Below are 62,823 nucleotides of genomic sequence, written 5' to 3'. Positions count from 1 at the left end.
CTCTGTTCATTTACGTTTTGTCCTCATTGACAATGAATTGGGACAAAATGGAAGTGTTTTTTTTCCGGTATTGGGATCCTATGACGGATCTCAATACCGGAAAATATTAACGCAAATGTGAAAGTAGCCTAAGATGTAGAAGACGGAGCGGATGTCAAGCATGCTGGACGAAAGTAATACCCCTACTTCAGTGCTGATAGTGCTCTGTTCAGACCAGGTTTGTGCTGCTTATGTGGCACATGTGTTTTGATCAAAATATATTGGCTAAGTGTTTCAGATTTTATCATATCAGAGTGAGGACTTTGTCCATATATAGTGCTTGCATCTATTTTACTAAGTGCATTATTATCTTATTTCTGTGATTTTCTTCAATAATATGGCCAGTGACATCCGCAAATTTATATATCATACCGTGCAGGATGTTTTTACCTTTTGTTTTTTCTTAGATTTTTCTGTGGCATATGCATCCCAAAAAATTCTCCCGTCCGTTGTTGTGTTCCGTTCCGCAAAATGGGGTTCTGTTGTTCCGTGATCCGTTTCCGTGTGTCTTCCTTTATTTTTGGAGGATCACCAGACATGAAGGAAAGTAAAAAAAAGTCAAGTTTGCCATGCAAATTATAGAAAAAAAACGGACGCGCGGATGACAATCTTGTGTGCATTCGCGTTTTTTCACGGTCCCATTGACTTGAATGGGTCCGCAAACAGTTTTCCATGAAAAAAATAGGGAAGGTTATATTTTTTTGACGGACTGGAACCACGGATCACGGACGCGGATGACAAACGGTGCATTAGCCGAGTTTTCAACGGACCCATTGAAAGTAGATGGGTCCGCAGAAAATCATGAAAAACGGAACAACGGACACGGAATGAAACAACGGTCGTGTGCATGAGGCCTTATGCTGAACATATAGCCCCAAGGTATGCAGCTGTATGCAATACAGATGCATAGGTCGCCTCTTTGCCTCTCATTGTAATGAAAAGGATATATCACAGTTGGTATATGTCTTTTTGAGGGATGCACAGATGACTACACTTTTTGGCACAGCAAAAAAAAAAAACATACCGCCTGAACATAACCCAAAAGGACACTTTTTTAGAACGTGGTAGCACGGTGGCTCATTTATTAGCACTGTTACCTTGCAGTGCTGGGGTCTTGGGTTTAAGAGCAACATCTGCATGGAGTTTGCACTTTTCTAAATTCAGAGTTTAGATTGTGAGCCAATATTGGAGTGTGATATCAAGGTATAAAATAAATGAAAAAAATAAAAATAAACTGTGGAGGCCACATTATCTCTCATGGATTCTGAATTTAACATAATACCATCATTGCCTGGCTTGGGAAGACTTCATCATTCAACGAGTAAATAATCAAATTATACTTCCTTCTAAGGTGATGTTCTCATGGTATTCTCAAGGTATTCATGCTGGAAACCCAACGGAACCCATTAAAGTGAATGGGATCTGTCGGGTGTTGGCAGTCTCTGGTATATGTTAGATCTGGCGATTCCAATATTTAGTTCCTATGCCAGAAGAGAATGCTGAAATGTGACTGCAGATGAACACCTAGTCTAAGCTATGCCAAAAACAACATTTCTGGCTCAGGAAAATTGCAAGATCTTTATTGATCTGCTGAGATGGGAATAATCTTTTAGGAATTTTAGACTTTTGCATTTAAATATTTGTCTACTTTTTTATTCTAAGAAGCTAACAATGTTGTCTGGTTCCATAATCTTATCTTTGGTGATTATGGCGCATGAACATCTACGTGAATAGACAGCCAGATAAATGAAGAAAGCCAGAGAATAATTAACTGTATTACATGAAGCTTTGTTACAGCAGAACTTAACAGGCCTGGACATTATCATCTTATAAAGGGATTTGCAGTAAAACAGCCAAGTGTTTATGCATCTGACTGGAATAACTGGTGTATACAACAAAATGAGAATTATAAGGATCCCCATAATATTAAATTACTATTAAGTCCAGAGGAAAAATATGAAGCCTATGGGGTTGCTGCAAAATCTGTAATAGGAGGCTGCTACTGTACTTACCATATATACTATAATAATACTGGTATCCTCTGATGGATCTCCTGCAGACTTGAGAAAGTCATAGGCTTGCATGTTTTCAGAAGTGTTTTTTTCGAATGAAATCCTAATTCAGTTGCACCTTCAATTGTAGCAGTAATGATCATGTTAGGGCTGTGTAGGAGCCTCCGTCGCACATTCCATCAAAAAGATGGTGCTGGTACTGTACCAAAAAAACTGCACGTATTCAGCAATGTGTTGTGCAGGTGGCCAAAAATATTAGGAACCCAGACATACGGACAGGGGCGTTGCTAGGGTTTCAAAAGATCCGGGGACCAAGCCCCAATGAATATGGCCCAGTTCTCTAAGTCACACCCCCCCCCCCCCCCCCCCCGCACACCGCATTTTGCTGTACTTGCTATACAGCCGCACATACCTCTCACATCCATCTATGGGAATCATAACGCATCTGTCTGGTTCCCATTATGCAAGACGGAAAACAAAGTCCTGTTAACATGCCTTTTTTTAACGGAAACCAGACAGATCCGTTATGATTCCCATAGACATGTATTATGACGGATCAAAACGTTACGCCTCTTAAAGGCTTCCGTTTTGACTTCCGTCTTATGGATTCTGTTATTTTTATTATTAAAACAAAAACGGAATCCATAATGGTAATGTTAACCCGCCCTAAATAACATAATCCCCTCCCACAGCCGCCTTCAACATACAGTCCCATGTAAATAACATCACCCTCCCCCAGCCCCCTCCAACACTCAATCCTATGTAAATAACATCACTCCCTCCCACAGCTGTCATCAACATACAGTCCCATGTAAATAATATCACTCCCTCTCCCAGCCCCCTCCAACATACAGTCCCATGTAAATAACATCACTCCCTCCTACAGCCACCATCAACATACATTCCCATATAAATAACATGACCCCCTCCCCAGCCACCTCCAACATACAGTCCCATGTAAATAACATCACTCCCTCCTACAGCCACCGTCAACATGCATTCCCATATAAATAACATGACCCCCTCCCCAGCCACCTCCAACACACGGTTCCATGTAAATAACATCCCTCTCTTCAGCCCTAACATACAGTCCTAGTTAAATAACCACAAGTCCCAGCATTGCTCTGGCTCCCCCTTCACTTAGCTCTCCTCATGTAGCAGACATCCCTACAGCTTCTTCCCCCAGGACTTCTCCTCTTCACTGCCATCCTCAACTGCACTGGTCACATGATGGTGACATCATCGTAGGTCCTTCTCAACCACTACCTCTTTTACTGGTCACATGACCTGTGATGTCATCACAGGTCCTTCAGCTCTTCCAGTGCATTAGATTTAATTGTATTGCCGTCCTGAGGAAGACAAAACAATTGTATCTAGCTGGCAGGCAGGACATTCGAGCCTGGGACAAAACATCAGGGGCCAGGGGCCCCGAATGTTTTAACCTAGAAACGCCCCTGCATACGGACTTCATGCACTTTGACACAAGGACTTTAGGAATGGACTTTGAGAACTTGGGCGCTGCTCAGACATAGCAGAACTTGGTCAGACGGTCTTCAGGACCTTAGACATACAGACTTCAGGAACTGACTACAGGAATTTGGACATTGTTCAGACATAGCAAATACATGAGCAAAACTAAGATACAGCGGTACAGAAGCCTGCACCTGCATACACAGACAGATGGAAAGTTTCATACAGACTCTAGCAGAGCACAAACAATGGCTGAGACACTAGGTCAGAATTTAGACATGGGCATAACCAGAACAAACCCAGACTACGAACTAGGACTATAACTAGGGCTCAGGCAGACTATAAACGGACCAAACCAAGACATGACATGAAGGACAAGACCTGATTGCATAACCCGGGCAAGTCATAGCATTCAAGACACATAGACCAAACTGAAATAGAACTCAGGACTATATAGCAGACTTAACAAACCAATAGTTCAACAGATGCAAACACAACAACACAAGTACAAACCCACAACCAACCAACAGTGGCACGTGCAATGACGATACAAAAATAAATAAAAAATAAACCTTTGATTAGTATTAAAATACAATAAAAACTATCTAAGTATGTGGTATTGCTGTAATTATGCTGACCTGGAGAATTAGGTTGGCATGTCAGTTTTACCCCATAGGGAACACCATAGAGACAAAAGCCATGAAACTGTGGTGGAGTTGCCATTAGAAAGTTTAGCTTATCCCACAAATTATAAGGCCTCATACAGCTATATGAACAGATCCATAAGAATATATCTGTGATAGGCTGGAGCCTGAAGGAGCAGGCCTATCGCCACAAACAGCTTCCCTGATCTGAGCGTGGGGAAGTTGTTCATGCCCTGGAAGCATATCGCTCTCAAGGAAAGCTGCCTCAGATGCCGTGGACACAACTGACCAAGGCATCTAAAGTTTTAGACATTCACTTAAACAGCAGAAACCTGGAGGCTATGGTGCCTACTTCCCCCTGGAGCGGGTGCCATCTATAAAGTGCAGCGGATACCATGGAGGGATTAAATGACTGAAATACATGTTATACTGAATTTGTACCCAGAAAACTATATATTTCACTATGCTCAGATCCTCCTGCTCTATAACATGCTGCCTGCAGAATTGGGAGCCATGGATCAATTTTATAATTAACTTTGACAGCCCCTTTAATGTCATTCTTAAATAGGTTTGTACATAGAGTATAGTATTTTAAATTCAAAATAGAACAGTAATACAGGTCCTTCTCAAAAAATTAGCATATTGTGATAAAGTTCATTATTTTCTGTAATGTACTGATAAACATTAGACTTTCATATATTTTAGATTCATTACACACCAACTGAAGTAGTTCAAGCCTTTTATTGTTTTAATATTGATGATTTTGGCATACAGCTCATGAAAACCCCAAATTCCTATTTAAAAAAATTAGCATATCATGAAAAGGTTCTCTAAACGAGCTATTAACCTAATCATGTGAATCAACTAATTAACTCTAAACACCTGCAAAAGATTCCTGAGGCTTTTAAAAACTCCCAGCCTGGTTCATTACTCAAAACCGCAATCATGGGTAAGACTGCCGACCTGACTGCTGTCCAGAAGGCCATCATTGACACCCTCAAGCAAGAGGGTAAGACACAGAAAGAAATTTCTGAACGAATAGGCTGTTCCCAGAGTGCTGTATCAAGGCACCTCAGTGAGAAGTCTGTGGGAAGGAAAAAGTGTGGCAGAAAACGCTGCACAACGAGAAGAGGTGACCGGACCCTGAGGAAGATTGTGGAGAAGGACCGATTCCAGACCTTGGGGGACCTGCGGAAGCAGTGGACTGAGTCTGGAGTAGAAACATCCAGAGCCACCGTGTACAGGCGTGTGCAGGAAATGGGCTACAGGTGCCGCATTCCCCAGAAACAGCGGCAGAAGCGCCTGACCTGGGCTACAGAGAAGCAGCACTGGACTGTTGCTCAGTGGTCCAAAGTACTTTTTTCGGATGAAAGCAAATTTTGCATGTCATTCGGAAATCAAGGTGCCAGAGTCTGGAGGAAGACTGGGGAGAGGGAAATGCCAAAATGCCTGAAGTCCAGTGTCAAGTACCCACAGTCAGTGATGGTCTGGGGTGCCATGTCAGCTGCTGGTGTTGGTCCACTGTGTTTTATCAAGGGCAGGGTCAATGCAGCTAGCTATCAGGAGATTTTGGAGCACTTCATGCTTCCATCTGCTGAAAAGCTTTATGGAGATGAAGATTTCATTTTTCAGCACGACCTGGCACCTGCTCACAGTGCCAAAACCACTGGTAAATGGTTTACTGACCATGGTATTACTGTGCTCAATTGGCCTGCCAACTCTCCTGACCTGAACCCCATAGAGAATCTGTGAGATATTGGGAAGAGAAAGTTGAGAGACGCAAGACCCAACACTCTGGATGAGCTTAAGGCCGCTATCGAAGCATCCTGGGCCTCCATAACACCTCAGCAGTGCCACAGGCTGATTGCCTCCATGCCACGTCGCATTGAAGCAGTCATTTCTGCAAAAGGATTCCCGACCAAGTATTGAGTGCATAACTGAACAGAATTATTTGAAGGTTGACTTTTTTTGTATTAAAAACACTTTTCTTTTATTGGTCGGATGAAATATGCTAATTTTTTTAGATAGGAATTTGGGGTTTTCATGAGCTGTATGCCAAAATCATCAATATTAAAACAATAAAAGGCTTGAACTACTTCAGTTGGTGTGTAATGAATCTAAAATATATGAAAGTCTAATGTTTATCAGTACATTACAGAAAATAATGAACTTTATCACAATATGCTAATTTTTTTAGAAGGACCTGTATTAACAACTTATTAGGCCTCATGCACACGACCGTTGTTTGTCTCCACGTCCGTTCTGCCGATTTTAGCGTTTCAGATGCGGACCCATTCATTTCTATGGAGCCGTTGAAAATGCGTATAGTTGTCACCGCCAGTTCTGTGAGAAGATCTGGCAGACGTTCTTCTCTACCTCTTGTATGATGTTCTTTGTTTTGGTTCCACTTTCTCATCTCCTTTCCTTCTGCCAGGTGTCACTTATTTAGAATAATTGTCTTCCTTTATATTCCCTCCCATACGGCCTCACTTTGCAGTTTATACTACTTCCTGGATGAAGTGTTCACTGCTGGAGGCTGCTGCTGTTTGTTCAGATAAGTATGTTTCCTTTATTGTGTTTCCTTGCTGGCTTGATTCTAGGTGACCCTGACTCCGTCCGTATTAAGTGCAGGGAGCCGGTGGTTGTGTCCCCTCACTATTATAGGGTTTTCAGGTGTCACACAGTCTTAGGTACGTGGGCATGCAATCGTCTACCATAAAGACCCTTGCATGTGCGTAGCAGTCAGGGAGAGCTCTTAGGGTTTTATAGGGCTGACCTATATGCTCCTTAGTTTGGGATCAAGCCAGTCGCTCGTTTATTTATAAGTTCCAGCTATCTGCAAATTCATCCGTGACAACAGTGCACCGTTTGCCATCCGCGTCCGTGATCCGTGGTTCCAGTCCGTCAAAAAAATATAACCTGTCCTATTCTTGTCCGCAGAAAGCGGTTCGCGGACCTATTCAAGTCAATGGGACTGCTAAAAAACGCGGAGGCACACAAGATTGTCATCCGCGTCCGTTTTATTCCTATCATTTGCATGGCAAACCTGTCTTAGACTTTTTTTTTACCTTCCTTTATGTCTGGTGATCCTCCAAAAATAAAGGAAGACACACGGAAACAAAAACGGAAACAGATCACGGAACAACGGAACCCCATTTTGCGGAACGGTCGTGTGCATGAGGCCTTAGGCTGAGTTCACACTTCAATTTGATTAGTTATTTGGATCAGTTATTGTGAGCCAAAACCAGTAGTAAAGCCTACCCAGTAGTGAAGGTATAATGAAAAGATATTCTCCTGTTCTGTGTTTTTCACCCGCACCTGGTTTTGGCTCACAATAACTGATGGAAATAACTGATCAAATAATGGAAGTGTGAAAACTGAAGCCTTAGGCCCCTTGCAGACGAGCGTGTCCAGATAAGGTCTGGATGCGTTGCGGCAAACCCACGCGAGTAGGTACCCAATTGCAGTCAGTTTTGACTGTGATTGCGTTCCGTTGTTCAGTTTTTATCGCGCGGGTGTAATGTGTTTTGCACCCGTGTGATAAAAAACTGAATGTGGTACCCAGACCCGAACTTCTTCACAGAAGTTCAGGTTTGGGTTCAAGGTTGTGTAGATTGTATTATTTCCCCTTATAACATGGTTATAAGGGAAAATAATAGCATTTTGAATACAGAATGCATAGTACAATAGCGCTGGAGGGGTTAAAAAAATCAAATAAAAATTTAACTCACCTTAATCCACTTGTTCGCGCAGCTGACATCTCTTCTGTTTTCTTTGAGGAATAGGAACATTGATGACGTCACTGCGCTCATCACATGGTCCATCACATTATCTTTTACCATGGTGATTGATAATGTGACGGACCATGTGATGAGCGCAGTGATGTCACCACAGGTCCTTTTCCTGTGCACAGCAAAGATGAAGACAGAAGAGAAGCCGGACTGCGCGAGCAAGTGGATTAAGGTGAGTTAAATTATTTTTTAGGTTTTTTTAACCCCACCAGCCCTATTGTACTATGCATTCTGTATTCAGAATGCTATTATTTTCCCTTATAACCATGTTATAAGGGAAAATAATAATGATCGGGTCCTCATCCCTATCGTCTCCTAGCAACCAGGCGTGAAAATCGCACCGCATCCGCATCCGCACTTGCTTGCGGATGCTTGCGATTTTCACGCAGCCCCATTAACTTCTATGGGGCCTGCGTTGCGTGAAAAACGCACAATATAGAACATGCTGCGATTTTCATGCAACGCACAAGTAATGCGTGAAAATCACCGTTCATGTGCACAGCCCCATAGAAATGAATGGGTTCGGATTCAGTGCGGGTGCAATGTGTTCATCTCACGCATTGCACCCGTGTGGAAATCTCGCCCGTGTGAAAGGGGCCTTAGACCTCTTGCACACGAATGATACGGGTTAGGTCCAGATGCGTTCAGGAAAACTCGCACCATTTCGCAAGCAAGTTCAGTTTTGTTTGCAATTGCGTTCAGTTGTTCAGTTTTTATCACGCGGGTGAAATGCGTATTGATGCGTTTTTCACAAGCATGATACAAGACTGAATGTTTACAAACAACATTTCTTAGCAACTATCAGTGAAAAACGCATTGCATTTGCCCTTACTTGTAGATGCAATGCGTTTTTCACCCAGCCCCATTCACATCTATGGGTCCAGGGTTGCATAAAAAATGAGGAATATAAAACATGCTGCGATTTTCATGCAACACACAAGAGATGCGTGAAAAACAGCGCTCATGTACACACACCCATTGAAATAAATGGGTCCGGATTCGTTCGCATCAGGCATTGCATCTGCGCGGAAAACTCACTCGTCTGAAAGGGGCCTTAGTGAAAATATATTGTTCAGGTACACAAATTATATTTGCTTGTGCTATATGATTGCATTGTACGGTAACATAGTTATTCACTGCCACATCCCTACTGTACTGTATTGCAAGTACAATCACATGTGTGAATAACATATATTTTTTAGTATATGTGATAGTTGTAATAATAAGTATAGCTGATACATAAAAACTGTGTGGGTGAAGCTGCAGGGTGAAGGCTTTCAGTGCATTAAGCTTCACAAGCAAATTGTAGGTAATTAACATGATTAATTACAGCTTTACATCATACACAGTATGTAGGCTGAACCTAGAAATCCAAACAGGGCCACGCAATCGTGTTTCAGCTCGTAAGATGGCCTCCTTCACTTTGTTACCTTAGATCCAAACCCCAGCACATATTTATAGCTGTTCAAATGCATACAAAAATGCCTAAATGACCCAAATCTCTTGAATAATCATCATATGTAGGACCTACTATTGGTATGACGCACACGGCGGATATCCTACTAGCAAGAAATATCCGTACTGCATAGCTTATTGTAAGCTTCTATGACAATACTGTGGTTGTGGAACTAAAGGGTCTCGAGAACAGAGGTAAGTGGCACAGAACAGAGACAGACACTCATTTCAATTGGAGTTTAGAAAGGGCTTTGACTTATTTGGTCCTATCTTGAGAATCCTTGGGACTGAGCTGCCTCATGGTTGTCGGTATGGAGCGCCAGGTTTCCTTCTTTCAGTTGATCACTGAGGCCTGGTTATTTTCCGTCTACCTTCTATCTATGCGCTCAATGGACTGCACACATACAGAGCACAGACCAATTAAAACTGCCTCAATTCACACATCTGCTTTTCCACACTTGTTCTGTGCAGAGTAACTTGCAGCATGTAATATTCTTTCCCTTTTTACATATGAGACTCATTTGAGAAAATAACAACACACATGGATGTCAAGCAGATGTCCAAACAGATTAGCATCTGTTTTTTTGCTGTCTGAGTCAGTCTTAAAGGGGTTGTCCCACGAAAAATATTATACAGTTTTCAAACCAGCACCTGGATCGGAATACTTTTGTAATTGCATGTAATTAAAAATTTAGTATAGCCACTGAGTAATTTAATAAAATGTATCTGTATTGCGCAACCTGCTCTTTGTTATTTTTATTTCTTTTGTTTCTTTAATTTTTTTATTTATTTTTTTATTTTGTTATTTCTTTGTCCTGCTCACTGAGATGGCCGCACATGCTCAGTTTCATCCTTCAACTGCCTCCTGAGCTGTGATAGGTAGAGCATGGACACGCCCCCTGAGCTGTGATAGGGAGAGCATGGACACGCCCCCTTAGCTGCAGCAGAAAAGACCCTCCCCTTCAGGTACCAGCTTGATATAAGTCTAGCAGAACAATGACTGGGGAGATTTCTGGATCCATGTGAGGTACACGGCTGGTTCCAGGTTTGTTAAAAAGAGATTATCATCTACTATATATAAATATAAAATAATGTGACGCACTGGATAAACCTAAGATCAAGTGAGGTGCTCTCAGTAGAGTAGATTCACCCAATCTATTCAATGGAATCACAATATAAACAACAAATGCACTGGGCACTCTCGGATGATGCGACCAATATTGAGTTTATTAAATATTATGTACTACCATATGATAATGGGTGCTAGGCACAATAAAAAATAAAAAATCAAACACATACACAATCATGATAAAATCATGACAGTAAAATCGATAAATATTCGATATAAGATCATAGAGTAAAATCGCTAGTTGTATTGCCTATATAAATGTTCGCATTCACTAGCAACATTCAAGGGTGTGGATATATGACATTCGAATCTTCGATCCGTACTAAGTATAGGAAGACAAAATCTCAGTCCCATATAAAAAACTTTGAATGAACAAAAGTGTCTCTTAGAACTGGATGGAACTTGTGGTTGATTAATCGCCCAAAATTTGTCCAAGCGGCGCCCCGCTATGTTGGGTTCTCAGCGGCGTCCCGCTGAAATGCTTTAATGTGTATTTCTAACACACATATGGTAATAAAAATTCAAACCGTCTTACCATTTGATGTAACAAATGCCCATGCGGTGCTCTAGACGTTGGTCTTTCAATGTATTCGACCGTAGTCTTACGAGTTGTGCGAATTACTTCCGTCTGAATTCCCCACGCCGGCGGTTTGTTTGCACGTGGACTTCGATATTTGCGCACGATCTTTACTTCATCAAGCCTTAAATCGCCTCTTGCGGGCAGTTTTTACCGGGCAATTTCTTATGTCAATATTCCATTGCGCTTAATAAGTGATCCTTTAGGGGGTTTGAACCAGACGCGTTTCGGGGTATTGAATAACCCCTTCCTCAGTGGTTGCCCCTCTTTTATAGGGGATATGATGTCATCCACAATCCGGTTTAAGTCGTCCTATTCCTTGAACATTGATCAAATATAATAGATGCTGCTGTGTGTGTTCACTAATATTAACTTCAGGTGATAGGCATCTTGCTATTGACTTTTCTTCCGTGGTACTTTTCAGCTACTGTTGCAGGCTTGAAGACAAGGTTTTTGGTGGATCGGGTTTTCTCTGTTCCACATAAGTATGCCCCGGCCGGTGGCAAAACTCAGTGTTAGTGAATTTAGAAGCTCGCACTCACAAGTAGCGACCTAGTGACGTCACTGTCTGAGCTACAGATGACTGTAAGTGCCAAAAATACAACATGTTTTGGACAATCATCAGGGAATCGCCCCTGTTTTTATAATAATCATGGGATAACCCCTTTAAGTCCTACATTTGTATAGTAAAAAAAAATAATTAGGCCTCCTGCACACGAACGTGTGCGCCCCGTTGTCGTATTGCTGACCGCATTTGCGGATCTGCAATACACGGGTGCCGTTCCGTGGGCATTCCGCATCATGGATGTGGACCCATTCACTTCAATGGGTCCGCAAATCCGGAGATGCTGAATGGTGCAGGACGGAAGCACGGAACGGAACCCTATGGAAGCACTACGGAGTGCTTCCATGCAGTTTTGTCCCGTACTTCCGTTCTGCAAAAAGATAGAACATGTCCTATCTTTTTGCGGAACGGCCGGATCGTGGACTCATTAAAGTGAATGGGTCCGTGATCCGCTGCAGCACGACCACGGGGTGCACACATTCGTAATAATTTATATATTTTAGGTTGGCGGCTCAAGTCTGTCGTTGTCCTGCTGTCCCGGGCAAGTACAAGCATCGCTTTTTTCTCCTTCTGCATACTGGGACTAGTGCTCAGTGAACTCCTTTCAGCTCTAGGAGAGTTAAAGGGGTATTCCCATCTGAGACAATGGGGGCATATCGCCATTGTCTGATAGGTGTGGGTCGAGAACGGAGCAGGGAAAGTGGTGGCTGGAGGACCCCGGGTTTCCCCGGGCTGGCCACCGCCAAGCGCTCTCCCCATAAAAGTGAATGGGAACACGCCTTGCTTGCTTGCCACCGCTCCCATTTATTTCTATGGGGCCGATAGAAATAGCCGAACCTGTGCTCGGCTATTTTTGGTGGCCCCATAGAAAAAAATGGAGGGCAGCCGGCTGTGTTTATAAGGTAGGTGCGGGTCTCAGAGGTAGGATATTCTTAGTGATATTCCCCCGTTGTCTGAGATGGGAATACTCTTTTAATCCCTTTCTCCGGCCCCTGTCCAGATGCTGGTTAAGTTGCTGATCAGCCTCCTATTTAGCTGGGCTCTGGATCCACCTCCTCGCCCCAGAGCTTTGAGGTTTTCTACTTGTTAGTACCCAGTGAAGGTGATCTCATCTGAATTCCCGTGTATCGAACCCTGTCTGTCTTCTGATTCTGTTCCTTGCTGCTTGCCCCGACCTTGGAACTGTGACCTGGATTATGCACAACTCTGCCTGCCTTGATCTTGGAATCGCTATTTGGAATATGCAAGCACTTAGTCTGCCCTGACTATTGGACTGTATTCAGACTACGCTTTTGCCTGTGTCCTTAGGGCTTCGCAATGGTGTCTCTGACTCCTGTGGGTCAGCAGCCAACTACACCAGGACTACTCCAGGAGGGAGCAGCCTGGTTGGTTCCTCGCTGTGAAGTCCAGGTCCCTGTACAGGGGTTAAAATTTGAATATCAGGGAACCACAAGGACAACGCCCTTAGGTTTATCCCAAAGCCAAACTGGTTAGTGTGCACAGTGGGTCCACACCCACTGTCTGTAACATGTAGTGCCAACATATCCCGCAGTGCTTTACAAACAGAATCATATATTACATAGCAATAGATAAGTCAACAATTAAAACAAGAGGAATGAGGGCCCTGCTCACAAGAGCTTACAATCTATGAGGGGGTAGGGGTGACACAGAAGGTAAAAGTGCTTGTGTTGTACTGTACAATGGTCCAGCCATCTTAACACAATAGGGGAGTAGGTGTAAAGCTGCATGAGGAAGTCACCAGGCAATATCTGTAGTGCTTCCGAGTGCATGGGGTGTGGTGGGTAGTGTTTGATGATGGATCAGGCTCTGAAGAATGATCTTGAAGAGAGGGTGGGTGGAGAAGAATTAGATTAGGGGATGTAATAGGCCACCCTGAAAAGATGCATTTTTAGGGAGCAACTAAAACTGCGGATATTGTGAATTAACCTAATTGTTTGGGATAGGTAATTCCAGAGAACTGGTGCAGCTCAGAAGAAGTCTTAGAGAGGGGAGTGAGAGGTTTAGATTATGGTGGATCTTAGTCATAAATCATAGGGTAGGGTGGTAGACTGAAATACTGTATAGGAGGAGATTTTGAAGGAGCAACACCGTGGAGAGCTTTTTTGTGTGAGTGTAAGGAGTTTAAATTGAATCCTACACTGTAATGGACAACCAGTGCAATGATTGGCACAGGGCGGAGGCATCAGAGTAGCAGTTAAACAGATAGGTGACCCTGTTTGCTGCATTCAGTATTGATTGTAGAGGGGAGAGTCTTGTGAGGGAGACAGTTTAATAATGAGTTACAGTAATCAAGATGAGAATGGATCAGGGCAACAATGAGAGTTTTTCTTCTTTCTACAGTTAAGGTCCCTTTAGCAGCAGATTGTCAGGAAGGAAACGTTCCTTCCCAATGATCGCCTGCTCATCAGAGGTGGAAACCGCTGATATTACATGCATTGATATACTCCACAGTATGGGGAATAGCGATGGCTAATGCAAATTTCATCTCTTATAGAATTGAAGCCATTAGTAAAGTATGTGAACACAAGGATACACTGCTCTGCCACCCAAACCCTGATGTGGTCTGCAGTCATACAAAAAGAAAATCTATATGTCCTTAAAAGAAGGAACTATCTATGTTAAGAAAGATCGTCCGCAGTAATGGAAATATTGAGGAAGCATCTATCGTTGGGTAAAGCATTGCCACTTCCAAAAGTTGTAACTTCCTTTTAGTTCATCTATACAAATATCCTGTTTTCAAATGAAATGCGGTCACCTCAGCACATGGATTACCATCATTTTAATACATGTTTCCATTTGCATTGGGGTTATAGATGAATTTGTGCAGTTCTAAAGCAATATTTTCTGTACAAATCATATTCCCATTAAGTTTTCATAACAGCTAGGGTCTTTTCTAGACTCTAAAAGCATCTAAGACCCATTAGGACACTGGTTTACTGTGGTTCACGTTCAGTTGGGAACACTATAAACATATACTGTACTACTAAATATAGATAAAGCTACTGGTCAAGTAAATACAGCACTGATGTGAAACATAGTAACATAGTTTATGAGGCTGAAAAAAAGATATATGTCCATCCGGGTCAGCCTATTATTCTAAACAGCTGATACTGAGTAAGTAAAAAACCCTATGAGATTAATGTAAATTTTTCTCATCTTTAGAAATACATTTCTTCCCAACTCCAATCAGGTAATCAGAATAACTCCCTGGATCAACAACCCTTCTCTTGTTATATAGTAATTGTAACTTGTAATATTTTTCTTTTTTTGGAAGCCTGAGCTTGTGACTTTCTTGACCCAAGTGCAACAAAAGGGCAGTGTGCGACACAAAAACACACAAAGTTGTGGTCTATCAAAAGCTTTCTCTTTAAGAGAAGGGCCCTGTTAAGGGGGAATATTCATTACCAATATTTATGCAAATATCAAAAAATAATATTCATAAATAGGAGGAGCCATCTAGTGATGACTCCGCCTATTTATACCTTTATAAAATAATAACACACTTTCACTTTGCCTTACGCTAATCACTAAACTAGCTGCATGCGCCTTACTAACTACCGCTAGTAACCACACATTACACAATAGGTATAAATAACACACAGTATTTATTAACACCTACAGTACACAACACACGCAATGCACTAACAATACAGTACTAGAAATACAGTACTAAACTACACAATTCCAAATTCCACCCACAAACTAACTATACAATACACTTACACGCACACACATTAGCAGCCCACCTCACCATGGTCTTACACTATCCCTATGAGTGGGGGAGTAGTGGGATAGTAGGACAGCAGGGTACTACAGGGATTGTACAGCAGGGGATACAGCAAGGGTTAATAGGGAGCAGGGATGCTCCTGCAGGGATGGTATAGGGAATATGGGAGTAGGGGTAGTAGGGGTACGTTGGTGGGATAGAGAATATGGGAATGTAGGGGTAATATAGGGGGTATAGGGAGTATGGTAATCGTTGGTGGGATAGGGGATATGGGCAAGTAGGGGTTAATATAGGGGTTATAGGGAGTATGGGAATCGTTGGTGGGATAGGGGATATGGGCAAGTAGGGGTTAATATAGGGGTTCGTTGGTAGGATAGGGTAGGTACTCAGCCTTCCAGGGAATTAACGACTCATCGTCCAGGGGTTGATTCCCGCTTCTTATGCTCGTTTCCAGGGGACTTCTGTAGAGGTGGGCGGCTCGGCTCTTCTCCCCAGTGCAGGGGCCGCCGGATATTTATGTCCGGCGGCCCGCACTGCCACATCGCCCACACTGTGGCGCGCGCCACCATCAGGGACATGTGGGTCGGCGCAGTGATATGACGTCACTGCGCCAGCCCGCGCGTCCTCGAACAAGCGCATCGGGACCGCGCCAGTTGCTAACAGGCGGGAGAAGAATTTGATCTCCCGCCTGTAGCACTGTGCATTCCGGGCAGCGAGATGGTAATTGCTCTGCCGGAATGCGCATAATAGAAGGAGGGGAGTTTTCTCCCTTCCTTCTATCATGCATAATTATCTCTAGCAGCGCTGGAGATAATTAAAACAAAGGACTCAGATTCAGTTGAATCTGAGTTCTTTGTAGTCATCAGGATGACCGGACCTTTGTCCGGTCATTCTGGTGCAATCAACCAGATTGCATCAGTGTGAATGTTTGGGGCACATTCACACCGATGCACCTGGTTTCAGGTACTTATAATGGGGCCTATGGATATGGGGGATATAGGAATAAGAAGGGGACACATATATATATAAATATGAGACATATAAGGGGGCACATATTCCCCACAGGGGCCACGATGAGCCCCTGTGGACCACTAAGGGCAGTTGTGCACAGATGCTGGGCACATCTGCGCACATCATCCTATAATGTGCCTATTAATGCATATATATATATATATATATATGCATGCATATATCTCAACCCCTCCTCAACAGGCCCCCTCCCATAAACCAATCCCCATCTCTCCAAGCCAGAAACCCCCACAAGGGTCAGGGAAAAGTAGCTATTCTTCACTGATGCTCAAGAACAGCCAGGTTGTGCTCGGACTTCCACCTGGGCTGCCATCACAAGTGTCACCCAAGAGCCCATGTCAAAATCTGGTTCCCTCAGGGAGGGGTAAGGGAGGTTAGGAACCTGATGCCCCCCCCCCACACACACACACAACCACCCCCTCCCGAGTGGCAGGACTATGTTCTGATCATGTGCATCTATGCCACTTTTAATGCATCCTTTTCAATGTCAGTTATACCCAGTGTTTTTCCTATTTAGTATGTGCTGGTGACATACTGGTGCCACAGTTTAGTTCCATCAGCAAAAAAAGTAACAGAGTGTAAGAGGGAAAATAATAATAATTCATCCAAGAACTGGCAGTCAACGTCTTCTGATAGTAGTCATTTACTTTCCTCGTCTTCCCTATTTGTCCCAAACCAGACACATCTCTGCATAGTTTGCAATTCAGACATATTTAGCTCCTCACATCTATACCAAATATTCCCCATGACAACCACAGAAGGTCCTTTATGAACAGGGGCGGACTGGGAACTTAAAATGGCCCTGGAAAAAATATTAAAAGTGGCCGCATTTTGTAGTTGGGTCCAAATTGATGGAAGGCAAGGCCAACAGAGCACATTCCAACACAAAATACTGCCAGCAGTACAAAATACATCCCCAAAACTTCCACTGGCTGGCTGTGAGGAGGGCTCAGCGGGAAATTTCCCTGTAAGGTCTATGGCCAATCCACCCCTGTTTATGACAGTCATAACGCTTCCATAAGCTCAGCCGGCACTTCTCTGTATATCTGACGTGCGCTGTTCTTAAAAGAAACAGTAACTAACGTCATCTCCGGTGTCACTTACTGTACTTAAAAATAGGGTAGCAGCAACAACTTAAGGGGGTTTTCTAAGAGTTTTTTTTACTGATGATCTATCTTTTGGTCATCATTATCTGATCAGTAGGGGTACGACACCCAGGACCCCATCTGATCAATTGTTTGAGAAGGCAGCAGTGCTTGCAGTAGCGCCACTGCCTTCCCCAGCCTCGCCTAGGCCATGTGATGTTTTGTCCATTGGTCACATGGCCTATGCACAGCTCAATAAGGCTAAGCTGCAATATCAAGCACAGCCACTATGCTATGTACAGCGTTGTGCTTGCTGAGCTAAGAGAAGCCCATGTCACTACTACGAGCTCTGCTGTCTTTTCAAACAGCTGATTGGTGGGGGTCCCAGGTGTCGAACCCACACCAATCACATACCGATGACCAATACAGAGAACAGGTTATCAGTAAAAAAAAACACTTGGAAAACCCCTTTAAAGGCTATGGACACCTTTGTGCACTAAAAATCAATAACCCCATCTCTTACCGTACTGCAGCACATAATAAAATTGCACTTGTTTGTTTACTGGTATCAGCTTTGCTTCACATGCACTCAGAAATGCTCTTCTATGAGTTTTTCTCACTGCTGTCAGCTCCTGTGAGGCTCTGTGGGCGTTCCTGTGGATTTCACATGCACCAGCACAAGCTCTGCTGCCCCACCCCCACATCCTGTTACATAGCTCAGCTACCAGCCACTTACATGTAGGCTGATGGTACTTGCAAGTAACTTGGTAGTAAGATTTAATTCCAATCCACAACATGTTGAGTCTTACAGTATGCTACAACTTGTAATCAGCAGATCTATTTCTCACTTTCCATTCTATGGGCAACCAATCAGTTCTACTTTACACCAGTTTAATAAATGACATATATACAGTATATATATATGTAAAGAAAACATTTTTCGCACTCTCAAACACTCTATTCACCCCTGTGGTCGCAATGTTTTCAGCTCATTCACAGAGTCTTTTTTCAACCTATGAGCTGAAACATTGCGACTAGTGTTGAGTGAACTTGTGCTTCAAGTTCGGCGTACAAGGTTCAGGTTATCTAAGAATTCCGTTATGGATTCTGCTACCACAGACAATAAGGGTCCTTTCAAACGTCCGCAACTGTTTTGCGGTCTGCAAATTGCGGATCCACCAAACACGGACACCAGCCATGTGCGTTCCTCATTTTGCGGACCGCACATGGCCAGCACTATGATAGAAATGCCTATTCGTGTCCATGACTGCGGACAAGAATAGGACATGCTCTCTTTTTTTGCGGGGGCCACAGAACGGAAGTGCGGATGCGGATAGCACATTGAAAATTGTGGGTCCACACCCCTTCCACAAAATTGCGGAACAATGCGGACCCATTATGTGGATGTGTGAATGGGCCCTTAGTTATGGCCCGTGGTAGCAGAATCCATAACTGAATTCTTACATATCCCGAACCTGAACCTTGTACGCCAAACTTGAAACACAAGTTCCCTCATCCCTAGTTGCGACCATAGGGGTGAATAAAGTGTTTTTCCTTTCACTTATTTTTTGTGAGAGTGCTGAAATTTTTTACATTTTTATATAGTTCTGGACTTGTTGTCGGATCCATTGGCCTGCACCTCCATATTTATATTTGGCCTGCTCTGCTGCCATTGTTATAAGAGATTAGCGAATTTCCGGTTATGAAATTCGTTCACACTTAGTTTGGTGGTAAAAGGGGAATTGTATCATGGATTCCGTTTCCTCGGACCGTAATGCAATTTCTTTGACGGAATGCATAACGGAATGCCTTTAGAGGCATTCCGTTATTCATTCCGTCATAATAGAAGTCTAGGGGCTGCAAAACGGACTCCAGCATAACGTAAACCAGACGGATCCGTTTTACAGCCCATTCCGTTATGCATTCCGTCATAGAATTGCATTATGGTCCATGGTAACGAAATCCATAACTCAATTCACCTTTTAACCAGTAAACAAAGTAAATCAGTAAACGAAGCGTGAACAAATTTCTAAATATGAAATTCGCTCATCTCTAATTGTTATTCCTGCAGTATTGAAATCTTTTGCTAGAGGTAGTTGTGCATTTTGTGTGTGGTAACCCAAAAAGTTTTTATTTAGTTTTTTTACAATGTTCACCTGACAGTAGCTAATGTGATATTTTTATAGAGCAGGTCGTAACGACACAGCGATACCTAATATGTCCTAATTTTTTTTATTTTTTTTTATTTACACAATAATTTTTTTTAAAAAAAATCATGTTTTTGTGTTTCCATTTTCTGAAAGACATTTTTATAAATTTTTTGGGGCGATTGTCTTAGGTAGGATCTCATTTTTTGCAGTATGAGATGACGGTTTGATTGGTACCATTATGGGGCACATATGACTTTCTGATTGCTTGGTTTTACACTTTTTGTGATGCAAGGTGATAAAAAATTGCTTTTTGGCACATTTTTTATCACATTTTTTTTACGCCATTAGGCCTCATGCACACATGTCAGTGATTTGGCTTCAGTGGTCCGTGTCCTATTTTGCTTCAGTTGTGTTTCCTTGTGTCTTTCTTTTTTTTTTTCTGTCTGACAGGGGGGAAAAAAAGGAAGTTTAATGAAAAGTGTAATTTTATTGCACCAAAGTCTTGTAGAAAAAAACGGACGTGGACACGGATGACATACCAGTTGTGCATCAGTTTTTTTTGACGGACCCATTGACTTGAATGGGTCCGTCCTCCATTTTCCACTGACAAGAATAGGACAGGTTATATTTTTTTGACGGACTGGAATCACGGACGCAGAGAAAAAACAAAGGACTATCAGGTTTTTTTCACAGCTCCATAGAAATGAATGAGACCTCCGCTAAACTGTAAAAAATGACAGAACGGACGCGGATGCACGCATCGGTCGTGTGCATGATGCCTTAACCAGATGGGTTAGATCACATGATGGATATTGGCAGATACCCAATACCCCTGACCAATAACCCTGAAGAAGCCAGATTCTCTGGTGAAACATGTCTGGGGGCAGTGTATGCTGTTTTTAAATACTGTCAGTCTGCATCAGCTATAACAGTCAGTTAGACAATCAGCAGTTCAGTCAGTTATAGCGATCGTGTTCATCAGTTTATGGATGACCGGTCAGGTAGCTAGCTAACTAGTGAGCTCTAGTGATCGGGTTCATCAGCTTATGTTATGACCTATCAGGCAGTCAGATTATCAGTAGCATGCTGCGGTTTTATCTCCGTCTAAAATTCCAGAACACTTGCCGGAATGCCGGATATGGCATTTTTTCCCATTGAAATGCATTAATGCCGTGTTCCGGCAAAACGGATCAGTTTTTGCGGTCTGCACATACTCAGACCACAAAAAAATTGAAAAAAATTCATGCCGGATCCGTTTTTTCCGGATGGATCCAGCGTTTCAATGCATTTACCAGACGGATTAGGATCCTGATCTGTCTGACAAATGCCATCAGTTTGCATACGTTTTGCCGACGGAACTGTCTGCCGGATCCGCCGATCTGGCTGTGACTGATGCATTGCAAGAACGGATCCATCTCTCCGCTTGTCATGCGGACAGACTGATCCGTCTTGTATCTTTTTTCACACTTTTACGGGTCTGCGCATGCGCAGGCCGGAAGAACGGATCCGGCATTCCAGTATTTTGAATGCCGGATCTGGCACTAATACATTCCTATGGGGAAAAATGCTGGATCCAGCATTCCGGCAAGTCTTCCGTTTTTTTTCTTTGCCGGAGATAAAACCATAGCATGCTACGGTTTAATCTTTTGCCTGATCAGTCAAAACGACTGAACTGAAGACATCCTGATGCATCCTGAACAGATTGCTCTCCATTCAGAATGTATGGGGATATGCTTGATCAGTTCTTTTCCAGTATAGAGCCCCTGTGACGGAACTCTATGCCGGAAAATAAAAACGCTAGTGTGAAAGTACCCTAAGGCTACTTTCACACTTATGGCAGAGTGATCCGGCAAGCAGTTCTGTTGCCGGAATTGCTTGCCGGATCCGTCAAAGTCAACATTACCGGATATTTTTCATGCAACGGATCCGTCGTTCCGTTGTGAGTAATTAATGCCGGATCCGTCAATCGGTTGCATACGGTATACACTTTTCGCCGGATCCGTCTGCCGGATCCGTCGTAATAGTGGATCCATCTGTTCCGTTTCCTTCCGTTTGTAAACGGAAAGACGGATCCAGTATTCAAATTTCAGAGATAAAAAGATGCAATCTGTTAAGCAAATACTACAAGTGGCTATAAAAGAAAACCGAAGGTCACTTACCACTCAGAAGTTCCTTCTGCAGAGTGCAAAGATGATGCCGGACCATATTCATTTTGGATTTTAGGCTCTAATTCTGGTTTCGCGCTGGAGAAGACGTCTTCGAGCCAGACAGCGTAGAAAGCGTCGCTATTGGGTGCATCCAATAACCTCTGCAAGAATAAGAAGGGGAGTTTTTGAAACTCTGTTTCCCGAATTGAGGAATTATCCAGATTTTTTTTTTAACTACTTACGGATGACGGTAGAAAGTTTTGATGATCTTTTACAACGGGTGTCACCTCACATTCAAAGACAAGACACCACTTTCCGCCGCTGTGTTTCCCCAGCAGAACGCCTGTTGTTGACCATAAGGTAAAGTAGATAAATATTATATATAGTACCAACTAATTTCTGTCTAAATTTTTTAAAGCTGCTCTTTGGTAGTGTGAAACTATCAAATTTCTTAAATTTTTACTATTTTTCTGTGATCATTGTACAAAGTGCATAGGCCACAGGTGATGATCAGCATTAATATTTTTAATTCTGCATCTTTTAAAGTTTCAATCCATATAATGGTCAAACGATGTCGAATGAACTGTGATCAATATCGGTCACCATGGAGAAGAAACCTTTATCCTTATTTTTTTTTAAACATTTTTATTGTCTACATAAAAAATCTTGTTGTAAGATAAATATTAATAAAAGGTCCCATAGAATTGTGTCTGATTGATATACCTTGTATATTATATATTTTTTTTAAATACCTTTAATTGTTTTTTGTTTAGGTTTCTTGCAAGTGGAGAAAGTTTTAGCTCACTCCATTTCCAATTTCGCCTTGGCATATCGACTGTTTCCATTATTGTGTAGGAGACATGCCGTGTTTTGTGGGATCAACTTCATGATGAATTTATTCCACATCCAACTAGACAGCATTGGACAGAAATTGCTGAAAAATATTGGGACATTTGTCAGTTTCCCAACTGCATAGGTGCAGTAGATGGGAAACATATTAGAATAATCAAGCCCCAAGGAACCGGATCAGAGTTTTACAACTATAAGAAATATTTTTCAATAATTCTAATGGCTATCGCAGATGCTCAATATCGTTTTGTTGCCGTCGACGTAGGGGCCTATGGACGCAACAACAATTCCATGGTATTTAAAAGTTCTTAAATGGGCCGTAGTCTATATAACAGACAATTTGATTTCCCTCAGCCTCAACCACTGCCAGGTACTGATGCCCCACCCATGCCGTTTGTATTGGTTGGTGATGAGGCCTTCCAAATGTGTGGAAATCTTCTGAAACCTTATTCAAGCCGCGGATTAAATTTAACAAAACGGACATACAACTACCGCTTGACCAGGGCTCGAAGAATGGTTGAATGTACATTTGGAATTTTGGTCGCAAAATGGCGGATTTTTACCAAAACAATTCATATGAAGGTGGAATCGGTGGACGAGGTTGTAAAGTGTGCTGTTGTGTTACACAACTACCTTCTTAAAAAGGAACCACTCAATTTGGAACAGATACCGGAGGACAGCGAGATGCCAAGCATTGAAAGTTTTGGACCACGGTCAAGTATTGCGGTTTCACGGATGAGAGACTGTTTTGCGGATTATTTTTGCTCGGAAGCAAGAAGGGTGGACTGGCAGGACCGATTTGTATAAACATTTTGCTTTTAATTTTGAAATAACTGTTAATTTCTGTTTATTTGGTGGTTTATACAGTTTTTTGTATTAGTTTTCTTTTTTTATCAAATCTTTATTTTCAAATATTTCCATCAATCGACATGACACTTGCAGGTAAAAAGAACCAATAAACATCAAGAAGTACTCCATAATCCTTAATGATCACATACTTTGATAATTGTTACTACAGAAATATCTGCAATTAAGGTAATTAGATGAAGAAAATGACATAGGGAATGACACAAGTAATGACAAGAGTAATGACACAAACACAAAACATGGTAGCTGAGGTAGAATTGTGGAAAGCTGACTCCTCTGTGTTGTATGAAATTAGGCCAACTTTCACAACCGGCAACTAAATGGGAGTTACAGCTTATCATGTGAGAGATGTGTATCAGAAAGACTCCCAACCCTATAACCTGGTGCAGGAATAAGAGTGTATCCACGTGTAGCTGCTATACCAATCAGACCATTTTTCCCAGGTTAAAAGAAACCTATCATGCGACAAAGTCTCCCAGCTAGTCAGTTCTTCTAATTGATATATCTCCCAAACTTTATTAACCCATTCTCTCAGACTGGGTACCTCCTTTGATAACCAGTATTTTGGAATAAGCAGTTTTGCTGCGGCAATAAGTTGTGCAGGTAATGAATTGCTAGCTAGTTTGTAATTGCTGTCGGGTAGGTTGAGGAGCGCCACCAATGGAGTGATGGGGGAGTTCATCTTGCATATCTTTTGAACCTCCTTCGAGATGAGATCCCAATATTTTGTGATTTGTGGACAAGACCACCATATGTGATACATGGTACCCCTAGCTTCACCACATCTCCAACAATCTGCTGTTTTTGAAGGGGTAATAGTGTGCAACTTATCAGGGGTTTTATACCATCCCGTGACTATTTTGAAGGAATTTTCCGGAATCTTAATACATCTTGAATAGCCATGTGAATGGGCAAGAACCCTTTCTATGGTCCCTTCATCCAGATATTGTCCAATCTCCTTCTCCCAACGCTCAATAAACGGCGGTTTTATATCCAAATCTATCTCTAATATTTTATTGTAAAGTCGAGAGACAGTGCCTTTCGCGTGTGTTGTTTGGTTCCATATTGCATCATACCAAGTGGGGGTATAGTTACTTGGAGTGCTCTTTAAATACTAAGTGCATATCTTACTGAACTGTGAATAATGGGTTGTGTGCGAACCTGGTTCTTAGAGTGTGGATATTGGGTATTATTCTGTTTTCTAAGATGTCCCCAATTGCCACATCTCCTAACGCCTCCCATAATCCCATAACATCTTGGAAATCGTCATGAAATAAATAGGGGAGATGCAGGGATCCCATAGCATGGCTAATACTCTCGGTCCCAATAACTTCCTAGCAATTTGGCAACCTAACTTAGTGACTCGGGGGCTGGTTATCTCCGAGTGAAGTCTCATTTGTATTGCTCCATAGTATCCACGAATATCTGGTAATCCAAAGCCACCTTTATGTTTTGGTGAGGTTAGTTTCTTGTATGCCAGTCTAGGTTTAGCATGATTCCAGACAAACGTGGAGAATGTTCTCCGTATTTGGACCAATTAGTGTTGGGATAGGGCTACTGGTAAAGTCTGCATGAAGTACAGTAGCTTAGGGAGAATATATGTTTTCAACACATTCTTCCTTCCTAGCCAAGTCAAAAAAGGAATTTTTAACTCCTTTAATTGGGTTTTAATGTCCTCTAGTAACTTGGGATAGTTTAATGAAAACAGTTGAACTATCTTGTTCCCATTGGAAGGGATAATTTGCTTTTAGGTAAGCTATGGTGGCTTGGGGGGTGTTTATTCCCATTGCTACACATTTGGCCATATCAATTCTAAAATTGGACAAATCCCCAAAAGCATCTAACTGTTTCAGAAGTGCTGGGAATGCTTCCAAAGGGTTAGTCAATAACAGAAGCATGTCATCCGCAAACGCCGCTACCTTGTGGGTCTGAGGACCTATGCAAAGTCCTTGAATGTCCTTATACTGTCTTATGGCTTGGAGGAAAGTCTCTAAGCAGAGAATGAATAGAGTTGGCGACAATGGACATCCCTGACGGGTCTCATTTCGAATTACAAAGTAAGGTGTGAGATTACCATTAATGCGTATCTTCGCTGTGGGTGAGGAGTATAGAGACAGTACAGCTGCAATAAATTGTGGGGGGGAACCAAATCTGTGTAAAGTGGCTTCCATGAACTGCCAATCAACTCTATCAAATGCCTTTTCGGCATCTGTGCTCAGAAGAGTGAGCCCTCTACCATGTGATAAGGCATATTGCTGAGCTTGTATCACCCGAAATGTACTGTCCCTACACTCTCTGCCCCCCACGAAGCCGGACTGTTCTGGGGATATTAAGTCCTTGAGTAAAGACGTGACCCTATGAGCCAAAATTTTGCCCAAAGTTTAATATCTGCGTTAAGCAGTGAAATTGGCCTATAACTAACGGGTAGAGCCAGGTCCTTGCCTGGTTTTGGTAACACTGTTATATGCGCTTCAAGGGATTGCTTAGGCAAAGGTACTCCGCATAATAGGGAGTTAAAAAGGGAGACTAGATGGGGACCTAGTATGGGGAGAAATTTTTTGTAGTAAGCTACTGTCAAACCGTCCGGTCCCGGGCTCTTGCCCTTAGGAATAGACTTTAGGACTATCTCTATTTCTCTTATTGTTATAGGTGCTATTAGTGTTTCTCTTTCTGCTCCAGATAGTTTTGGTAAAGTGAGGTTTTCCAAGTAGGACACCATCCTACTACTTCTTTCCTGCGCTGCTCCAATAGTTTCTTCCTTCCTTATATTATATAGATCATGGTAGTGAGATGTGAATACCTTAGATATCTCACCGGCATCTGATGTTAATGCACCGTCAGGGGTCATCATTTGTTTGATATATGATTGCTCTGTTCTCTTTTTAATCATCGCCGAAAGTATTTTACTTCCTCTATTTCCGTGGACATAGTGCTTTGTTTCACCCTTAGGTATGCATTAGCTGATTTAATGTTAAGTAAGGATTTAAGATCTTGCCTGAGATTAACTAAAGACTCAAAGTCTTTTACCGCTAGCGATTTCTTGTGCGATTTCTCCATCTGCGAGATTTTGGTCAGCAACTCCGTCAACCGTTTAGTTCGCTCTTTTTTAAGGTGTGACCCTAGCGCTATAAACTCCCCACGTTTCACTGCCCTGTGCGCTTCCCATGTAATAGGGGGTGTCGTGGCAGTGTTTACGTTGACGTCAAAATAATCTCTGAGCTTTTTTGAGATAGCGTCAACATGCGCTTGTGTATCTAACAACATATGATTCAATCTCCATGACCACTCTTTCCCAGTCACCGAAGGGAACGTAATGGTGCAACTCATTATGGCATGATCAGAGATCGTTATGCTGTCAATGTCAGCAGACTGGACTAAGGTTAAAGAGAGTCTTTCACCTAAAATGACCATTATACACCACAAACATCATGATATCCATTACATTCCCCATATTATTATCTTACCTTTCATATTGCTGTCCGTCGCCTATTCTCTCTTAAAAACGCTTTTAATCCATATGCTAATTAGGTTCTAAAGGTGCCCAGGGGCGGCGTTTATGCGGCCGGTGCCCAGGCTCCACGGCGCTGTTCAAATCAAACCCCTCCCCTTTCACCCCTCTGGCCCGCCCTCGGTTCTTCAGATACCATCCTCCAGTCAATGACAAATCCGGCGCCTGCGCCTGCGCACTCCATTACCCACTAGGGCAGAGGCAGCAGAGCGTTTAATGCGCATGCGCCGGCCCGTACATCCCGATATTTTGGCAGTTTACTTCCGCCGGCTAGATCGGGATGTACGGGCCGGCGCATGCGGATTAAACGCTCTGCTGCCTCTGCCCTAGTGGGTAATGGAGTGCGCAGGCGCCGGATTTGTCATTGACTGGAGGATGGTATCTGAAGAACCGAGGGCGGGCCAGAGGGGTGAAAGGGGAGGGGTTTGATTTGAACAGCGCCGTGGAGCCTGGGCACCGGCCGCATAAACGCCGCCCCTGGGCACCTTCAGAACCTAATTAGCATATGGATTAAAAGCGTTTTTAAGAGAGAATAGGCGACGGACAGCAATATGAAAGGTAAGATTATAATATGGGGAATGTAATGGATATCATGATGTTTGTGGTGTATAATGGTCATTTTAGGTGAAAGACTCCCTTTAAGTGTTGTTCTGGAATAAGAAGGTAATCGAGTCTTTGATAAGACTTATGAGGATTCGAATAATAGGTGTAATCCTTTCTGTCCCCATGTATTGATCGCCACACATCTACCACATGAAGATCCCTTAATCGCGTTTTCAAGGATTTCAGTGCTCTGAACGAGACAGCCGACCTCTGAGATGAAGAGTCTAGTAATGGATTTAAGGTTAGATTGAAATCCCCTCCTATGAGCATCAAACCAAAGGAAAAGGCGGCTATCTTGTCCAGAGTCTCCAAAAGCCAACTCACCGGTTTAACATTCGGGGCGTATAGGTTGCATAATGTAATTTTCGTGTGACCTATTTCACAGTTCACCAGTAGGTAGCTAGGTCTATTAATTGAGAATGAAGCGTGAAAGGCACGCCTTTTTTCAGCCCAATACTAACACCTTTAGAAGCCGATTTATCTGAGCATGAGTGGAACCAATAGTAAAATGAGGAATTGTTTAGGTTAGGTATACAACGGGCCGAGAAATGTGTCTCTTGTAGCATTATTATGTCTATTGCTGCTTTTTTAATTAACAGGAATATACAGCTCCGTTTAACGGGACCTTTGCAGCCATGTACATTAAAGGTTGCGATATTAAGTACTAGTGGTGCCATTCATGTGACATATAGAAAAAGCTGTTTTGCAAGTGACATATGTGACCAGAAAATGGAGCACAAACATTAGGTACTTCAAGAAAATAAAAAAAGAAAAGGAAACAGTAAACCAAATAGGAACTGCATGACAATTCAGGTACATCTGTGTCACAGCTATAATTCCTTTCAGTAGTGGGGGGTGATAGGTCAACAATAGTATATCCTGATCGGCCTAGATCCTCTCTCAGCCCAAATGGATAGACTATCATGGTTATTGACCACCCATACTCTGCCAAAGAACATGCCTAATGGAAGTGGATGAGATTCAAGAGAAGGTAATATCTGGTAACTAATAACCCGAAAAAACATTAAAGCCTAGCATTTGAAGAACATTAATGCCCAACAGTAATAAATGCAAATAGGGCGAATAGTATATAAGAAGAGCGGTATAACAGCTCAGCAGTTATTCAATCTAGATAATAAACGACCTGGAGGTAAATCGAACAATACTCAACAGCTCGCCCATCAGGAGATCAAGTGTCCAGTCCTCTGTTTGCTGCTTTTCTGTTGCGCCCTGTCCGTTGTTGCTTTGGCTTCATCCAGGGCGAGATCTTAGGTAACGGTGGCAGCTCTTCCTCAGGTGCTACTGGCAGCCATGAAGGGACTTCTACTGGTGGTAAGGCAGTCATATCCCGAACCGGCGGTTGCCTGCAGAAATCAATAGGCCGAAGGGGAATAGCCACCTGTATGGTATCTTTGAAGTGCGCAGCAGGTCGGTCAGCGGCTTTAGCAACCTCCGCTTTTGAAGTGTGGAGGCCGCTAGGTCTTGGAATATCTGTATGCTTCTGCCCTGTAGTAGCACTTCTCCTTTCTCCCTCGCCATTTGTAGGGTTTCCTCTGTGTCCCTATAGCTCAATAAGCCGCAGATAATGTCCCTGGGGTTTTCAGAGGATCCGGGCTTGGGTCTCAGCGCTCGGTGTACTCTCTCAATTACAATACCCTTAGCCCTATCTGGGCCTAGTAAGGATATGAATAGCGAGTCCATCACTGTAAACAGGTTCTCACCGGCTTCTGCTTCAGGAAGGCCCCTTATTCTAATGTTGCGCCGCCGATTCCTATTTTCCTGATCCTCCATCTGTAATAATAAGCTGTTCATGGCTCTGGTATGCGAGCCCAATGAGATTTTAACCACTGTGTTAAAGGTAATCATGGCGTCTTGGGTTTGTTCCAAAGATTCCACTCTGTCCCCAATATAGCAGACCTCCTCTTTTATAGTGGTGAGATCAGCTGCAATCGGGGCTAAAGCCCTGTGAAGAGCGCTTTCCAGAAAATCTCGGGTGAGCGCCGCTGAGTCATCCCTTGTGTGCGGTCTGCTCACCTCGTTAGATTCATCCTGCGCCGCTGCACAACATGCGTCCCCGGCCGCTTCTTCTTCCCCACCTCGCTTCAGCGCGATCTTATTTGTGCGCGCGGGTAACTGAGGAGCCGGCTTCTGGAGGAACTTCTCCATATCGGAGTGCTGTGGCAGGTTTTTCTTTTGCTCGGTAATGATTCTAGATGGGTCTTTGGGTTAAATCTTCATCCCTTTAGTCGGGTGGTGCTCAGAAATGTGCTGAATCGGGATCTAGTGGCAGGAGCTCTGTCCTCAAGCAGCAGCCATCGAGCTCGGTAAGGCCACGCCCCCCAGTTTTTTGTATTAGTTTTCAATTGGATTTGTGGTTCAATAAATATTGTTTTTCAAAGTACTTGAAATTTTAATTAAATATATTATTTTTACTACGATAGAAGAGAAACACATTCTTGCTTTGCTACACTGATGATGTTATATTATTGTGTTTTTAGATACCCATTTTCAATCTTCTAACGCTAGAGGAGCGACACATCTATGTGTCGCTCCGCTGGCGCAGGTAGATTTTATCAGGCGTTATGTAGTAGCAATCTGCCCAACGCTAGAGGAGCGACACATCTTTGTGTCGCTCTGCTGGCGCAGGTAGATTTTATCAGGCGTGTTATTGTGTAGTAATCTGCCCAACACTAGAGGAGCGACACATACTTGTGTCGCTCCACTGTATGTGTGTCGCTCCACTCCGCTGGCGCAGGTAGATTTTATCAGGCCTGTTATGTAGTAGTAATCTGCCCAACGCTAGAGGAGCGACACATACTTGTGTCGCTCCACTGGCGCAGGTAGATTTTATCAGGTCTGTTATTGTGTAGTAATCTGCCTAATGCTAGAGGAGTGACACATACTTGTGTCGCTCCACTGGCGATTGGAAATTTTTAAAGACCTTTTCTACATACACTAAAGTAATCTCCCATCGCTGGTGGAGCGAACCAAGTATAGTTCGCTTCAAAAGCGATGTGAGATGTAAATGAAAAATAAATACAAAACAAATACAATTTTGAAACAATACTTTTTGGATGGATGGGGGATAGGATGTGGGGCGGTGCTGAACTTGCCACAAGACACTGTCCACCTGTCTTCGGGCCTCAAACAACTGGTCGGGCGTAAATCGTTCCATCACGGCGAGTAACGAATACCAATAGTGATGCACAGGACCCAATTGCGACGTATGCACCGCCCCCTCCTGCAGACGTCGCACTTGGTCCTCCAAAGCGGCAACTCTATTGGTGAATCCCATCAAGGACTCGTAAACGAGCCTTGTGAGATCCTTGTAGTCCGCCTGACGGCTCCTACCGGTCCTCTGGCGACGCATCAATGCCTCAAAAAGTGGTGCCATTGTGGCCATTGTTGAGTCGCCAAAGGGCACAGGTAGGGGAACATTGAGGTCCCGAACAGCTTTTAGAGTAGGACGTAAAGGGACCCGCGGTGGGCGGCTCTTCGGGGACCGCCTCTTGTGCTCCGGCCTCTGGAAGGACTTCACGAGGAGGCTCGTACTGCTAGATGTGCTGTAAAGGGAAGAAAAAATATTTATGGACAAATAGGGAACAGTGTCAAATGACAGTCTGCCTAGGCCACACACATAGATTGGAGATTAACATTCAGAATTATTATAAACATACCGGTACAGCCGCTTTTGGCTTGCTCTCAAACCACTCGGGCGCTTGACCTCCTCGTTGTAGTCCTTCTTATAGCGGTCCCTCATTGACCGCCACCGCACCAGGATTGTAGTCCCTGTCCACAAGAAAAAATATAAAAAATTAATATTATAATATTTTTTTTCAGACATCAAAAATGGTTTAGTATTTGTTTGAACCTGCTACAACAACGATAAAAAAATTATTGATGTTCACTATAGGTAGCAGTGAGTGACCAACTTCAACCAGACACAAAACCAATTTTGAATGAAAAGTACACATGTGCATTATACTACAGTATACTTACAGCACTCCTCCCGTTGACTCTCATTGAGGTCGTCCCAATTAGGCACTAAGACTTTGCATATCTCAAGCCAGAGAAGCCGGGTAGCATGATGGTCAGCATGGCGGCGGTCCGTGTGGTCCCACAGTGGTGGTCTATCCTCCACCATCTGGATGAGGAGTTCATTGTCAATAATACAACTGCCAAATTCCTCCTCGTCCGTTCTGGTGGAGAGCATCTGGAACCCTAAAAATATTTAAAAAAATATATTAATTATAATCTTATGTTTAAAGGGATTCTATCACCAGGTTTGGGGCTATAGAGATAGGACATGCACGGCTAGATTGCTGCTAGCATGTCCGCAATATATGTGTCCTATAGGGCTGTGTGGTTTTAATAAAAAAAAAATATATTTTATAGATATGTAAATGAGTGTTGAATGTGTCGCGCATGCCCAGTTCTTTCTATGAAGCTGATGTCAGGACAGGGAAGGAACACTATACCAGCACTGCGCCTGCGCGAGCTAGCGCATCGCGAGTTTAAGGATATCTATCGTTGATGAATGGAGGAGACATAGACAGTGCTGGGCTCCTTCATAGGCAGGCATGGCTGGGCACGGCTGGGCACAAGGAAGGTTAGTGCAGCCCCTTGGACACATACAAAACTCATTTACATATCTATAAAATCCTTTTTTAAAGAAATTAAAAGCACACAGCCCTATAGGACACATATATTGCGGACATGCTAGCGGCGATCTAGCCGTGCATGTCCGTATCTCTATAGCCCCAAACCTGGTGACAGAATTCCTTTTAACAGATTTGCAATTAAAAATACTCCTCTAGGAAATACTCACACGAACGCCGCTGGGCTCCCCGACTTCCTCTGGCTTTTGATTGACGACCTCTATTGGAGTCAACGGGACGAGCGGCCTATAATAGAAATAACAATAATAAAAAAAATATATACAAATCATAATATTGAGCAAAAAAAAATAAAAAATACTAAAAATTTACCGCTTCATGTCCTCCACCACCAACTTCCTCCTCTCCAGCGGTCTCTGGGCCGCGAGGCCTCTCCTCCGCAGATGATGACTGTGAAATAATTTTTTTTTTAAATGCGTTCATAATGTAAATGCAGAATGCTTCCAAATTTTTTTTACCGTATCATGTCTACGCCGACGTCTTGGAGGAGAGGTCCCGGCCTCAGTAGAAGATGTTGAGCCTGTAGAAAAAATAAATAAATTAAATTAGATTATTATTATTGAATATTATTAATACAAAAAACACACACAAATAATACTTACTTGACATTCTAGATTAAATATTTAAACTTCCTTCCTTTTCTTGCGAGCAAGGCAAATTTTTATTTTTTTTCTTTGGAAACATTTTTTTGGCCCATATATTTTGGACTACATGAGAAAAAAAAAAAAGAGAGTTAACATTTTGTAGGACTACGACCCCTAGCATCCACTATGTACTTGCACCACATGCATTGCCTATGCAAAACTACATAGGCACTGCATGTGCTGCAAGTACATAGTGGATGCTAGGGGTGGTAGTCATCAGGACTACATGAAATACAGTAGATGAGATGAATTGCGGTTTTTAAATCATGTGCTCTTGAATTATGTCTTTTGAAATTGTGTGTTTTAGTTTTTATAGGTGTACTTTAATGGATTATTAAATGGTGAAATTATATGCAAATTACTGTGAGCCAGTCATTATTGTTTCTTATTATCATTTCGGGTTATACTGAGAGGTGGTGGTCAGTAGGCCGGGCTACAGAACGGTGAGCTTCCTCTAAAACATTAATATTTGGAATGTACCCTGATGCCTGGACCTAGCCGCGCCACTGATAACAGGGTTTTTTAGCCTTAAAAAGATATGTCAGAAATTAAAAATCATACATAAATTTGTTACCTCTCATAGCATACATATGTGATCTTGTCCTCACAGACTGGTTTATGAATGAAATCCATAGACCTAGTGAAACATTATAATATGTGCTCCATTATGTGAATCATTCTTTGTACAACTATAGTTCCCAGACCTAATATATCATTCATGGTCCAAAGATGTTGCTGAAAGTTCATACACATTCACTAAAATCTGAAACTGATTCATCCAATTATTTGAATTTCTAACCAGTTCAGAACCGAGTCATTTTCCTGTATTTACAACCAGACACATTTTCAGTACATGGGTTTATAAAAGCAATTATTTATTTATTTATTTTCATTATTTAAAACACGTTCAGGACCTAAGACTACGTTCACATCACCGTTCAGCCTTTCCGTTCTCCTGCTCCGTTTAGGGGCAGCAGAACGGAAAGGACGGATAAGCACATAACTGACGCCAAACTGAGTCAAACGGAGCCTTAAGGAACCCATAGACTATAATGGGGTCCGTTATGTTTCCGCTCAGAAGATGATTTTTAAGTGGAGACAAAAGTTGTGCATGCAGGACTCTTGTCTCCGCTTAAAAATTATCTTCTGAGCGGAAACATAACGGACCCCATTATAGTTTATGGGGTCCACAGGCTCCGTTTGACTCAGTTTGGCGTCAGTTATGTGCTTATCCGTCCTTTCCGTTCTTCTGCCCCTAAACGGAGCAGGAGAACGGAAAGGCTGAACGGTGATGTGAACGAAGCCTTAGGCCCCTTTCACACGGGCGAGTTTTCCGTGCGGGTGCGATCCGTGCAGCGAACGTATGGCACCCGCACTAAATCCTGACCCATTCATTTCTATGGGGCTGTGCACATGAGCGTTGTTTTTAACGCATCACTTGTGCGTTCAGTTGAAATCGCAGCATGCTCTATATTTTCCAATTTTGACGTGACGCAGGCCCCATAGAAGTGAATGGGGTGTGTGAAAATCGGATGGCATCCGCAAGCAAGTACGGATGCCGTGCGATTTGCACGCATGGTTGCTAGGAGACCATCGGGATGGAGACCCGATCATTATTATTTTCCCTTATAACATGGTTATAAGGGAAAATAATAGCATTCTGAATACAGAATGCATAGTAAACCAGCGCTAGAGGGGTTAAAAAAAATAAAAAATAATTTAACTCACCTTAGTCCACTTGCTCGCGAAGCTGGCATTTCCTTGTGTCTCCGCTGCTGATGAACAGGACCTGGGGTGAGCTGCTCCATTAAATAGAGCTTAAGGACCTTCGATGACGTCACTCCGGTCATCACATGGTCTTTTACCATGGTGAATCACCATGGTAAAAGATCATGTGACGTACCAAGTGATGACCGGAGTGACGTCATCGAAGGTCCTTAACCTGTATTTAATGGAGCAGCTCACCCCAGGTCCTGTTCATCAGCAGCGGAGACACAAGGAGATGCCAGCTTCGCGATCAAGTGGACTAAGGTGAGTTAATTTTTTTTTTTTTTTTTTTTTTAACCCCTCTAGCGCTGGTTTACTATGCATTCTGTATTCAGAATGCTATTATTTTCCCTTATAACCATGTTATAAGGGAAAATAATACAATCTTCAGAACATCAATCCCAAGCCCGAACTTCTATGAAGAAGTTCGGGTTTGGGTACCAAACATGCGCGATTTTTCTCACGCGAGTGCAACGCATGACAATGTTTTGCACTTGCGCAGAAAAAATCGCGCATTTTCCCGCAACGCACCCGGCTCTTATCCGGGCAAAAAAACTGACGCCCGTGTGAAAGAGGCCTTAGACGAGAATGCTCATCCTAACTTGCAGGTACTTAACATGAACAATTTGGTCCTGCAGTAAAACTGTCACTGTGAGTAAACACACAGTTGATAAGAACTGAGCTACTTGTAATTCTCCTTCTCTAGTGCTGAGGAGATCAAAGCTGTGGATTAGCCTGCCCTTCCTCCTCAGCTGCAGAGTTAACCCCTTCAGTACTCCTCACACATCCATAGCCCTTCCTTAGTGCTTGGGGAGCTGTGTGACCAGTGAATGTCATTTACAAAATAATCCAAACATGAAGTAGACATATGGGGAATGTAAAGTAAACTATTTTAGGAGGTATTACTATCTGTTTTAAAAGCAGAGAAATAGAAATTTTGAAAATTATGAATTTTCCCAAAAGTTTTGGTAAATTTGGTATTTTTTTATAAATAAAAATGAAATATTTTGACTCAAATTTACCACTGTCATGAAGTACAATGTGTGACGAGAAAACAATCTCAGAATGGCTTGGATAAGTAAGAGTGTTCCAAAGTTATTACCATATAAAGTGACACATGTCAGGTTTGCAAAAAATGGCCTGGGGGGGAAGGTGAAAAATGGCAGGGTCCTTAAGGGGTTGTGTCCTATTTCTGTTCATTTATTTCTTTATGTTGTTTTTTCTTTATTTATTCATTTAATCCAGCTTTCTGCTGCCATAGGTTTCTGTTTAGGTGTACGGACTGCTGGCGATGCACCTAATTTATGACTAGGCACTGCATCTTGTGGCAGCGCAGGGGATATCATATAATAAATCTCCCCCTATGAGCAATTAAAGGGTTCAGCTCTAAACCTGGTCATACCCCCACTCAGCCCTCTGACATAAGCATTGGAGCATTTCATGCTCTGATGCTTTCCTTTGTCCTGCACTGAATCACACAGGGCAAAGGCTTTTTCTGGAGACACGATGACGTACCGGGCTCTCCATAGGTAAGCTAGGCGGAGGCTACCACCTTTCAGTGAGTTTGGTGATGTCACTGGCACTAATGGGTGGCCTTTAGTGCTGCCCTAGCCTGTAAAACGACTAGGACAGTGCTAAAGCCCACCCATCAGTGCCGGTGACGTCACCGGGAACACTTCTAGGGAGAAGCCTCGGCCTAGCAGTGAAAAATGTAAACAAAAAAGCCCTTGCTCTACGCGATCTAGTGCAGGGTAAGGGAGAGCATCGGAGCATGAAATGCTCCAATACTCATATCAGAGGGCCTGCTTGGGTGAAAACAGGGATATGTCTGGGTTCAGCTTTGAACCTGGACAACCCTTTAAGGATCCCGTTTCCGTTATGCAGGACTGGACTACTGCATAATGGAAAGCATGACGGATCCGTCTTTTAAAAGGCATTCCGTCATAATAGAAGTCTATGGGAATCATAACGGATCCGTCTCGTTTCTGTTATGCAGAACGGACAATAAAGTCCTGTCGACAGGACTTTGTTTTCTGTCTTGTATAACGGGAACCAGACGGATCCGTTATGATTCCAATAGACTTCTATTAAGATGGATCAAAACGACATGCCTTCCGTTTTGATTTCCGTCTTATCGATTCCGTTATTTTCTGTTATAACCATGTTATAATGGAAAGCCATAACAGAATCCAGAACGCAGATGTAAACCCACCCTTAGATATAAATTCTTGATGCTTAAAGGCTTTGGGTTCAGAATGTGCTGTGGCCTACAGAAAATGGATACAGTGTGCAACTGTAACTTAGATATGCAGAATCCTTGGTTACTAGAAAGATATTTAAACATTTTTTGTTAAGAACTGTACACGTTTCCAACGCGTTTGGTGATGTACAAGTATACTGTTTGTATTGCCTTTTCTAAAGTGACTTCCTTTAAGATTCAGCAAAACAGGTAAAGAATTCCTGCCATGGTGCACTATCAGCCAGTTTGTGATAAAGTTAATCAATTTTGTGAAGCCATAGTACTGTACTTACCTCTGGTGTATGGTGGTAATAATTGGTCAGGTTATGTTAATTGTATTTATATTTAGTGGTATGCTTACATATAAGTATACATACAAATTACAGTATTTGGAAAATGTTGCATGCTTTCACTGTGAAAACTGATACCACAATCAGACACCTTTCCCAATTTTTTTTTTTTACAATGTTTTCCCCACCAACTGAAAGTCTATAGGGTTGTGCTTTCTTGAAGGGCTGTATGTTAGGGCAGTGGGTGTGGAACCATTGTGTCAACCAACCAGTTTGATTTTGGGTTAAACCCAAGGGCGTTATTCTGCCAGTCCCCTGGAATTCACTGTTTAACCCTTGTACATGGATCTGCACTTCACTGCAGGGGAACCACCAGGCCACTACCTCTTGGAGTAGTTCCAGTATGGTAGACAGCTGACCCACATAGGTCAGAAACACCAATGCAGAGCACCAAAGTATCATCCAAAACATGTAGTTAGTAACAGACAGAGGTCAGGGCAGGCATTGTTCATGTGAACACAAAAACAGGTCCAATGTCAGGGCTGATGGCAGAGGATCACAACAGTAAACAGGCATAGTAGGTTGGTACACGGTCAGAGAACAGAGAACAAACACCTTAGCAAGGAACTAGTGCTAGCTAGAACCATAATTGCTCAGGCAAGAAAATGAGGCCAGCAGCACACTGTTATAGCAGAATCTGATTATCAATTAGAAGCAGCCATGCAGCTGCACACAGAGCAAGAAGAGGAGGGGTGTGGTAGTGAAGGCAAAAATGGGAGTAGCAGTTATTCTATAAATTATATTCCTAATAGACACAGTGAGGTAGCAGTAGGCATGAGCCATTGATGTAACACTGTAATTAGTTACTTTAGTCTAATCCTAAGGGTGTTATCACAGCATTCCCCTGATGTTCACATTAGCCCCTGTGTAGCTATCTGAACTTTACTGCAGGGTAACAACAGGGCGATACCTTCTCGAGTAGTCTCTGTGTAGTTGACAGCCGACCCATGGGGTCAGAGACATCGTGGGCACCAAAGGGTCATGAAAAACCATAGTTAGGGACAGGCCAGGATCAGAGTCCATGTAGACAATCAGGAACAGCACACCTCTGCAGGAACTAGCAGTTATGAAACCTATTGCTAAGGCACCTGCCCACAGGAGAGGTGTGTTAAGTACCACAGGGTTGCCAGTCATTGGCTGGTGAAGATCAGGGTGCATGGTCTGGCCCTATAGAAGGCGGAGGGAGCGCATGCACGCAACTTATGGGTACAGGAAGAGCGTTAAGTGGCAAGCAGGCTGCAACCTGCAAGGAGGAACAGAAAAAGCCTGTCAGCCAGGTCTATGAAGAAAGGGTGGTCAGGAGGTTGGTCTGTGCCACCGAGTATACAAAAAATAATGGCACTCTGTTATAGAATGCAAAATAATCTGATATTTATTTCATCTGAACTGTTTTCACTGTAACTGGCCAACGTTTCGGTCCAGGACCTTGTTCACGGCCTATAAAACACATATAGTGACTAGTGATGAGCGGCAGGGGCAATATTCGAATTTGCGATATTTCACTAATATTTTGTAAAATATTTGTCATATATTCACGAATTCGAGATTATATTCTTGATTGCGAAAATCGGCAATGTAATATTTGCATAATGCGCGCAAAATACAGGCGTTGGTCACTCATGCTACATTTTTCAAGCTGGTATAAGTTTCCTGAGACTGGAGAAAATGGTTGGCACGGTAGAACATTAGAATAGCTTTATATGCAGATAGAGTGCTCTAATATATTTGCGCTTGCAAATTTTGGACAATTAATGATGCTCATATTTTTTCGCAATACGTGCAACTTGTGACATCACAGCACTATGTCTGTGGCATGTATGTATGGACAGCAGTAACTATCAGCTACACTATAAATCAATCTAACCTACACTGACTATCCCCCCTAACTATCTGTATTATATATATATAAGTTAACTGTCTAATGTAATACAACAAAGCACAGAGCACATCAATGACACTGCTGTCTATTTTATAACTGCAATAAACTTTAGAAAAAAGCTGCTGGGGAGGTTCTATAGTAAGTGGTAGGCAACTTTTCTATTGCAGCCTTCTCATTGGCCCACAAGCGAAAAAAATTAAATCGAGAATATTCGGAATTCCGAATATACAATATATCAATATATGGAGTCGGGAAGGAATTTTTTATTCCCCTAAAGTGGGGAAAATTGGCTTCTACCTCACTTTTTTTTGCCTTCCTCTGGATCAACTTGCAGGATGACAGGCCAAACTGGATGGATAGTTGTCTTTTTTCGGCCTTCTGTACTATGTTACTATATTCTAAATATTCGCAAATTCTCGAATTGCCGATATTTGCGATAAAAATTTGCTTTTCGAATATTCGTGCTGAACACTAATAGTGACTTCCGGTTCCGGCGCCAACATGTGAAGCAGCAGAGTGAGCGAGCTACTCGGCTACACAACACCATTACGCTCCATATTGCCTGTGAACCGACTCAAAACTGTATCTACAGGTGTAGAAGATCTGCCTCGGGTCCCAGACGGTGTATGGACCGTTTCATATATGGGCAAGAAAATCCGGCTTTCCCACCTCCGCTTGAAGACTCTGAGATATCAAATATGGCACCAAGCCCATAGAGAAGGTAGAGGGCTTACCAGAGACAATTGCCCAGGGGGTCGCCAACAGCTCATCTGGACTACAAAAAATTGGCCATTGAGGTAGCCATCCATCTGGCCTTTGACCTGCAGTCACTAAGGCCATGCAACAATTGCAACACACCTAACAGCAACATGGTATAGAAAGGTTACAGCCAGCTCACCTTCACGTCCTGCACGGCGGTGCACGGGGCGGACTCAAGCCAGTCCTCGATGATAATAGAAAAAATAGAAGAAAAGCTCCAGCACCACGATGGACATTGTGAAAATCCCGGTCTTTATTGTCACCAAAATTCAGGTAAAATACAGCAATCAAAACACTGGTGCCCACCGGTTCCCAAGATCTACGCGTTCCCAAGATCATGACTAAGAACACGACTGTTCGAAACGCGTAGATCTTGGGAACCAGTGTTTTGATTGCTGTATTTTACCTGAATTTTGGTGTCAATAAAGATCGGGATTTTCACAATGTCCATCGTGGTGCTGGAGCTTTTCTTCTATTTTTTCTATTAACAGCAACATGATACCCACATAGAAGGAGTGGAAGACAGGATCCAAGTGGTAGAAGACACCACAGAATCTATTCTGCATAAGCTGCAAGCCACCCTGGCAGATAACAAACACCTCTGGGAGGGACTAGAGAATAGATCCGTCGTAACAATCTGAGGGTGGTGGGATTGCAAGAATCTATCCCCCCGGGGACCTACTCAGAATATGTAAGCAGGAGCTATCACAAGAGCTGGGACTTTCGCGCCATTGTAAGGTGGAACGCGCACACAGAGTGGGCCACGATCTCCACGGCGCAAATCGACAAACAGCCAGACCGAGGCAAGTTATAGTTTGCTACCTTGACTACACAGATAAAAAAGCTGTGCTCAGAGCCTTTAAGTCGGCCAAGGAGCCTGTCCTGCTGCGGGGGATGAGGAACCCGTTATTTGGAGACTTTACAGCTGAGGTCACCAGGAAACTCATGGCATTTTCGTCTGTTTGTTCTCAACTCTACCGCAAAAACACCACATTTGCGTTAATGTATACAGCTTTTCTTAAAGTCTTCAATCCAGATGGCTCGTTCACAACATACACTACTCCTGAGGAGGCGTTGAAAGCATTGGGAGAGGACCATTCAAGCAGCGTGCCACGGGAGGCCAAAGATCAGACTAATTATGGACCTACTCCAGTGTGGTGTTGATCACGAATATTCGAATTGCGAATTTTTATCGCGAATATCGGCACTTCGAGAATTCGCGAATATTTAGAATAAAGTGATATACAGTATATTCGTAATTTCGAATATTCAAGATTTTTTTTTAATCAGTACACATGATCCCTCCCTGGTTCTAGCTTGTGGGCCAATGAGAAGGCTGCAATATCTTTGACTTTAGGAGTAGTGTTGATTGCGAATTTTCGTAATGCGAATTTTGATTGTAAATTTTTTAATTGCCGATTTCCGAAATCAAAAAAATAATGACTGGAGATAACGAATTCTCAAATATATGGTGAATATTCACCCAAATATTTGCGAAATATCACAAATTCGAATATTGCCTGGCAGGCTAATCACTACTCCAGTGTGGTACAGCTCGTAGCCAGGAGAGAGTGAACACAGGATCCACAATTCCCCAATGCAACGAAGATAGACGAGGATGCGTCCCAGACTTCGTTGAGGGGGCATGTACTGTTCTCTTGGGAGTGCGTGACCTCTGGACTACACTGGCGACACTGGGCATCAGGTTTGGACTTTATTCGGAGTGGAATGTGGTTGGGGGATTCTCTGCTGCGGACCAGGGTCTCTAGCAGGCCCTGGAGGTAGCCACCAGTATATTATACTCTACTAATCTGATATACTATTATGAGGATCATATTATTATTATTATTTATTATTAAAGCGCCATTCATTACATAGCGCTGTAATATGAAAAGGGGTGTACATACATAACACAGACAATTGCACTAAGCATGAACAAGACGAGTTACAAACTGGTACAGAAGGAGAGAGGGCCCTGCCCGTGAGGGCTTACAATCTACCTGGAATGTTAAGGGACTGCGATCCCCACAAAAACGCAACAAGATCGTGAGACACTTAAAATATCTGCAACCCGACATTGTTCTGCTGCAGGAAACACACCTGTAGACAACTGATTTTTCCAGAATAGAAAAGATGTGGAAGGGAAGGTGATAGGCTCTTCAGCCGTAAATCGCAAGGCGGGGGTAATAGTATTGATAAATAAAAATTTAGTCCATACTGTCCATGACTTTGCCTCTGACGATGAAGGACGCTGGACTGGTGTAATTTGCATATGACTACAGCGGCGGGTGAGATTAGCTTACATAACATTTATGGACCCAACAGGGAAAATAGACAGTTCTTTTTAGATTTGGCTACCATGGTAGAGAAAGATCCCATCCCACACCGCAGAGTAGGAGGGTATTTCAACATAGTAGGAAGAAGGGCTGAAGATAGGAGAGGACCTCATTAGCAATCCAAGCCCCCGCAGGCACATGAAGAGGTATTAGAACCATTTTTCATGGACACAGCCCTGATAGATATGGCGAGCTACAACTCCGGACAGCCGAGAATTTATGTTCTACTCCTCATCTCATAGATCATGGTCCAGGATCGATTATCTTCTGGTCGTTGCCCCCTTGCAGTCGAGAGTAGCCAAGTCTATAATACATGACATGATACTGTCCGTCATTCCCCCATATCCATAACCATTACAGATCAACACCCGAAGGGCAGCGACTTGTCTAACGATGATAACTTCTGAGATCTTCTACGGGGTTGGTACCTAGAATTTAAGGAAGACAATGCTGCACATATAGACACGCCATCTGTCTACTAGACCCCCCAGTCAGACCTCCAGAGCCCCAATCAGACCCCCGTTAGACCTCTAGACCCCGCAGTCAGACCTCCAGACCCCCAATCAGACCCCCTTTAGACCTCCAGACCCCAAATCACACCCCTAGACTCCCAATCAGACCTCCAGACCCCCCAGTCAGACCTCAAGACCCCAATAAGACCCCCATTAGACCTCTAGACCCCAATTAGACCTCTAGACCCCCCAGTCAGACCTCCAGACCCCCAATCAGACCCCATTAGACCTCCAGACCCCCAATCAGACCCCCATTAGACCTCTAGACCCCCCAGTCAGACCTCCATACCCCCAATCAGACCCCCATTAGACCTCTAGATGCCCCAGTCAGACTTCCAGACCCCCATTAGACCTCTAGACCCCCCAGTCAGACCTCCATACCCCCAATCAGACCCCCATTAGACCTCCAGACCCCCATTAGACCTCTAGACGCCCCAGTCAGACTTCCAGACCCCCATTAGACCTCTAGACACCCCAGTCAGACCTCCAGACCCCCAATCAGAGCCCCATTAGACCTCTAGACCCCCCAGTCAGACCTCCAGACCCCCAATCAGAGCCCCATTAGACCTCTAGACCCCCCAGTCAGACCTCCAGACCCCCAATCAGACCACCATTAGACCTCTAGACCCCCAGTCAGACCTCCAGACCCCCAATCAGACCCCCATTAGACCTCTAGACCCCGCAGTCAGACCTCCAGACCCCCAATCAGACCCCCATTAGACCTCTAGACCCCGCAGTCAGACCTCCAGACCCCCAATCAGATCCCCTTTAGACCTCCAGACCCCAATCAGACCCCATTAGACTTCCAGACCCCAAATCACACCCCTAGACTCCCAATCAGACCTCCAGACCCCCCAGTCAGACCTCAAGACCCCAATAAGACCCCCAGACCCCCCAGTCAGAACTCCAGACCCCCAATTAGACCTCCAGACCCCCAATCAGACCTCTAGACCCCCCCAGTCAGACCTCCAGACCCCCAATCAGACCCCATTAGACCTCCAGACCCCTCGGTCAGACAGCCAGACCCCCCATTAGACCACTTCAGACCCCTATTAAACCTCCATATCAGACCTCAGATCAGACTGTTAAATAATAAAGTCACTTACCTCTCCTGTCGCAACTCTCCCTGTGTTGGCTGTCTTCTCGTCTCAGGGCCCGCTCTGCAGTCACCTGACCTCTGGCAGCGTCAGGTCAGAATGCTGCTCTGTACGTCCTGATGCTGCAGGCAGCCAGGACACAGCAGCACGGGCCCTGAGAAGAGCGAGCAGGAGGAGGGGTAAGTACTGGACAGCGCTCACAGCGCTTCTCTCCCCCTTCTCCTGCAGACTAGTGAGCGCATCCATTATGGAAGCGCTCACTAGTATTCCCTTTATAAGATGCACTGCATCTTATAAAGGGAAAAGCAATGAGCGCTTTCATCTGTATTGATGGAAGCACTCATTGCTTCGGTTCTGACACCCCCCTGAGAGCGCTGAGAGCCGGCACCCGGGGTGGACCGCCCCTCCCCCCTTCCCCGGGCACGCCACTGTCTTGGGGCATGCCCAAAATGTGTATTCGAAAAAACTGATTTGATGCATTGCATCTAGCAATGTCCTTATGTACAGAATTTTGGGAAAAAGATAGTAGAGTGGATTCCTGACACATGGGGACACAAATTGCCTATCACTCCAGAGATGTTACTCTTTCATATCTTTACAGAGGAGCATAAACCACAGCTGATAATAGATGCAGCGTTGTTGGTGTCCATGAGAGGTTTTTTGCAACATTGGTTGAAGCCAAAGGTACCACAGATATCTGAAGTAGTGTCTCAAATGGTACACTTCATGCACATGGATAAGCTAGATACAGAGACACAAAGAGAAAAAAAGACTGCTGGGTTCTTTCGTAAATGGAAGACTTTGCAAGCTGAACTCAAAGCTCTCATGCATGTTTTCCAGTACACAGTATGGTATGCCAAGGAAAGGTTGAAGGGTACGTTAGGCAACCTATACATAGGGACATAATCTGATACAAGTTGCTACATGATCCTTAATCTGATTGATAGTAGTATGGGCCTTGCCAGACATCCAAGGGGTAGAGGTCAGGGGAAGGGCGGGTGGGATTTCTTAGCTATTTATGTATTGTCTGTTTTTTATATTTCCTTTGTATCTGAATGGAAAATGTAAAAAGATGTCTAACCTATGCTACTGTACTCTTTGTACCCGTCTGATTTCTTGGTGAACACAATAAAAAATATGTTTAAAAAAAAACAACAACACATATAGTACACATAGACATAAGTCCATTTGGACAATTGATACATCTGTTGTTATATGTGAAAACCAAAAATCATGACATAATAATAAATAGAAATACAAACTAAACAAGGTCATGTATAATTACATCCATATTACCCACTACATACAGTTACAAAATATTATAGTGACATGGCAAAATTAAAAATAAAAATAAAAGGGGTTCAAGCAGAAAAGGCATGGTAGGTATTATGGAGAAACAAAGGTAAAGATACCTGAGTATCTGAACTTATGCTTTTAGGAATGATCATAAGAACTTAATACCATGTTGAGATCCACCGTGGGTATGTGTAACGCCCCAGAGTGGCATTAACACCTTTTGCGCCCCTCTACTATCTCTTATGGTTAAAGGAGGTCTTTCACCTAATCTGAGCGTTTTAGACCACTCAGATCAGGTTATAGACTCTTTGACCCTCATTACAATCGTACCTTTCTTTTATGTGTCCAGATCATGAAAAAAACACTTTTTAAACGTATGCAAAGGAGCTTCTGAAGGTGCCCAAGGGCGGCGTTACTGGGCGATGTGCCCAGAAAAACACACCTCTTTCAGCCCTCTGGCCGCGCCCTTCTGTCCTATTATTACCTCCTCCTCTGCCTCCAGCCGGCGGACGTCACGAGCGGCAAGAGAAGAAGTCAGGCTGGGAACTGGCCCGCACCTGCGCACTGCTCTGCACCATTATGGGCAGAGAAACAGATTTTCATATTGCGCATGCACTGGCCAACTAAAGACAGCCGGCCCGCTGGCCTCTGGTGCCACTCGTCACTTTCACCGGCTGGAGGAGGAAATAGGACAGAAGGGCGCGGCCAGAGAGCTGAAAGAGGTGTGTTTTTCTGGGCACATCGCCCAGTAACGCCGCCCCTGGGCATCTTCAGAAGCTCATTTGCGAACGTTTAAAAGGTGTTTTTTTCATGATCTGGACGAGGGACACATAAAAGAAAGGTACGATTGTAATGAGGGTCAAAGAGTCTATAACCTGATCTGAGCGGTCTAAAACGCTCAGATTAGGTGAAAGACTCCCTTTAATATATTGTCATTATGTGTAGTTGTTGCCAGATCCTACATAGTGTGTACTTGTATTTCTGATTTTGGCTAGTAACACGACCAAATTGTGCATTGGTCACTGCATGGTAAAAAATTGGTATTGTGTTCCACAATTGTATTTATATTTAGTCTGAGATACCATTAAAATGTAACATTTATCGTGATCATTTAAATCCCTAAATGTGTGTAATATACACCAAATGCTGCGCAATTGGTGACCCGGAGCTAGGGATGGGGAAGACTAATACTGGATCTAGTCTCACCCTACACTGGATAAACCTTGAGGTGGCAAGGCACTATCCGAATACCCCAACTTGCCGGTGGACACCTATGAGACCCTCCCTGTCTCTGCGCAACAATGGAGACTGCCCAGCTTCGTCGTGCTGTGGTGGAGGTCCTTGTCACCAGTGTGTTGGTATCATTGCAGTCGCTCTCTTAAGTCCTATAAGACGTCCCAACGCGTTTCGTTGGACATAGGTCCAACTCATCAGGGGACCTAGTAGTTAATATCCCAGTGTCGGAGGCGGTGGTCACTTTTAGATTCACACCCATCTCTTCCCACTGGTTAACAGTGCATTAAATAACATGCTATGGGGAAATAAAGCCCCCTTTACAATAGTGCATTAGTTGGCATGTTACTTATCTTTGCCCCCCATGTATCGGTCCACACGGATGCAGGCTGTGTTTTGGCTTGTGGCAGCAACAGTGCCACATGTGAAATGGCACCTTTTTCAAGAGAACGCCGGCAACACCGGCCCGCCTCCTCAGCGATCAGCTGACTGCCACATGACCGGGTCATGTGATTTACCCAGCAATGCGCAGCAGCCACTGTCACCTCCCCCAGCAGATCACATGACCGCCGCGCCTCCAGATGATGCGTGAGGCTCAGTGATGCGCGCACCATGTGATCCAGGGCGGTGACGTCAGAGAGAAAGTATCGTATTTTTCGCTTTATAAGACGCTTTTTTTTCCCCTCCAAAGTGGAGGGAAAAAGTTAGTGCGTCTTATAAAACAAATGTGGCCCAAAAGCTGCCATAAAACAATGGGAGAACGGGCGGGAGGACGGACGGGAGAACGGGCAGGCAGCACTCACGGTACCTTCAGTGAAGCCGCCAGCCCGTGCATACATTGCGGCACTAAGCAGCGGGCTGGCGGTTTCACTGATGACCAAGTGCTCCACCCGATCTCCTCCATGTGAGCTGGTCCTGGAGTGTGCAGTATATGGGTGAATTCCTATGGATGTGGGGGGTTATAGTCATATTTAAAATCAACACTGTTCTATAATAGCCATGTGTCTATATTAAATATGACTATAACCCCCCTCATCCATAGAAATCCACCCATGTACTGCAAAATATGGGTGGATTCCTATGGATGAGGGGGGTTATAGGGGGTCCACCTGTTAGTTCCATTTTCCTCCTCTGAAAACTGGGTGCGTCTTATCATCAGGTGCGTCTTATAAAGCGAAAAATACGGTATTCCTCCCCCTTCGTGTAATGCCGAGGAGCACGGATATTCAAACGAAGGGGAGGGGAGCTTCACTGTGGGATACCAGCGCTCTTCCTCTCCATTCGTTATCAGCAGGTTAATCATAATCAAATAGCAGCGCTTACAATGGCAATACAATCAGCGCGCTATAAAGCATTTCAAGCAGCATAGAATTAATCAGCAGACCTTTCTCTGTATCTACAACCATGGCTTATTAGCAGAGGAGGTAAATAATCTCACAGATCCCTATAAGGGGAGGTATATCATATATAGAAAATGTCTATACACTATACCAGGGGTGGGACCCCGGTGTCTCATAGGCAAAACCCACATGTCCACACTCAAGAACACAGGTGCCAGTTATAGCCTTTGTGCCACCTCAAGTGTGATTGATATATGGGGGACAGGGAGTGGTGATATTGAGTCTGGCCATCCTGGCACCTGTGTTCTTGAGTGTGGGCATGTTTTTGCTATCTCTCTGATGGGTTTGTTGTGTTTTTTCAGCCTAATGATGGCTTGCTTCACTGATAGTGACAGCTCTTTGGATCTCATCTTGAGAGTTGACAGCAACAGATTCCAAATGCAAATAGCAATAGCACACTGGAAATGAACTCTGGACCTTTTATCTGCTCATTGTAATTGGGATAATGAGGGAATAACACACATCTGGCCATGGAACAGCTGAGAAGCCAATTGTCCCATTACTTTTGGTCCGTTAACAAGTGGGAGGCACATATGCAAACTGTTGTAATTCCTGCACCGTTCACCTGATGTGGATGTAAATACCCTCAAATTAAAGCTGACAGTCTGCAGTTAAAGCACATCTTGTTCGTTTCATTTCAAATCCATTGTGGTGGTGTATAGAGCCAAACATGTTAGAATTGTGTTGATGCCCCAATATTTATGGACCTGACTGTATATATGGAGAAGGAGTGCTTTGGTGTATATTGATAGATACATAGTACATAAGTAACATAGTAACATAGTACATAAGGCCGAAAAAAGACATTTGTCCATCCAGTTCGGCCTGTCATCCTGCAAGTTGATCCAGAGGAAGGCAAAAAAAAAACTGTGAGGTAGAAGCCAATTTTCCCCACTTTAGGGGAATAAAAAATTCCTTCCCGACTCCAATCAGGCAATCAGAATAACTCCCTGGTTCAGCGACCCCTCTCTAGTAGCTATAGCCTGTAATATTATTACGCTCCAGAAATACATCCAGGCCCCTCTTGAATTCCTTTATTGCACTCACCATCACCACCTCCTCAGGCAGAGAGTTCCATAGTCTCACTGCTTTTACCGTAAAGAATCCTCTTCTATGTTTGTGTACAAACCTTCTTTCCTCCAGATGCAGAGGATGTCCCCTCGTCACAGTAATAGTCCTGGGGATAAATAGATGATGGGAGAGATCTCTGTACTGACCCCTGATATATTTATACATATTAATTAGATCTCCCCTCAGTCGTCTTTTTTCTAAAGTGAATAACTCTAATTTTGATAATCTTTCAGGGTACTGTAGTTGCCCCATTCCAGTTATTACTTTTGTTGCCCTCCTCTTGACCCTCTCCAGCTCTGCTATGTCTGCCTTGTTCACAGAGAAATTGTAGTATAGAAGAGAGCAGCGACGCTGTAGCACTTATTGAAAATGTAGGGCATATATAGTAAGATATGGTAGTGCAAACCTGAAGGTAAAGAGTGCGGTCATGGAGTCGGATGGCGTCCTGGCCATCATAACACGCATGCTCTGTTTATGTAAGAAGGAGCGGACGCGGTGAGAGCTTCGGACGTTGGCCGAAGCGCGCACATGCGCAGAGATCAACTATGGGCAAAGTTATGGATTTGATGCCAATACATATCCAATTCAATAGAAATAGTATAAGGCCGTAGCCAGTCTGTAGTATAGCGTTCTAGAAATTGTGTACAGCGATCTGAAGGTCTTATAAATAGATGATAAGGACATAAAATAACTTGAATTGAAATAGCAGTAATAATAATAGTCTCACAAGGCAAGCAATTAGCATGTACGTGGGATTATTGATCTAAACATACATTCAAGATATAAAGTTGTTAGTATAAACATACAATATATTTACAGCAGGGGCATAGCTATAGGGGAAGCAGGGGAAGTGACTGCTTTGGGGCCCTGACCCAGAAGGGGCCCATCCATGAAGAGGAGGACTAAACGCCCCCTCAACAATATTACACAATGAAATTATATACAGTGGCAGTATAGACAGTGTAGAAAACGGATGGAACAGCTGCCGGGCCTGGTCTGAGAGAGCGATCTTTCCTAGTCACAGGAATGGGGGCGGCATGAAAGGAAGAGCTTGCGAAAAAATTACTGGGGGAGGGGGGCCCCATTCAAAAATTTCTAGCTACGCCACTGATATACAGTATACCAAATTAATCCATCCAATAATATAAAATAGCACAGTTTAGAAAAATCACAGGACATAGGAATCAATTGTAATATGCATGGGTATAGGGTATACAATATCATGGGTTAGTCCAATAACATGCATTGCCATTGAATTCGTAATACTGAATACTGCTGTATAACATTTATCATGGAGTCAGTCCAAAAACGTACATACCCGCTGAGTTTGTAAAATAAGGGGATACTAAATACTACTGTACCTGTAAGTTGCTATCATCTAGTCTGTTGGGAAGAAAGAGGAAAAGGAAAGGGTTAGCTACGGAATCAAATGACTAAATCAAAGTTGCGGTTGAGGCCCATTGGAGACAAGGTTTTTAATTCATGTATCCAATAGGCCTCACGTCGCTTCAATAGTAATTTACGATTGCCACTCCGCCGTGGGGCTGGGACCTGTTCAAGTACCTGGAATTTCAGTTGACTAATTTGATGTTTAGTGTTGATAAAGTGTTGCGGTATGGGAAGTTCAGATTTATTGCACCGTATATCGGACTTGTGTTTACTGATGCGGTCCCACACACATTGTGAACTCTTCCCAACGTATGCGAGACCGCACGGACACTTTGCCAAGTAGACAACAAAGGATGTGACACAGGTATAGAAACCTTGTATATGATACATTTTTCCTGACAATGGGTGAGTAAACGTACTACCCTTCATGACATTGGTGCATTGTGCACAGTTTAAGCGTGGGAAGGTGCCCGTTCTTGGAGTGGCCAATGTAGTTTGTTTGGAATGAGTTTTAAGTGAGCCAATGTCGGCTTTAACCAATGTGTCATGTAAATTCCTAGGCCGTTTATAACACACTCTATTAGGGCTTTAAAATTCAGGGATGTTAGGGTAAAACTTATTTAGGAGTGGTCAATGTTTTAGTGAAATCAGTTGCATCTTGGGTATAAAAGGTTGGTATGTGAGGTAAGTCAGGGGATGATGGTGTTTTTAAGTGCTTATCTCATGAGAAACCCTGGTTTCTTCTTTAATCAATAGGCTTCCTGGGTAGCCTCTTGCTTCAAATGTTTTGGATATTTCGGACAAACATTGTTTTTTTATATCAGGATCACTCGCTATCCTCGACACACTAGTAAATTGTGATCTAGGTAATGAGTTTTTTTGTTTTTCTAGGGTGACAGCTGGAATATAATAATAGCGTGTTCCTGTCTGTAGGTTTAAAAAATATGTCTGTACTAAGCTCACCATTAGGGTTCTTTATTATGGTCGTATCAAGGAAATGAATGGTAAATGTATCCACGTGCGCTGTGAATTGCAAATCCTTATCTATGTAGTTCAGATATGTGTAAAATAGATCAAAGGAATCCCTGTTACCAGTCCAAATACAAAAAATGTCATCAATATATCTGCGCCAAACTAGTGCATGCATGTGGTACAGTTTGTGAGTATATACATGGTCTTCTTCGAATTTGGCCATAAATATATTAGCATAGGGCGGGGCCACATTGGCCCTCATGGCGGTCCCCTTCTTCTGGATAAAGATAAAATAATCATCGCCAAACATGAAGAAGTTTTTACATAGTACAAATTGTAGCAACTAGATACAAAACGATTGTTGTACTGTAGTTAATGGAGATGTAGATAGGAATGTGGTAACAGCATGTATTCCGTTGTCATGTCAAATGGAGGTATATAAGCTGTTTACATCAAGTGTGAGAAGGAGAGAATCCTGAGGAATGTGTTGTAATGTGAAAATAATTTTAAGAATATGGGATGTGTCCAAAAAATATGATTTGGTTTGTCAAGTTAGGGGAGTAAGAATCTTCTCTAGAAAAATTGAAAGTGGTGCTAAAATGGAGTCGATTGGACGGGATAGTGGCTCTTGGAGATTTTTGTGTATTTTGGGCAAGATATACAAGACAGGTGTAATCGGATGTTCATTGTGTAAAAATTTTATGTAGTAGTCCATTGCGCCACTGGGAAGCCGAGACCCGGGCCGTGGGCCGTTGCTGTAACATTACTGTTACCAAATTGAAGTGACAAAAATGAATGAGAAAACTCCACTGTTAACTTACCAAGAAATGATTCTGCTAAAAAAAGTGTTGAAATTCTTGCAACACCTAAACAGTATGTATAGAATGTGGCATCTCTTGAAGGGAATCTGTCACCAATTTTATGATGCCCTAACTGAAGGTAGCCTAAGCTGTTGCCACGGACCCTTAGCAAAACTCTGGGTCACTAACTTGACCGTTTTTCTAAAATCTGTATTGAACATCTCCAAAGCTGGAGCTGTTTGATGTACAGCATTGGTTGGTGAGTCCTCAATTACATTTGAGTGCATACAAATAGTCTATCCTCTCTCCCTATGCCTTTACGTCTGTAGTTATCGCAAAGCTAATCCACTAGGTTACAGATGGTAATGAAAAGGGTCGGATTGAGAACTTAAAGAGGTCCTGGAAAAAAACCTAAAAGTGGCCCCATGTTTTACACAAGTAGGCAGGGTACACAGAAGTAGGCAGGGCTAACAATAATCAGAATATATTATCACAGTGCAGCAGAAATTACTGCGTCCGCGCCACAGTATGAAGCTGTGTAATCATCCTAAGGGCAGCAATACAGCTGAATTCAGGAGGGCAACTGTAGCCAGCGGCTAGGTGCATAAGTGTCACGGTAGTGTTGTTGTTTGCCGTGACACGTTAGCCGCGTATGCTGGTTGCCAGGGGCACCGTGTTGTTGTTGCATGTTTTTACCTTCCTCATTTCTCCTGGTTCTTTCCCTGTCTGGTGCGGGTGGAGGTAACTACCTGGCTGGGTGTGGCCACTAGGGGTTTATATTGCCTGTGGCTTTCAGGCTGGAGTCAGTTGTACTCCAGCCTTTGTTGGTGCTGGAGCTTTGCTCCTTTCCTGCGTGTTCCATCTGCCCAGTCCTTGAGGGCCACCTAGTGGGACATCGATGTCTCCCCGATGTCTTCTCGTTGTCACCTTCCCTTCACTATCCATTTAGTTGTATGGTGTTGTTTATGTATGGGTTGGTGTTGTTATGTCTAGTTTGGTGTTCCATGTCTGGTCTGTCTATGGTGTATGCTCAGTCCTGCATGAATGCTAGACATCTCACTGTGTATCTGTGCCTTCGGTGAGAGGGCCCCAGGATTCCCCGGAGGGGGAACTACAAATCAGTGAGCAGCTCTGCCTGGTGCCTTTTGCATCCTTTCCGCATGGGGGTCCAGGCAGTTACTGGTGTGATGGTTCCTATGTTTGGTGTTTGTACTGTGTCCTATTTGGTGTGTGGGCTCCAGTACATATGCATGGGTTCCAGTCATGTGGCTGTGGCAGGTAAGTGTGTTGTTCCGGTTCTTACCTGCCAATCCAGTAGCTGTTCACAGTCTCCTCTTTTCCCTGCATCTAGGCCGGGAGAGACTCCTCTTCTTTCATATCTTGGAGGAACATGTTGTCTCACACCCTTTCATTATCTGTAGGGCTGTTCAGGGATTCCAGGGTCCGAGCTTCCTGGGTATAAGTCGTCCTACCATCTGGGTCCGCTTATACGGTGTGAGGAGGCAGGGCTAGGATTAGGGTGGCTGTAGGTGGTGACCTGCTCCCTTTTCCCTGTGTCCAGGCCTAGTTGCTCTTTCCTCTTCCTATTGGTGTTCGGTGGGGAGTTTCCCCCCACTCCCCACCGTGACAATAAGTGCCTGATGCTCCTACAGTAATTAAAACAGTTGTTACCTCAGACATTGGGGGCATATCGCTAGAATATGCCCTCAATGTTTGATAAGTTTATGTCCCACCTCTGGGACCCGCATCTATCTTTAGAACGGAGCATGCAAAGCGAAGGAGGGCGCACCATGCATGTGTGGCCATCCTCCGTTTATTCCTATGGGAGCACTGAAAACAGAAGAGCGCTAGCTCGGCTATTTCTGTCAGGCCCATAGAAGTGAATGGAGCGGTGGTCGTGCTTGCGCAGTGCGCTTCCCATTCATTTCAATGGGACTGCCAAAAATAGGCTAGCGCGCCGCTCAGCTGTTTTCGGCGCTCCTATAGGAATGAATGGAGGGCAGCCATGCCTGAGCGGTGTGGCCTCCTTCACTTTGCGGGCTCCATTCTAAAAATAGGTGGGACCCACACTTTTGAGACATAGGGGGCATATCCTAGCAATATTCCCCCAATGTATGAGGTGAGACAGCCTCTTTAATGCTGAGAGCATCAGTTCTTTATGTACCTGGCTACCAGACATAAGTAGGCTTAGGGTGGCCCCCTGGGCATTGGCACACCGCAAAATTTCCCTGTAGGGTCCATAGACAGTCCGCCCCTGGTAATGAAAGAGGACTAATCTAATTTCCCTAAAAGCAATGCATCAAACATTTGTGTGCAGGATCTTAACAGGATTTGACTGAAGGTTTTACAAAGGCTAAAGTAAAATTCTCTCATTTCCAATCATGCAGTCAAGCAACTACCATAATATTCTACAGTCATAACTTTTTCCAATGATAACTGGAAACAAGGCTCCTGTTTATTTGATCACTTGAATAAGCTATGCGTGGATAGTCACTTTATGTAGCAGTATCAGAGTGACTAAGCACTCTCCCGCTATTGTCATTGAAATTAGACAATGACGCCTTGAAATGATAGGTGCATGTTAGCACATGATGAAATATTACTTTATATATCATTAAAATGAATATACACTTTCTCTCACTGACCTCCATCTGTATGAGGTGTTGTAAGGACATTCAAAAGTTATTTCTGGACACGACCTCGTATTACAGTCTAGTATGTATCCTGAGATGGCCTACACATTGGAACGTAACATGATATTGTTAGGGACGTACAAGAGAAATGTTGATACACTTGTTCTTTGCTTATGAAATGTCATTTGTAACTCATTGCTTACTGTATATATTACTTAAAGGGGTTGTTTGATTAAGAAAACGTTTCCAAATACTCTATTAGTGTTGACAGGATACAAATACCGTCTCTTGCTCAAGAGGACCACGCACATCTAGACAATAGGCACTATATAGTGTAATGCTCCATTTATGTGGTGCCCCTGCAGGCGAGACAATAGGCTATACAGGGGGATGGTTACACAGTTAAAACCGTCCCCTCGGTTATTATCGATTTCAGGCCCGAGTCTGGCTGCTATGTCTGTCATCTACTGCAGACTGGGCCTTATTCCATTACTTTTTTATTTTATTAACACTACAGGGGCAGCACTACTGTAAGGAGGACACCAAGGGGGCATAACTACTGTATGGGGGCTACTAAGGGGAAAACTACTGTGTAGCGGCATGAACAAAGCATTCCACTGTATGGGGGCACTAAGGGGGCATTCTACTGTGTGGGTATACTACTGAAAGACTACTAAGGGGAAAGACTACTGTTCTTCATCTAATCACCTGCCATGCCATTATTGGAGGGTATAAGAGGGGGTTGCTTCTAATCTCGTGGGGGTATGAGTCTGGAGGTGTGTGTAAGAGGTATGATAAAGAGTAGGGAGGGGGGCATTTTACTGTGTGGGGGCACTAAGGGGATAGACTGCTGTGTGGGGGCATGAAGGGGGCATTCTACTGTGTGGGGGCACTAAGGTTGCATTCTACTGTGTTGGGGCACTAAGGGGAAAGACTACTGTGTGGGGGCACTAAGGGGAAAGACTGCTGTGTGGGAGCACAAAGGGGGTATAAATACTGTGTTGGGCACTAAGAGGGCCTTCTACTGTGTGGGGGGAACTAAGAAGAAAGGCTACTGTGTGGGGGCACTAAGGGGGCATAACTACTGTGTGGGGGTTACAAAGGGGCAAGACTACTGTGTGGGGGCATGAAGGGGGCATTCCATTGTGTGGGGACACTAAAAGGGCATTCTACTGTTTGGGGAAACTAGGGAGGATCACTACTGTGAAGGTTCACTAAGGAAGTATTCTACTGTGTGGGGGCACTAAGGAGCCATCACTACTGTGAAGGGTCACTAAGGAAGTATTCTACTGTGTGGGGGCACTAAGGAGCCATCACTATTGTAGAGGTGGCACTAAGGGAGTACTCTACTGCGTGGGGGCACTAAGGAGGCATCACTATTGTAGAGGTGTCACTAGGGGAGCATTCTACTGTGAAAAGGGGAATAACTACTGTGTGGGGCACTATGGGGGCATACAGGGCCCATGTGGCACAAAATCTAAACTAAACTCTTAACTCCTCCTCTTGTCCACTGCTAGTGTTTTTTTTTAACATGACTGAGTGGGTGGGGGGTTGTATGGAAAACATGGACGGTCTTGACTAGCTACAGGAGGGAGGTTCAAAAATGTGTTATGTGGCTCAGCTTTTTCTAGTTACGCCACTCGCTGGCATCAGGACCCGCCTACAAATTCAAGTCTATGATGTGCCCTTTTTGACAAAAACCTGCATAGGCCCTTACACATTATGATTTGTTTATCTTTGTAGGACCCTTCTAAGAATACTTTATCATCCAAAGTAAGTTAAAAGGTATTGCTCTCTTGAAAGTTTAGTATTGGGACCAGGGACCACATTTCTGGCCTCACTACCCAAAAAGACCACAACAAAAGTTAAAGGGGTATCACCAAACCCTCCAAAAACAATACACCTCTAACGTCAATCAATATATACACCATTTAACGACACTAACACAAGCCTTGGGTGGACATTACCATTTCTTTTTCGGGCAGAGCTAATTTATTGAAAATGGTTGTGTTTGCTAAAATTTTATATTTAATGCAAGCCCTTGCCTTCTATCTGAAACCGAAAGATAAGAAACACATCAATACCTTACATCATACCTTAATCTGGAATGCTAAACGCCCTAGAATAGCACTTCATGCTCTTTGCCAGACAAAGTTCAATGGGAGTCACACAACGATTGTCCCTACTCTTTATCATACCTCTTACACACACCTCCAGACTCATACCCCCACGAGATTAGAAGCAACCCCCTCTTATACCCTCCAATAATGGCATGGCAGGTGATTAGACGAAGAGCAGTTCTTCACCCACACCACTCCCAAATTTTATTTTATCTTTTATTTTTTTAATCCTGGACAAAAGGTAACAGCCCAATTGAATTATTACCCAATTTAAAACATTTTAATATAGATAATTACGATAAGGAGAAATAATAAAAATAATGGAGATAATAAAATGTCATACTAGGGCAATTTATCATAGGGACAGGTTCTGGATGGAGTTGTCCTTGTCAGTGCTCCATATTTAGGCCTATAGGACTATTGTAGTACCCCCTACAGGGAAAAACAGGGATAGACCAGTTCCCTAAATTCACAGTTTTTTCAAGCTACCCATACCGAAGCCCTCTTGGACATACGCCAGAAGAAAGACTGGACCCACTACTGGAATAATATCCTGACATATCTGGATGCGGTAGGACAATTGGGTTCTGTACTTTCCAGTTCTGGTCAGGTGCCGCCACGCACCTGGGTACCAATGTGCACCTGATTGTGTATCTTTATTATCAATTAGAGAATGTATTTTGTGTTTATTACTTCTCCTTATCTTAATTATCTGTATTAAAAGTTATGTTTTAAATTGGGTAATAATTCAATAATTCAATTGGGCTGTTACCTTTTGAGAATAGTTTAATATAGCCTGGTGACAATTTGGTACTCACTGCAATCAGTGTAGTTTTGAATAGGTTGGTTCAAATCCTGGGCAACCCTCTTAGGATCCCCATGCAGATGAATTTAGAGCTTGCATTTTGCAGTAAAAAAAACGGCAGATGCAAACGGAATTTTTTCACAATTGTGTCATTTAGCTGCATGAAGAGACCACAGCGCTCTGTGAGCGCGTAGGCAGCTTCCTAGGCCATGTGACGTCATGTTCATCGTTCACATGGCCTGCTTGCAGCTCAGTCCTGTTCACAGCTCAGGCACAGCCACTATACAATCGATGGCGCTGATCTTGTTAAGCGCTACAGCCTCTTCAAACAGCTGATGGCGGGGCTGGAGGGGGGGTTTAGTCAGGAGTCAGACCCCACAAAAATATGGAAAAAGCACTGGTGCAAAAAAAGCTCGTAAAAAGCAAAAGCGCAGAAAAACGCCACAAAAAACTTAGGTGTGAAAGCACCCTTAAACTGTGGTAATAATCAACATATTGAATCACACAGAATTTTTTACATATTGCAGGGCAACACAATGGGGCTTTTGTAGCTCAATTCTTTGCCCTGGTTTTGTAGCAATCGAAACAGCAAGCACATCCTTCCTCTGCTCGGGCAGGAATGCCTGCTGCCTGGGGTGAAGTAACATTGCTGTGAACACAGCACATGTCGCACCGCAGCCTGGGTGGTGTTACTCTATCAATCCCTGTGAATGTCTTGTAATGCTGCTTAGGGTACTTTCACACTTGCATTGTGAAGATCCGGCAGGCAGTTCCGTGTGCAAACAGGTAGTATTTGTAGACGGATCCGGATCCGTCTAACAAATGCATTGAAACACCGGATCTGTCTTTCCGGTCTGATCCGGAAAAACGGATCCGGTATTTATTTATTTTTGCATTTTTAATGCACATACTGGAAAACCGGATTCGTTTTGCCGGAACACTTGGTGCAGGATCCGGCATTAATGCATTTTAATGGAAATTAATGCCGGATCCGGCATTCCGGCAAGTGTTCCGAAATTTTAGACTGAGAAAATACCACAGCATGCTGCGGTATTTTCTCCAGCCAAATAAGGTAAGAGTGACTTAACTGAAGACATCCTGATGCATCCTAAATGGATTGCTCTCCATTCAGAATGCATTAGGATAAAACAGATCAGTTTTTTTCCGGTATTGAGCCCCTGTGATGGAACTCAATACCGGAAAACTTCAACGCTAGTGTGAAAGTACCCTTACCCCAACTGGTAGAGTCTCTTTTGGACCAGACTTTATTATTCAGAAGGCTGTTGTCTTCAGTGTGCTCTACTTTGGGAAGAGAAGCAATGTCACTGCTCTAGACAACAACAGGGCTCATTCAGACAACTGTATATTTGTTTCTGCATCTGCACCGCCAATTTAGCGGAACGGACGTGGACCCATTAATTTCAATGGGGCCGCATGCCGTGTACTGTCCCCATGTGTACTTCTGTTCTGTGGTCCACCAAAAAAGATACAACATGTCCTATTCTTGTTCATAATTGCCGACAAGAATAGGCTTTTCTATCATAGGGCTGGCAAAATGCGTAACGCACACAGCCGCTATCTGTGTTTTGCAGATGCGCAATTTGCGGACTGCAAAACACATACGCCATGTGAATGCACCCTAACACTAAGTTATCATGTGTTGTACCTTGTAATTTAAGGTTATGTAATATTACTTTTCTAAAATTCATTATTTTTCTTTTAGTCTCTACCTGTGCAGTGGTTTTACATCTTCATCCGTACCTAAGATGTAAAGGGGTTTTCCAGGATTTTTATATTGATGGCCTATCCTCAAGATACGTCCTCAATATCTGACTGGTGGGGGTCCGACTCACAGCACCCCCACTGATCAGCTGTATGACGAGGCCAGGGCGCTCCGTGAGCACTTTAGGTATCTTACTAAACCAGTGACGTCATGTTCACCGGTGACATTGCTTACTTGCAGCTCAGTCCCATTTAATTGAATAGGTCTGAGCTGCAATACCAAGCACAGGTGCTATCCAATGGATGGCACTGTGCTTAGTAAGTTGTGAGGCTACGGCACTCACCAGCGCTCCACAGAGCGCCGCTGCTTCCTCAATTAGCTGATTGGCGGGGATGCCAGGAGTCGGACCCCCGCTGATATTGATGACCAGTCCTGAGGATAGGCCATTAATGTGAAAATCCTTTAGAACTCCTTTATATGATTAGTAGTCAGTGATCTTCAATTCTGGAAACATGTTCAGCAGCATCACAGTAGAGAAATTAATTTTTTAACCATTGCCTTGCCTGCTACCTCTCATTGGGTTATAAAACCCAGTAAATTGTCATAATTTTGCCTATATTCAATCCATATACCCTGTTTCGTACACAGAAAAGAGGAGGGCCTCATAGCAAAGATAAAACCGGCCCCCCGTTATTATGTTAGGTTTGGTTTTCCCAGCCACCACATTTCACTGAGCTAATTCCTCAGCCTCTTGTTTACAACAGTACATGGGGGTCTCAGAACAGCACCAATCAAAACTTTTGCTATGTCGCTATGACGTATTAAAAGTTTTGTGAAAGGTCAGTGACCCTTTAACACAGTGATTACTGATAGATTTCTTTTAGAAGGGTATACTGTCCTCATACACGTCAGCACGGTGTGTAATCTGACATGTAGCTAAACCTTCTCTGTCTTGATAAGAAGAGAAAACTGTACTGCTTTAACTTTCTCTTTATTGATAGTAGATTGACAGGAAAGGTGAAACTACAGAATAAAACAGTAGTATTTTAGAACATAAATATCCAAGGTACATAGCATAAGACACAGAATAATCGTCTATACATACAGTACATGAGCTATCAGATACAAGAAACATATAATAAACTTCAGTAAATGTCACATAGATAGTGCCCTTACCGACTATGCTTGAAAACAGGCTGAATAACAGATGATGGAGCAGGAAAACCAGTGAGAGTGTGTGGCTCCTGAGACATAAGATGGTGGCTGCTTGCTATCCCAGCACAAGACTAAAAAGAATCAGGAACTACCCACAATGCCCTGGGACTCCCATAATGCATAGGAAAAACAGGCTGGATGAAATACATGAACTCATCAATAGATGGTGCTGTTACCATATAATATAATGCAAATGAATTACAACACAGTTAAAATGCAATGTCAAACTGAGAAACGCACAGAAAACAACTGGATCTGCATCTGGGAACAGAACACTCCCCGCTTGACGTCAACCGACATCACTATTGTATTAGTTGGGTGCAAACAGTAGAACGAGTTCTCCTACTGGTCTGAGGAACAATTTGGTCTCTCCCTGTCTCCGTATTTTCAATTCTACTTTATATATAATTCTGTCCTTACTTGGGAATGTCTTAGTCACAAGACCTAACGGCCACTCGTTTCTTTGTAACTGGCAGTCTTTCATTAGGACTACATCGCCAGTCTGGAGGTTAGGCTTGCTGGTTTGCCACTTTCTGGGAATGTATTGCTTTTTCCACTTGTCCCAGAACGAGTTGGAGATACTCTGTACTTCTCTCCATCGATTCCTGCAAAGAGCTTTGGAATTAAATTCTCCAGGTGGAGCACAAATTTGTTCAGTCTTTTGGGTAAGCAGTGTGGCGGGTGTGAGAACTGTTGGGTCATCAGGATCGCTAGAAATCGGAGTTAGCAGTCTGGCATTTATGATAGCCGATACTTCCGCCATGAAGGTAGTCAGACTTTCATGAGTAAGCTTTGAAGATCCTTCTTGTAAGAAGATTGAGTCGAGGATTCTCCGTGCAATGCCTATCATCCTCTCCCATTGACCTCCTATGTGTGAAGAGTGAGGTGGGTTGAAGGTCCAAGTGCATCCTCGTTCACTGAGGTATCTTTCTATGTTGTTAACGTCCAAGTTGGAAGAGAGTTGTAGTTCTCTCGCTGCTTCGACAAAGTTTGTGCCTCGGTCAGAACGAATGTGTTTGACAGGTCCTCTAATGGCAATGAAACGTCAGAAAGCATTAATGAAACAGCAAGTATCCATAGATTCAATCACTTCAATATGGACAGCTCTGATGGACAGACAGGTGAACATAATCGCCCAACGTTTCCTGTGCGCATGGCCTCCCCTGGTTTGCTGGACAACCACAGGCCAAGGACCGAACACGTCTAGGCCAACATTGGTGAAGGGTGGATCCGTACTTAGTCGGTCATACGGGAGGTTTGCCATCTTCGGTGTCTGTGACATACCACAAAGTTTCCGACAGGTAACACATTTAAATATGAATCTGCATACACATCTTTTAGCTCCAACTATCCACAGTCCAGCTGCTCTTAGAGCTCCTTCAGTGAACAGACAACCTTGGTGCTTTGTCTGTTCATGGTAGTGTTACACGAGCAGAGTGGCTATATGATGCTGTCCAGGTACTATTACAGGATGTTTCTCTGCCAGGCCTACATTGGCTTCCATAAGGCATCCACCTACTCTTAAGAGCCCATCTTCATCGATCACTGGGTCAAGTTTCCTTAAAACCCTACCTTTGGGCACGGGTCTTTGGCTGACTACACAGTCGATTTCCGTTGTATAGGTTTTTATGCTGTACAGCTTGGATGATTACATTTTTCGACCGCTCTAGATCGAGAGCTGTGTAGACATATTTACAATGATGCCAACCTCTGCAGATATTTTTATCTGCCGATGAGGTTGCTTTGTACGACCGAGCAATGTGAATCAGGCAAGTGATGGCACGGACAAGAGATCTCCAAGTAGAGAACCTAATGAATCTGTGGGATTTCAGGTGGTGGTCCAGAGTCTCCATAAGTAACACAGATACCTGAGGACGTATCTCAACATCAGTATGTGGGTCTACAAGTTCGAACATGGCAGTTCCTGTTGTGTTTGGCGTCGGCTTATACAAAAAGGTGGAGCCTGTAAAGCAAATCGTATCCTTGAGACGGTCAGCAGCGACGGATCTTGTTGCTTGGTCTGCAGGGTTGAGATGCGTAGGTACATATTTCCATTGTTCAGGAGAGTAAGAACTTCTGATCCTTAGCACTCTGTTGTTGACGTAGACATATAAGCGTCTAGCTTTGTTACAGATATATCCAAGTACTATCTTGCTATTGGTATAGAACTCAGAGTCTTTAATCTCCAGGTCCATTTCTGCAGCGATAAGTTCGGCTAACTCCACCGCTAACACCACGG

The 62,823-nt window shown here is 43.5% G+C and overlaps 1 protein-coding gene and 1 long non-coding RNA gene across 2 annotated transcripts; both read right to left on the bottom strand.

Annotated features, from left to right (window-relative positions):
- Nucleotides 1-30,623: 30,623 nt before the first annotated feature.
- LOC122944112 lies at nt 30,624-31,881 on the bottom strand. The gene is made up of 4 exons (XM_044302344.1): nt 31,668-31,881; nt 31,346-31,457; nt 30,782-31,231; nt 30,624-30,669 (listed from the first exon to the last, which is right to left on the bottom strand). Exons 1-4 carry the CDS (start codon nt 31,879-31,881, stop codon nt 30,624-30,626), a joined length of 822 nt encoding a protein of 273 aa, XP_044158279.1.
- A 620-nt stretch (nt 31,882-32,501) lies between these two features.
- LOC122943047 lies at nt 32,502-33,053 on the bottom strand. Its single transcript, XR_006390815.1, has 4 exons — nt 32,947-33,053; nt 32,803-32,864; nt 32,657-32,734; nt 32,502-32,572 (listed from the first exon to the last, which is right to left on the bottom strand). It is a non-coding gene; the product is annotated as an uncharacterized LOC122943047 (long non-coding RNA).
- Nucleotides 33,054-62,823: the final 29,770 nt, after the last annotated feature.

The sequence above is a fragment of the Bufo gargarizans genome, chromosome 7, assembly GCF_014858855.1.
Source record: "Bufo gargarizans isolate SCDJY-AF-19 chromosome 7, ASM1485885v1, whole genome shotgun sequence".
Classification (NCBI taxonomy): Eukaryota; Metazoa; Chordata; class Amphibia; order Anura; family Bufonidae; genus Bufo; species Bufo gargarizans.
Note: the sequence above shows the minus strand (reverse complement) of the source record. Positions and strands in the feature narration are given on the sequence as shown.

Bases quoted from the DNA above. Each gene is read 5' to 3' on its own strand.
- LOC122944112 (XM_044302344.1), bottom strand. From the start codon at position 31,881: ATGCTCTCCACCAGAACGGACGAGGAGGAATTTGGCAGTTGTATTATT. The intron at 31,458-31,667 runs GTAAGTATACTG...TCTTGTGGACAG, and splicing joins GAGTCAACGGGAGGAGTGCT to GGACTACAATCCTGGTGCGG. The intron at 31,232-31,345 runs GTATGTTTATAA...TTCCCTTTACAG, and splicing joins AGCCAAAAGCGGCTGTACCG to CACATCTAGCAGTACGAGCC.